Below are 72089 nucleotides of genomic sequence, written 5' to 3'. Positions count from 1 at the left end.
ATGGTTAGATTTGCATATGTTAATAAGAGATATTTTATTCTTGTGTTCTATGTCTAAATTTACTTGTTATTATGTGGATACAATGGCTGTTGTATTATTGTTGTTTATCTAGTTATATGTTGGTTACAAGTATGGTTAATGACATATTTGAGTTATGGCTCTCATCATGTTTTAATTAGTAGACGAAATGTAAATGAATTAATGACCTAGTAGATTATATCGTAGCTATGGTGAGAAGGCATCAGACATTCTTGATGATTCTCATATAAGTATGAGACCCCTTTTCTCAGATATGTGATTACGACCTGTAAATTTCATGTTCATCATGTGTTTGGTGGAATGATGGTCATGACTAGGCCTTGTTAGGTTAGGTTCTTGTCTAAGTTTTATATGGAAGGCCTTGTCCTCATGTCATTTATCATTCCTAAGAGTTTCATTAAGTTTTGGGCAGTGGTTTGGAGACTATCCCTAAAAAAGTGCCTCAGATCTCGTGGCAGCGGGCATAGAATTGAGTGAAAAAAACTATAGTCTCTCCCTTGCAGGATTTTACATGTGACTAGATGGTTATAGTCGAATTCCAACAGTGTTGTGCCAGCATTTGGGAGTCCATGACACAAAAAAAGAGGTTTAACTTAGTGTTTGGGCACCTAGGAGGGTGGTTTAGCCCTTAGGGGTACTTTAGCACCTAAGGGAAGTTAATAAGGTTTTGGTTTGTCAATTCCACTTCCTTAAGGTGATCTAGGAGGTTGAATCATATTTTAGCAACTCTTTGTCACATGTTTACCCTGGTAGGCCAGTTAACTTGGGTAAATATGGGAGGAGGGTGTTACAATAGACAAGGAAATGAAATACAAATTTTACCTAGAAAAAATTAGAATGAAGAAGCCCTGATGGTTAGATCAATTGGTCGAGTTTGCATCGCTAGATCACCTCACTAATGGAGGTCATGGGGTCAAATATCCTTGACACCCTCGAGGTTAGGCTATGTTATTAAGCCAATGGGATGTGGTGTGTGTGTGTGTGTGTGTGGACCTTATACTCTGTTACATACCAATTCAACCACATGGAAACAAAAAGTGTTTCCTCCAAAGAAGAATGGATGGAGCCTAAAAAGAGGATGAGGTTACAAGTTTTTGGTAATTTAGCAATGAGTGGCACATTGAAAACAGGCTACAGAACAAAGTGCGTTCTAACTATAACCCAAGTGAAAATGAACAAACGACCTGATGGAGGGAAGGTCATTACACACACAAAAAAACCTTAGTGTTGGACTTTGGCAATCAGTCCAAACCCAATCTTGTCCATTGATACAAAAGTTTATGCCTTACCATGCGGAGCCATGTGAGGGAAGGTGGAGAACCTCTTCTTAGACCAATGGAATTGATCCATGTAATAAAGCATGGTCCATGCGTTGAAATTCATACACCACAAGTGTGGAATAAGGAAACCCTCATACCTAGCCTCATACCATAGAGCGCATCAAACCATATAATAAATGAATAATTAAAGCATAGAGCGCATCAAAAAAATAGCATATGTTGTGGGTAGAGTATGTAAAATAAAGTTGGAGTATAACCTTGTCTTAAAGAAACAAAGGAGAATGGGTGAAACCTCATAGTATTTTTTCACAACACTTTTACAAAACAAACCCGCTTTTGTAAATTGATTAAGGAGTATATTTTGTGTAAATTTTACAAGGGACATAAATAAAATTTAAGCTTAATTACATATTTATAAGCCTATATCTAAGTTGAAGAGTATAGTGGATTTAATAGCAATTTGTAAACTAATAAGCCACCAACGCAAACCATAGACTGAAGAGTATCTTGGGAAAGGTTAAGGGCAACTTAAAATGTATGGGTTATAAGGTTAGCAAATCTGATGTTAAAACTTTTCTTTTCGAAGGAAATATCCAAGCAGATCCACCCGAAGGGATCACTTCTCGTTGACTTATTAGCAAAGCCTAACCTTGAGGGCATCGAGGAGAATTTACCCTGTGACCTCCCATTAGCGAGGTTCTTTACGAACAGGAAATCAACCAGTTTAGCTGACCATTGGGGCTTAATCTGGTGTTAAAACTTAAATCAACTTGTACCCAATTATTGCAAAAGAACATTGGTTAATGATCAAACTTGTATCAGAGTATTATGTCGCAATCATGTGGAGTATCGCTTGAGTATTATAATTTAGTGAGCAAGGAAAAAAAAATAAGGTGTGTTTTGAGGTTCATTACATTTTGACAACCTTTTTCCTATCTCCATATCATCTTACAACCCATTTTGCTTACAATGATGCATTTGTTCCCAAGGTGTAGTGTTCCTTAATTATGTCATTTTAATACTCATACTAGTGCATTCCAGAAAGAATCAACCTTTTTGTGCTAACTAATGGGAAATATTAAGAAGTGCTCCAAATAAGCTTATGTAAATATTTGTGGAGGCGTCTGAGAAAAAGAGATACCTGAAACAATTTAGTTGTTGCAACACTTCATCTATATTATAAAAACACCTTTAGTGCATTGTGTGTCAATGATAGTTGTTGTAACACTTTTTATACATTTTTACAACACCCATGGTGGACCAGCAATTGTTGACATTGGTCACAACACTTCCTCTGCATTGCTACAACATCTTTGTGCACCGGTTTGCTAACAACTTCTGTGACAACATGAGAGCAGCAAAACTGCTCAACTACCACTACATATTTTTCACAGTTAGTTAATCAACGAGAGAATTAACAACTTACCACCATCCAACAACAAAAACAACAAAGGAGTAGTTAGCACCATGCAAGATGGGAGACTTGACCACAATCATTTTGACCCATCTCCCACCCATCAAGTTGTCTGGTGACTCAGCAACCATTTTATAACCTATCGTTTTCCTATATTGTTGTGACGAGGAGAAATAGCTTGAGAATCAAATATTATCGTGAATGTCCTCAACCTACATGCTAAAATTAAGACTTGAATCATGTATGAATACACCTACTCCACTCGAGGTGAGGGGTGAGAATTGTAATTTCATTTTTCTATGTTTATGTTAATACAAGGTTGTTGATTCATGTTTGATCTTTGTTCATATGAGTGTGATGTGTTGATAGCGTAAACTCTATACTGGACATTTGCTCAATGCCTTGTCTAAGGAGGTAGGGCCTCCTCCTTACTCAAGTAATGCATGTACTTTAGCATAGGATAGTTTTACTTTTATTCCAATATGTCTGAGGCCGGTTAATAATTAATTTTGTTTCATACTTTTTTCTTGCTAGTTTTATTTTTGTAATTCAATAATTGATTGGTTTGAAGTTTCCTTACTAGCAATTTCCAATGTTTCAACATTTAATTAATTAATTTCAGCATGTGTGTTCCCATTATAGAATTGAGGATTGAATGAACAGCTTAATCAAGTCACCAGTTGCTTACTTACTTACAAGTGTTTAATTTTCTAAAGTATGTTTACTTTCCTACAAATTAGATTAGATCTCCTTTACTACAAGTGTGCTTCCTTACAATCCCCATGAGTGTTTGAGAGAAAGGGTCATCACAAGCCACCACTACTTCTCTCCTTGTGTGTTTCCTTACAATCCTTGTGGGTGGTTGAGAACAGAGGTTGTCAAAAGCCACCCACTACTTGCAAGTGTCTCAAAATTGTAATATAGTTAACATTTCAATTCTAGTAATTGTGTGAATCTTTTCAATTCCTTCCAATTTGTGCATGGTTAGTTTTACTTGGTGGCTTGATAAATATTATTTAGCATCTAAATTATATAATCATTTAATTAGTATTTCAATTTCATTAGCACACAATAGAATATATTAGCATATATGGTGCATGAAAATTCGCAAGTTCCAAATGAACATCAGATTGATAATTATATGTACAGTTTAGCATTTATCTACTAAGAAAGTAGAAGGTAATTAAAAGACCCATCACCTCCTAATCTTATTTCTCTAAACCATATGGAGGGAATGCAATAAGAAAATTTCAAAAACCATAAGGCAAACAAAGAAGTGGTCTAGAGAGCCATCAAGGCAAGCATCCCATAAGCAATCAAGATCATTCCATGTATCAATAAGGCCAAGCACCCAAAGGAAATGAAAGGTAGATTTTCATAACATTAGGATTGGAGCAAAGCCTACAAGTGTAGCATAACAAATCTCCCCACTTAGAGGCACCTCCAAAATATTAGATTTTCCCTCCTCATTTTGTTAAGCTCAACTTTGACGAAGCATCCAACGGCAACCCTGGTTCTTCAAAAGTAGTGGGGGTATTTAAAGATTATTACAAAAACATTCTTCACACTTACTCTTGTCATTTAAGTCAAAATACCAATAACAAGGAAAAACTCATAGCCATGGTGAAAGCCCTACAAATTACAATCTGATTAGGATTCAATAACATCATCCTTAAAGGGGACTCCTTAATAATGATCCATACCCTTTCCAAAATTTTGCATGGAACCAAACAAACAAGGTCTTGAAGGATTGGAGATTCTTAATAGATTTGAAACAAATTGCACTACACTTTGAATCTATATGTTATATTGTACCATTCTACATCTAAAGAAAAGTGAATATGCTAGTAGACAAACTAGCAAATGAATTGGTTAAAAAAGCCAATCAAGACATGCTACAGTCCTAGGATGACATGAACCACATAAATCTTAAGCATGATTGTGTCATCATTAAATCAAGGGGCATAGGGCCCCCAAATGGGGTCTCTAATATGGAGACAATATAGGATCCTACGCAATGCCTACCTACAAGTCCACTTGATCTCTTCCATGTGTGAAGTTTTTTAAGGTACAAGGGGTAGTATAGAGGCTTTCATAGCTAGACCAACCCATGCCATAAACCATAAAACAATTCAAGTGATGATAAAAGAACCGTCATGTAGTATCATGAATTTCAATGGGAATAAGGTTCTTATGGCTCAACAAGATCCCATGATGGATCACAAGCTAGCAAATTCGAGGCTTGGCAGCATTTGGGCTCCATTTTCTAAGATATGAAATTTCGATGTAGTAGGTTTTCCATATGTTTCTTGTCATTTTCATGCTCTATTATTTACGATCTCTTGATTAGGGAAGCCATTATGAGGGTTGAGTTGAGTTTGCTAGGTCATCACATTGTGTTTGATGGTTCACTATTTTAGTCATGTTTGTTGGCTCAATCCCCACTATCTTTGCTTCACTCTGCAATTAGCAATTCAAGCTTACCATATGCTTTCTTTAATTGTTGCAAGTTGTTAACCATGAATGGAAGGTAAAGAAGGCTAATCTAAATCTAGTAAGAACTATCCCATGGTTCCAAATCCATTATTAAAAATCATCCCTTTTGGAAAACTAACCATCGCATTACAAAAGCTCAACCAAATGCTATGAAAATTGCAAAGAATTACCATTGCAAGTTTCCCATAAACACCAAGACCAAGGTAGGGCCCATGGAACAAGCCATCAATTAGAAGAGAAAAGAGCATTTCAATCATCAATTAGAGACAAAATATAAAGAATGGATACAAGAAAGATTTTACAAGTTTATATACACTAAAGTACTAAATCTCATTAAAATCTATTGGTTGAATAAAGGCTTTCATTACCTAAGTAGTGGAGGAAAGAGGACATCAACAAAATATTATTCTACAAAAATTGGAACTCCTAAACAAGAAATTTGTGGTGGTTTACAAGGTAATCTATGATATAGAAACAATGGTTTCAAACACCATGGATCCTCAACACACTATTATAGCAACAACTAGCTGAACTCAAGCTTCCAAGGGCACTCTATCCAACCCCATTAAGTTGAATGAGGACTCAAAAGACAATATGGACACAATATCTTTAGCACCCTATTCTAGCTCCATAAGAATAGTTTCGTATGCCTTTTACTATTAGAGTTACAAAAGAGCGATACTATTCTTTTAATTTTTGTTATATGCTCTCTTTTATGTTTCTAATCAACTGTCCAGCAAAAATTCTAATGGAGATTTATCTTAAATTTTAGAAGCCTACCAAATCTCACTAATACATGATATGGAATCTATAAAATGTTTGGAGATACTTTCATAAATACACTCATAATTTTAATAATTTTATAATCTTTATATAAAAAAATTCAACTTTTTAAGTACAATCATTTTACACTATAAAATTTGAGAAAAATATTTTTTGAAAAAATGGAAGTCAACAAAAAAAAAAAATGAAAATGCATGGAGTATTATCCTACAAATATTAGCCCTTCAATTTTTCCTCATATCTATCCAACTACAATAGACATCCAATGCCTATGTACACATCACATCTTATGTCAAAATCAATGTTCTTTTGAACTATTGTGACTTGTTTCCCCAACAATAGGTCACAAGCAATCTTGTATATATTTGCCATGATATATAAATTCTAAACTAGCTAATTTATGAAAAAAATGCAAATTTATATTTTCTTCTGTGTAAGAAAATTATCATCAAAAGCAAATTTCTCAACACTATTTGTTAAAATTATTTATAAAATTATTTTACTAAAATTATAAATTTATTTTGCTAAAAATTAAAAAATAAATAGCTTATTCATAAATTTATTTTACTTATAAAAAAAAACCCTAAGTTAGAAACACTTTCACTTTCTAAAAACATTATTGTCAAAAATAATGAACATCACTCTTATGCTTCCTTTTCAACTTATGAACATTCTTTGTCATGCTTCTACTCACCATCTCACCATCTCTTAAGTAACACTTTTCACTTTTAAAAACACTATTATCAAAAATAATGAACATCACCCTTATGCTTCCTTTCCAACTTATAAACATTCTTTGTCATGCTTCTACTCACCATCTCTTAAGTAAGCTTTTCATTTATTCAACTTTAATTTGAAAATTATTTTCCCTTGTTTTGTTGTTTATACAATATGCAGTGTTTAGAGAGCTTCACAATCTCTAATAGTTGTAATGAAATTAAGATTACTTATCAGCACCAACTTATTTTTGATATAAATAAACCAATCTCAATAAATATAATTGATGTTGAAAATTAAAAATTAAAAATAAATAAATAACATAAACAAATATTTCTACAACTCTCAATGGAAGTAGGTTAGATAATATCAAATTGAAGGAAAATTTTGTTGTTAGCGTACAAAGCAACTCCAAATGTCAACAATGGGCTGCTTCAAAACATTGTCACTAACTCTTTTTTCCTTATGAGTAATCTACCATATAAATTATGTATTAAACTAAACCAACAGAAATCATAGCAAGTCATTTTAATTTTATACCACTACTATTTATTGTGAAAAGGAACTTACTCTATTTGTAAATTGAATAATGATAATAGGTGTGAAGTTAAAATAGAGGTGTTTTGTTTCAAAATGAGGGTGACCAACATGGCAAAGATGGCAAGGGTCCATGATAAGTTATTAAATATATACTTTCTCAAAGTAAATTTTTTTTTAAACAAGTCATTTTTTATTTTAAAAATTTCATAACTAGTATTAATAATAATTTAAATAAATTAAATGTTTATATAAAATATATTATTTTCTCCAATAAGACAATGCAAGATTGTAATAACCAAAATAAAATATATTATTTTCTCTAATAAAACAATGCAAGATTCTAATAACCAAAATAAATTATGTTTTATGATTTTTTTTCAAAAACTATTAAATAAGAAAATCAAAGAAACTATAAATATGGGTGATTCAAAATTATTAGCTATTTAAAAAGAATTATAATGACAAATTTGATCATAACAAAAACAATTCTTTGTATTCATATTTTATGAAAAATTAAACACAAAGTGAAATCAACTCTCAAAAAACAAATTGAGCTTACAAAAGAGATCTTTCTAATTCAAAAATGCAAAATGGAGCTCTAATTTTATATTTAACAATATCTTTTTTTAAATATGTCAATTAGAATTGATTCTTAAACACAACACATTATCAAAATTTATTAGAGATTTGATTATGAAACCTCAAAATGCCATGCAAATTCATTTTTCAACAAAAATGAAATCATCCTTACCCTCAAGGAACAGGCCACCCTAAGTAATCAATGCAATGAAAATATAACTGATTTTAAAACCTACAAAATATTATAAAAACTCATTCAGAAGAAACCCTAAAATGTGATTAAAATTCATTTTTCAACCAAAATATTTTTACAAACAACATGGGGCCATCCTTAACCTCAAGGATGAGCACAACCTAAGTAATCAATACCAGAGAAAAAGAATTGATTTTGAAACCTACAAAATATTATAAAAACTCATTCAGAATGAATACCTCCGTACAAGCACAAAGGGCCTATAAAAACTCATTCAGAATGAAAACCTATGTACAAGCACAAAGGGCCATCCTTGATCTCAAGGAATAGACCAAGCAAAACAATTAATACACAGTTTCAAAAGTCCTCGTCCAATTTAAATACATGGTTTCCCTCCATGTTGCCCAAACCAGACATAACAGAGGCCTTCTGGTACTCTCCAACTCTTTTTTCAAAGAAATTTGTTTTCCCTCTGCAAATCCATACAAAGAAACCCCAATCAAAATTATAAATTTAAGTAAACATTTGTTCCAAGAAAAAACAACCAACAAAACCCTGGCTACTCACTGAAGAGAGATCAGCTCCATCCAATCGAAAGGATTCTGTGCATCATACACTTTGCTGTATCCCAATGCAACCTGAATTGCCCCAAAAAAAACGAGATTACCCCCATTAAATTTATAAAACATGTCACCATAAATAAAATACAAAAAAACAAAAAAAAAGGGATTCCCCCATTAAATTTATAAAACATGTCACCATATGCAATTGCAATAAAAATCAAGCATACTGCTGGACAATGACAAATACATACCAACAACCTATCAGCGACAAATTCAACATATTGAATCATGAGCTGAGCATTCATCCCAACCAGATCACAAGGGAGAGCATCAGAGACAAACTCTCGCTCAATATCAACCGAATCACATACTATCTCCTTCACTCTTTCTTCACTAAGCTTATGATTTAGCATGCTGCAAAACAAGCTAGATTTTAATTAAATTGCACAATAAAACCAAATCTGAAACTATCAGTCAAATCTAAAACCCCAAACACCACATAAATCAGCATACCTGTAGAGCAAGCATGCAAAGTCACAGTGAAGGCCTTCATCCCTTGAAATGAGCTCATTCGAAAAAGTTAGCCCAGGCATTAGACCTCTCTTCTTCAGCCAGAAGATCGAGCAAAAGCTGTAAAGCAAACATTCACAGACAAAAGCAAAAGTTTAACAACTGAATGCAGAACAGAGTATAAAGGAGAAGCTAATTGTAGAAGGGACAAACAAGCATACCTGGCAGAGAAAAAAATACCCTCTACACAAGCAAATGCAACAATCCTTTCAGCAAAACTTCCAGAGCTGCAAAATTTTAATAGACCATCGTAAGCAATACGAAATAAACTTTCCAAATAAGAGATAAAGCACAAAACCTGAAAATGTACATCTTGTTTTAAATTTTGAAAAAGTGTTTGCTACCTATCAATCCAACGAAGAGTCCAGTCTGCTTTCTTAACTACACAGGGAACAGTTTCAATTGCACGAAACAGGTGATCCTTCTCTTTGGAGTCCTTGATGTAAGTCTCTAACAAGAGACTGTACATTTCTGCACGCAGTGCAACAGAAAATCACATCATGACACCACACCAAACAAGAAATCACATTCAACAAATTGAGTTATGGAGCACCAGCAACTCAGGAACGAGATGAAGACCTGAATGAACATTTTCTATTGCAATCTGGAACCCATAAAATGCACGTGCCTGCAAACCATCACAAAACATTTAATATAACAAATCGCCCAATACATCAAATTGACCAATCCATGCCCCGCAAAACCAGAGCTAGCAAGAAAGAAAACAAATGAAAGAAAAACCTAAAAGCTGAACAGGCACCTCAGGGACTTGAACTTCTTTCATGAAACGGCAAGCCAAATTCTCCAGAACAATGCCATCAGAGGCAGCAAAAAAAGCCAAAACACGCGTGATGAAGTGCTTTTCATCGGCGCTCAGCCCTTCCCACTGAGGAAGATCTTGTGCCAGGTCAACTTCCTCGGCTGCAAAACCACACCAAACCCTCAATACATGCATACATACTGAAACAAATGTGCTGCATTCATTCCTTTTAAATCCTTACCAGTCCAAAAACTAGCCTCTGCTTTCTTATACATTTCCCATATCTCAGGATACGTAATTGGAAACATACAAAACCTCTGCGGATTCTCTACCAAAAGAGGCTCCTCGCCAACAACCGCCATTGCTGGTCTGAAAAGGGAAAAAGTGATTATGTGATGGGACTATAAAATTTGCTCCGTGAGATACAATGAAGACTGCAAGGGATCGAATCTTACCTTGTTTTAACAAGAATGGAGATATATACAAGTGCCTAGATGCGAAAACAGGGCTGAGACCTCAAGAATGGATAACGAACCTACTGAAATGCTGATGACTTAAGATAAACCTGCTGAAATTAGATAAATTGGACTGATTTAGTACGTAGATTGTCTGCACCACAGGTTCTATATATTCGTTGGGGAATCTGATCTAGGGCGCGTCTCTGGCTCGATCGGAGGGCTGTGAATAAAGAGGGAAACTCGCATTTGAAATTCAAGCTTGCGGCGCCCCATGAAGGGTTGGTCGACCGCCGCTGAATCTTTAGGATGGAGGGAAAATGTGGCGGGAGCGGCCAAAAACTGTGTGCGCATGCACGATATTTTATTAAGAAACATAGATATATAATTTCCTTTGGAAGTCGTTTGTCCCTTCCTCAATTTGATGATGAAGAAACATAGATATATAATTTCCCTCGGAAGTCGTTTGTCCCTTACTCAGTTTGATGATCTTGGGTTCGTCGTCAATGAGTTTAAATTAGGTTCACTCTCCAGCAATATTGGATAAAGAATTATTTGTTTTATTTGTACGAAGTTGTTATTAAGATGGTGGGAGGTTTAGTTGAATTTTGAAGTTTTATGCGATACTACACTAGTTGGTTCGGAAACGCGTCGACAAATGAGATTCCATGTGATTTTCGCCGAACAGGGTAAATAGAGAGAGCAAATCATTAGTTCTTGGTTATACTCATTTCAGTGAAATAAAAACGGTTACATTTAATCAAAAATGGAAATAAATATAACAAAACCAATTATTTAATTAATTAACTAATTATCGTTCCATTGTCCTATTTCTTGGTCCAGTCCAGCGTCCAATGTAGTTGTTTCCTGGTCAAATATAGTCGTTTAATGATCCACTCTCTCTATTTAACTTGCAGCCATCATCTGATTTTTTTTCAACTTTTCTTGACTATGAACCATACTTATTGACTATGAACCACACTTGTTGGTTCCAAACGCATTAAATGAATTATGATATAATTTTGCCAAAAACTCTTTTCAATAAATTAACACTCATCTTTAATTTTTATAAATATAATTTATAATTAATAAATAAACAAATTTTATAAATTAATTTACCTTTTATAAATAATTTTATAATTTTTTACAATAATAATACATTTCATTGTTATTTTAATTTAAAATATATTTTTATATAAATTCTTAAAAATCGAAGTAAGAATGTAATTTAAAATGTGAATGTATATTTAACACTTTCAAAGTGTGTTTCTCATGCACTTTCATACTACGTTTATTTTCATTTCCTATATGTAAATATTTTTATTTATATATATATATATGGGGGAACATATATACATATTTATTTCAACTTGCTACACATATAACATGTTATTTTTTGATACATATTTATTTTATTTTTTTTAAGTTTCGGTAGGATCTTTTCATATTCAAGTTTTTACATGTCCGTTATTCACCTCATTTCCGGGGAAGGCAGCACAAGAATGGAACTCAAGATCTCGTGAGACTTCATTTCCACGATCATTGCCACTTGAGCTACCCCATGCGGAAAAATACATATTTATTTTTATTATTATTTATTTATTTTTATTTTTTTTTTGGGTGTGTTTCAACAATGATCACCCTAAATGTATCTGTAACAAAGATGCATGGTTGACAGAAAGCTAACAAATCAATGTAGAGAGAAAGCTAACAAATCAATGTAGAGAGTTGGGGAATGGGAAATTAAAGGACAAGAATGCTTGGTTTTATTGATATTCCTATCTATGCATATATCTTTTTGGAGATTGATCAAGAAGTCGTCTTTTTTGCCTAGAGTGGAGAAGGAGAAGAAGTTCGGCTACTTATATTGTCATATAGCCCAAAGAGTTATAAATTTGCATTGTAACACTTAAATTGTTGAAATAAAGACTAAGCAACTATTTAAAAGTGGGTTTTTCAATGTAAATATTATGTGTATTTTGTCATGAATTTTTTTGTGATCGTTGCTTGATAATTATATGATGGCAATGTTATTTTTAATTTTGTTAAAAGAATTGTCATGGTAACATTCAAATTGATATATATATATATATATATATATATATATATATATATATATATATATATATAATTTGAATCATTTTGTTGCTAGTCCCCAATAAGAAAAGAATTCATATCAGGCATTCCATGGTACCCACAAAATCGATGGATGCAATGACATGACTATTGTAATTTTCTAGATAATTTATATTCTTACTATTTCATAATTAACAACCCATTATTGTTTCTAAGGATTATTGGTCCATCCATTTTAGTTGGTGGTTAATGTGTCTCTATCCATTGGGAATGATTGATTTTAATTTGTATGTTATCTTATGCTTGGAGGAAAAGAAAATGCATTAAAACTAATGAAGCCATGCAAATGAATGTGGTAATTAATACTAGTGAATATGCAAATATGCAACTTACTCATCTCTTTGTTAACACCATTTGTAGTGTTGGTCTTCTTTCAATACACTAGTGTATTCAATTTCTTTTTGAGGGAAATTTAATTTGTTGATATCTTTGAATATGTGTGTGTGTGTGTGAGTGAGAGAGAGAGAGAGAGAGAGAAAGTGTTGTATCTTCTTTCACCTTACATTTTGGGGTTAAAATCTAATGCAAATTTGACATTTAAAATATTTATTAAATGTCGAATATAAATCTCTTTAAAATTACTTATACATCAATATAGTGATGTTGAAATTTTAACCTTTAAATATTGCCTAAACATTAGAAAACGTGTTGCAATCATATAAACAAATTTTCATTATATGCCCATTACAAATAAGTTAACCAATATAAAATTAACACCAAATCGACATTAACAAGATTGATGAAGTAAGGAATTTCGTTTGTGTGTGTGTAATCCATTTCCTTTCGACATATTATATAGGATACATAGAGTAAAACTATAGTTGACATACCAATCCATGTTATGCCAATTGTAAGTTATGTACATTTCAAAACCTTAATTTCTCGATTGTCTTTATTGTTGACCTTTTTCCTAATATCTTTTTGGAGATTGATCATGAAGTCGTCTTTTTTGCCTAGAGGGGAGAAGGAGAAGAAGTTCGGCTACATAACTTGTCATATAGCCCAAAGAGTTATAAATTTGCATTGTAACCCTTAAATTGTTGAAATAAAGACTAAGCAACTATTTAAAAGTGGGTTTTTCAATGTAAATATTATGTGTATTTGTCATGAATTTTTTTGTGATCGTTACGTAATAATTATATGATAGCATTGTTATTTTTAATTTTGTTAAAAGAATTGTCATGGTAACGTTCAAATTGCTATTGTTATTATTATTATTATAGAGAGGGAGATATATATATATATATATATATATATATATATATATATAATTATATAATTTGAGTCATTTTGTGGCTAGTCCCCAATAAGAAAAGAATTCATATTAGGCATTCCATGGTACCCACAAGATCGATGGCTATTGTAATTTTCTAGATAATTTATATTCTTACTATTTCATAATTAACAACCCATTATTGTTTCTAAGGATTATTGGTCCATCCATTTTAGTTGGTGGTTAATGTGTCTCTATCCATTGGGAATGATTGATTTCAATTTGTTTGTTATCTTCTACTTGGAGGAAAATAAAATGCATTAAAACTAATGAAGCCATGCAAATGAATGGGGTAATCAATACAAGTGAATATGCAAATATGCAACTTACTTGTCTCTTTGTTAACACCATTTGTAGTGTTGGTCTTCTTTCAATACACTAGTGTATTCAATTTCTTTTCGAGGAAAATTTAATTTGTTGATATCTTTGAATATATATATGTGTGTGTGTGTGTGAGAGAGAGAGAGAGAGAGAGAGAAAGTGTTGTATCTTCTTTCACCTTACATTTTGGGGTTAAAATCTAACGTAAATTTGACATTTAAAATATTTATTAAATGTCGAATATAAATCTCTTTAAAATTACTTATACACCAATGTAGTGATGTTGAATTTTTAACCTTTAAATATTGCCTAAACATTAGAAAACATGTTGCAGTCATATAAACAAATTTTCATTATATGCCCATTACAAATAAGTTGACCAATATAAAACTAACGCTAAATCGACATTAACAAGATTAATGAAGTAAGGAATTTCATGTGTGTGTGTGTGATCCATTTCCATTCGACATATTATATACGATACATAGGGTACAACTATAGTTGACATACCAATCCATGTTATGCCAATTGTAAGTTATGTACCTTTCAAAACCCTAATTTCTCTATTGTCTTATTGTTGACATTTTTCCTAATATCTTTTTGGAGATTGATCATGAAGTCGTCTTTTTTGCCTAGAGGGGAGAAGGAGAAGAAGTTCGGCTAAGTAAATTGTCATATAGCCCAAAGAGTTATAAATTTGCATTGTAACCATTAAATTGTTGAAATAAAGACTAGGCAACTATTTAAAAGTGGGTTTTTCAATGTAAATATTATGTGTATTTTGTCATGAATGTTTTTGTGATCACTGCTTGGTAATTATATGATGGCATTGTTATTTTAATTTCGTTAAAAGAATTTTCATGGTAACGTTTAAATCGCTATATATATATATATATATATATATATATATATATATAATTTGAGTCATTTTGTTGCTAGTCCCCAATAAGAAAATAATTCATATCAGGCATTCCATGGTACCCACAAGATTGATGGATGCAATGACATGACTATTGTAATTTTCTAGATAATTTATATTCTTATTATTTCATAATTAACAACCCATTATTGTTTCTAAGGATTATTGGTCCATCCATTTTAGTTGGTGGTTAATGTGTCTCTATCCACTGGGAATGATTGATTTTAATTTGTATGTTATCTTCTACCTCGATGAAAAGAAAATGCATTAAAACTAATGAAGGCCATGCAAATGAATGGGGTAATTAATACAAGTGAATATGCAAATATGCAACTTACTCATCTCTTTGTTAACACCATTTGTAGTGTTGGTATTCTTTCAATACACTAGTGTATTCAATTTCTTTTTGAGGGAAATTTAATTTGTTGTTATATTTGAATATATGTGTGTGTGTGTGTGTGTGTGAGAGAGAGAGAGAGAGAGAGAGAGAATGTATCTTCTTTCACCTTACATTTTGGGGTTAAAATCTAATGTAAATTTGACATTTAAAATATTTATTAAATGTCGAATATAAATCTCTTTAAAATTACTTATACATCAATGTAGTGATGTTTTTTTTCCCATAAGGAAAAAGTCGTAATTTCTATTAAAAGGGAGAAATTACATTTTGCAGATGCATATCGCATATTCATATGTGGCCGCTGGCCAGTCAAAGTTCACAAAAATATCAAAGTGTTCTGGATCTCCTCGCAGGGAGTCTAACTGTTATAGATACAAAATTTAAATACTGAGAGCTTGCTCTACGCAGAGAGCACTGTAATAGTCATCATGAACTGTACAAAAAGTATGTCAAAAAAAAGGATGCCATTTTCCAAGTCTGTTTTTATGGATGGGTCTGTGACCCATTCCTGATAAGATCTATGTATGGCCTGTGATAATATTGATGGAATGTTCCATCAATCCTTTCCTGTATCATCCATTGGTCTAGATGGCTATGCGCTGCTTCTTTTGACAGTTGGTCTGCTTCTTCATTCTGTTCCCTGTAAATATGACGACAGTCAAAAGATTCAAAAGAAGTGATCAATCTTTTGGATTCGTCAAGTATATTTCTCAAAGAGTAAGTATAACAATGAGATGCAGAGTTTATCCAATTGCAAACAATCTGGGAGTCACCAAATAATTGGAGGTGTCTGCAATTTTTTTGTATTGCAAAATATATGATATGCTTGGCTGTGCTAAGTTCAAAGAAGTTATTGGTTCCAATAGGATATTTAATCTGGATCCTAAAGTAGTGAGATTCATTCAAATATAAGACAGCACCCCCGCCGCATCCTGTGTCCTGTGCAGAGCCATCAAAGAAGGCCCATGGCTTGGACTTATCAATGATGAGAGGAGTAATAGAGCGGGCAGGTATATATTTATCAGTCACAGGAAGGAGATTGTAGTCAGCAATAGTGTGGCTCAGGATGGTAGGCCAGATAGGGGGTCTATTATTAAAAATGATATGATTACGGGCTATCCAAATAACCCAACAAACAAGCAGGGGTAAGTTTATGAGTCTGCCAGAGTGATCTCTGATCCAATTGCTCCAAGCCTCCTTGGTGCTTGTCCCATTCCATTCCTTGAGGTTGGGGATTTGAGTTGATATACTGTGCCAGAGAGATCTAGTGGCAGTGCAATGTATGAATAGATGATCAATGCTCTCTTCTTCACAACAAAAGAGGTGGCATCTGAATGGGCCGTGGAAGGATCTTTTCAAGAGGTTTTTACCAGTGGGGATTTTATCAAATATGATGTTCCACATGAGTAAACGACACCGAGGTGCTGCCTGAAGTTTCCAAATCTTATTCCAGTGTGGATGGATGTCCGGTGGCTTATATGGTTCCATTAACTTCAGATATCCCTCTTTCGGAGTATAAAGTCCATGTTTAGCAATGGCCCATATGAGTTCATCAGGTCCTTCGGACAATCTGATATTAGCTTGTGTGAGGGCCTCTGTAAAATTGTTCCATTCTGTCTACCACTGATCCGGGATGCCCAAGGTTGCCGATGAGAACTAGGCCTGTTGTAGAAAAACAGTGTTTGCAATGTCACTGATTTGATTAATATGAGTTATGCCCCTGTTGTGTAGGTGTCAGATAAGGCCATCCGATAGTCTGTGTAGGTTGTCGCATCCTACCCAGGGGTCTATACCAATCCTTACATCCTGCCCACTCTTAATGCGCCAGGTAATGCCCTCCCTCAGGAGTGGAAGGGAGAGTAAAACGACCTTCCATATGTTTGAGATATTGAGTCCTGGGTTGTGATGCTGTCGGAACCAATCCATGAGATGGGAGGGTCTGATATATTTTGCTTGTGCTACACGTGACCAGAGACTGTCAGTAGTCAGGAGCTGCCAGCCCAGTTTAGCAGCTAGGGCTTTAGCAAACAGATCAAGTCTCTTGATACCCCATCCACCCCATCTTTTAGGCCTGGCAATGGTGTCCCCCAGGCAAAAACCCTCCCAGGCTGTTGTCCATTCCATAAGAATCTGGTGCAAATGCTCTGTAATCTGTTTATGACCCCTCGAGGAATCCAGGCCAGTGTCATCTAGTAAACCGGTGTGGCTTCGATGACAGCTTTGATAAGAATAAGGCGACCTGCTCTTAAGAGATATTTGTGATACCAGATGTGGAGTCTCTTCTCCACCTTGGCAAGAAGCCAAGTCCAATCTGTTATTTTGTAGCCGAGAGGTTTCAACCTGTACCCCAAGTACTTGATGCCGTCAGTGAGAATGGATGAGGCGAAAGGGAACCGCTGGGATGCATATGTAGATTCATGGCGAGAGCAGCCAACTGTCGTAATAGTAGATTTACTGTCATTTATCATCATCCCAGTAGCTAGTTGAAATAATAGAAAGATATCATGCATTGTTGTGATATCCCCCAGCCCTCCGTTAAGGAATATAAGAATGTCATCCACAAACAGTAAGTGCGTAAGGAAAAAATTATCAGATATGCAGATACCAGAGAGTTGATTCCTGTCCTTAGCTGTTAAGATAAGTCTGCTCAGTCCTACCAGCAGGAAAAGGAGAGGGGAAAGGGGGTAGCCCTGTCTGAGCCCTCTTTCCGATGTGAAGAATGGAGTGGCCTCCCCATTTAGAAGAACAATGTAAGCAACCTCAGTAATACAGCACATGACCCATTTAATGAAAGCAAAGGGAAAGCCAAGGTGAGTCAGGAGTAACCTGATATATAACCAGTTTACTCTATCAAAGGCTTTTGAGAGGTCGACTTTGAGGATCATGCCTTTTTGCTTTTTAATATGAAGGGTATGAAGGAGTTCCTTAGCAGTGGCTATGGCTTCATGAATCTGGCGATGGTCAAGGAAGGCAAATTGTTCAGATGAGATGTGGCGGGATAAAATAGGCTTCAGTCGATTGGCAATGATCTTGTAGAGACAATTGCATAGAGAGATGGGTCTGAAATCATTGAAAGATGCAGGGTGGGCAGCTTTGGGGATGAGGGCGATGAAGGTGGATTTGATGGCCATGGAGACCCTGCCAGATTGTCTGCAAAGTTCAATGATTTTCAAAAGATCGTCTGCCAATAAGTCGAAGAAGGCAATGTAGAATTCAATGGTCCAACCATCGGGGCCTGGACTTTTATCCTTCTTGAACCATTTGATAGTTGCTTCCAGTTCAGACATAGTCACCTCCTTAGTGAGATCATCGTGTTCCTCTGGATCAACAAATCTGGGGAATTTCTCAGCCACTCTCATAATCTCAAGAATGTTTGTTTCACGGGAAGCTTTATAAATGTTCCTGAAGTGGTCAGTTGCAAGCTTAGATAGGTGCCTCTGAGAAGTGACCATATGATCCTGTTCATCCTTTAGTTCCCATATGGTGTTGATAGCCTTTCTCCCATTGGCGAATATGTGATAGAATCGAGTGTTGTCATCCCCTTTAGCGAGCCATATGGCTCGACTGCGCAGCCTCTAGCTTTCCTCTTTGTCCTTCAGGATCTGGGATCGCTTTTCTATAAGAGACATGTAAAGGTTTTTTCTTTCCTGTGAGGGAAAGATGCCTCCATCCTCATCTTCATGTGAAGCAATGATATCTTCAGCCTCCCTCAAGGATTGATCATCACGGAGTCTCTTTTGGTGTGCCAAAATCTTAGAGATCCTTTTGAGCTCCGATAATTTCCTGATGAAACCCTCAGTGAAATGTTCCTCCTCTTCGATGGGGTGACTCTGCCAGTAATCGGTGACCATCTGAATGTAGGAGGGGTCTTTTAACCAGGAGGAGTTGAATTTGAAGGGGCTCTTAATCTTGTTATGAATATCAGAGAATTCCAAATATATTGGTCTGTGGTCGGATATCCCACCAGAGCCCACCCATTGCCTTATACGAGCAATCCTGTTATGGAGGGGCTCTTTAATAAGAAATCTATCGAGTCTCCTGGCAAGACTCTGATCACCACTTCTGTTGTTTGACCATGTGTGTTGTAATTTTGTCATGGGGGTGTCAATCCAGTGGTGTTCATCCAGAAGGGTAGATATAGTATCCGAGAAAGGATCTATCCTGGCCGCGTGCCCCCATGATTCACAGAAACCCATGGTGAAGTTCAAATCCCCTCCCAGGATGATGTTATCCTGTTGAAAGAGTACAGAGTTCAAAAGAGATTGCCAATATGCAGCCCTGTCAGAGCAAGGGCCATATACATTGATGAGCCGGAGCTCTGATTCCATAGACAGTACATAGGCATCGATGCCAATGAAACCTCTGCCACCCCAGGTGTTAATGACTCTCAGCGCTCTATTGTTGATACCAATCGCCAAACCACCGGATCTCCCGGAAGCGTCTATAGCGTGGAAGGTCCAGTTGGGCAACCAGGCCTCGAGGGTTGGTATAAGGGAGTCCGCATTACAGAGGGTTTCTTGCAGGAAGATAATGTCCGATAGAGAGAGGGAGAGAAGTCTCCGCAGGGCTAGTTTTTTGGGTGTACTAGCAAACCCCCTACAGTTGAAGGACAAAATCTTCATGACGGATGAGTGGCGGGGCTATTCAACGCTCTAAGGGCCCTAAAGATGGTCTGTTGTCGTCCAAGAGCGACTTCAGCATCAACAACATGTCTAGCTTTAGATAAACGGGAAGGACGCCCCCACGAGAGCTTCTGATGAGAAGGTGAAGGGTCGAGGGCCAGACCAATGGCATCAGAAACATGCCCTCTGGTCCGGGGGCGGAGAGAGTACCGGGGAGGAGCCGGGGAGACGGACGCCGGCAGCGGATCGATCGACTGCGAGGGGATAGAAGGCTGACACGGCGAAACGCAAGTAGAGGGGGAGGGGATGGGACAGTTAAGAGTGGAGGGAGGAATGGGCAATCGGGAGGAAGGCAATGATGAAGCAGATGCAAGTGATGTGGAGGATACATCCCGATGCAATGAGACAGAGGTAGCCAGATCATGCAAGGAAGAACAAATAATAGAAGAGGAGATAGCTGACATACCCAGAGTATCGTCACCCGCCGGTTCAGAGTCCTTTGGATCGGGGGCAGGCGATGACCGGGTGGGATCCTCCGCCAGTGATCCAGCTGGAAAGGGGGGAGCAGCTTCCGCCTGATCAGTAGTCTCCGTGGGCACCTCAGACAGTGGATGGGCAAGTGGAGGGGAGGGATGATCCGAAGCAGCTTCCTGTGCTTGTGCCGGCCCTTTTCTCAACAGTGGGCAGTCCCGATAGAGATGACCAACCTTATGGCAGCGGCGGCATCTGTAAGGAATCCCTTCATAGTCTATGTTCTGTTTCCTGGAGAAGTCCCTCCACTGAATTGTGATGTATTCTTGAAGCCCTCCTCTGGTATCCAGATTAATGAGAATCCGCGCATATGCCATCATACCTGTGTGAAGGTATGATTTGTCATAATCCATGTAGACGCCGATAGCATTACCTATTCTGCGGAAGATATCTTCAGACCAAAGTTGCAGGGGGAGACCGGGGAGCCTGATCCAAACAGGGCCAATGCCGATCTGTTCCGTGGCCGGATCGAACATGAGAGTCCAGTGCTTAAGAAGTACAGGGGCATGTTCAAAGTGCCAAAAAGAGGAGAGAACCCAGTTTGTGTGATCGGCACGAGCGAACCGTAATGCGAACCATCCCCTCACAAAGGTTGCACGAAGGGGATGTGAACCAAGTGTTGTCCCCAAACTTCAGTAGCCCAGGCTTTCAAACGTGCAGCTGAGTAATTTTTGCCTCTGATATGTCCCACGAGAACCCTATCTGCAAATTCCATGATGTCTCCCCACTGGATGTCCTCCTCGAGCCAGAGAAAAATGTCCTCCTCCCTGGATCTTAAACAACGGTACTTTTTACCCAGGCCTGGTCTCGGCGGATGAGGCTGGGGGGGGTTCAATACAGGGGAGGAATCAAGCCCACGAAGAGGGTTAGTGGCGAATGCAAGGGGAGGGGGGATGGAGCCAGCAACAGGAATTGAATCGGAGAGTGGGGGAATATCAGTGAAACAACCCGAATGAGAGCCAGTTGCAGGGAGGGGGGGATGAGGGGGAGCAGAAGACGGAGCGGCAGAGTATGGCCAGTGAATCGCAGCGGACTGAGAGGAACTAGGGATAGGGTTAAGGCAACAAACGAAAAAAACCAGAGTGGCTGGCGAGTGAGGCGGAGTAGACAAAGCCGGCCAGGTGAGGGGAATATCCGGGAGAATAACTGGAAGGTGTCGCGGTGAGTCACTGGCAGAGTAAGCAACCAAATTGACCGAAGGATCCGGGTGAAACATACCTTGTGAGGAGGAATAGGGCGTACGCCAGATGGAGACGCCATCCAGCAGATCTTCGGTGTAGTCGACAGCATCAAGGTCCTCCATGATGCCAGCTAGCGAACCCCTCGAAACGGTGGGCACCTCGAAACACAGGTAACCAGGGAGAGATACGGGATGTGGAAGCGAGGCGTAACAGCAGGGAGGGAATCAAACGGCAGGGGCAAAATGATGCGGAGACGGGAAGCTGCAGAGCGTCGGATGCTGGTGGACAGTCAAGGAACGATGACGGTTGCGGAGGTAAGGTAACCGGGAGAGGTGCAGGGAGCGGGCATAGTAAACTGCAGACAAGGGTTTCAAGAACGAAAACCCTAACCGTATCCGCCTCGCACCGCAGTCGCCATATGAAGATATGAATAAATTGAAATTATATAACTTTATACATATCAATGTAGTGATGTTGAAATTTTAACCTTTGAATATTGCCTAAACATTAGAAAACGTGTTGCAGTCGTATAAACAAATTTTCATTATATGGCCATTACAAATAAGTTGATCAATATAAAATTAACACCAAATCGACATTAACAAGATTGATGAAGTAAGGAATTTCGTGTGTGTGTGTAATCCATTTCCATTCGACATATTATATAGGATACCAAGGGTACAACTATATTTGACATACCAATCCATGTTATGCCAATTGTAAGTTATGTACCTTTCAAAACCCTAATTTCTGGATTGTTTTTATTGTTGACCTTTTTCATAATATATCTCTAAAATTTGAACCCTGTGGGGAACCTACACACCCAAGAGGCATAATACACTTGCTAATCCAAGTAATGGAGGAAGACTTCTCAAATCAAAATAAATCCATTGAGAATAAAACACTCTATGAAGGTTTGAGTTTTGTAAACATTGGGGTTCCTTTGTTGTGTTGCCTATGGTTTGTGCTACAAGAGGGGGATCGACCCTCTCCTACAAGAATCTTGTGACTAATAATAGTCATTCAACTTGCATTGTGAGAGGTTATGCGCACTCATCTCATCACTCACAACCTACGAAGAACTCAAAGGTAGAGGGAAAGGAGGCTTCTTTCTTAGAGAAGCAACCAGTCGAGGCATGCTGGCAAAGTCGCACTTAGGAATATTTCCTACCAAAGGTAGTGCAAGATATGAAATATTAAATCAAATAAAAAAGAATTGGAAAATATGCGGGAACATGCACTGATTTGCAAGTTTATAAGTGTGTGGCCATTAGAAAAGCTTAATCTAGTGAATCCAAAATAAATGGAAGTCAAATGGACAACTCGATATGAAGTTAGGAGAAAAAGGATTCTTCACTATGAATTTTGCAAATCTAGAGGATAGAACAATAGTCTCTAAGAATGGGCCCTATTTTTTCAACCCCACGTGGATTTACATTTTCTTTTGGAAGTAATAATTTATCCCAAAAAAGGAAGATTTTCTTGCAACCCCAGTATGGGTTTTCCTCTTCTCTCTTCTGAAAGCTTTCTTGGAGGAGGAAACCATAGAGAGAATAGGAAATGCCTTAGGTCAATTTTTCAAAGTGTCTTAATTAATGAGGAAAGGTATATATACTTCATATGCTAGGATATGTGTTTACATGAAAATTTCTTAGTTGTTGCCTCTTCCTATTGACATTTCTTACTAGGACACTGTATGGAAGTAATCCATGGAATATAAACCTATCCCATTTAGACCATGTAGAAGATGTATGAGTATTGTCACCTCTTTCAATATTTCCCGCTTGTTCCATGAGAGCCTCCCCCTATGTAGCCTACTCTAAAGGATTTGTATGGCTTTGAAAGACCACATGGAAGAAGGATAAATCCTCGGTCTCAACTAGCAATGAATTCTAGGGTTAACCTTAAAACGAAGAACAATTTTGAATCTTTGGATTCTCAAGAAGATCCCCCTTATTAATATGCACATAATGAGGTTTCAACAACTGCTAAAGAAGATAAAGGCTCAAGATGTAGTTTAGAACCATCGATTGAACATTGAAGGATTCAACGGGAAAATAAGGAAAAAACCATTGCCTGATGAAGCAATCATGACATTAGTGAAAAACGTAGCTGATCAAGATGCCCTAGAGGATATGGAACTCGATGATCTTGGTTTGTCACCGTGGCAGAGTCTTGGAAAGGTAAGGATCCTCAATCCATTATGGAGAATCAAGTTCAACTAATTCATAAGGAATATCTCAAAGTAAGGAATCAAAAAGGACATGATCATACAAGCTCCATCTCCTCCAAACCACACTTACATATCCACACCCACCCCTTCAAATATATGCACAAGATGCCTAAGGAGGACAAAAAAAGGAGTAAGAGTTACAAGTAAGTGCTAAAGGAATTATGAGAGATGTTGGTTAATTATGTACAAATCGAGTTATTTATGGAAGCATTCTCCTTCTACCAACTAAATAATCCATGAAGAACATCTCTTGGGATATCATGGGCCTCAACTGCAAAGGTAAACAAAGGTTTCTCAAAGAAAGGATTTGTATGAAACTTCCTTTTATAGTGATGCTATAGGAAAAAAAATGTTCCAATGAGAATGTGAGTAAGCTTGCCTCTCATTATTGGAAAGGATGTCAATCAACTGTGTTGGATGCCTCAAGACAAGCTAGAGGGTTTAGGTGATGTTGTGCAATCCAAATAAATTTCATCATTGATTTATCAATTGTCCTTCGTATTCTCATCTTATTTCCATCTTTTTGGATTATCTAATATTGGTTGCAACTCAAATGTATATGGGACTCATTTGGTGGGTAATAAGCCAGGGTTTCTCAAAATTTTGTGTAATGTAGGACCTCTAATGTTTGTTTTCCAATGGATATATGGAGGATACTTTAATCTCATCAAGTCTCTCGAGGAGAAACAAGGAGGATTATAACATCTAAATTTACATGTAGAGAACTTTAAAGGAATGATCAGAAAATTGAGCATAGCCAATTTGGACATGATTAATGCCATTTTTACCTCGAACAATTACAAGATGTGGAGGCCTCAAATTGGATCAAGGTTGGATCGTTTCTTAATATATGAATCACCATTAGAAAGATATGTTTTACTTGAAGCTTCCATCTTACCTTGTGGGGGATCAGACCATTGGCCTATATGATTGGATAGTGTCATAAAGACTAGCTGAAAAAGTTGTCCCTTCTACTTTGAAAGCTTATAGTTGAAGGACCCGTCCTTTTTGGAAAATACAAAGGGATGGTGAATGGAATCCAATTTCATTGAAGGGATGATGATGAATTTTTTTTAGCAAAAGATAAAATATCTCAAATCTAAAATCAAGAAATGAAATCAAGAGGACTTTCTTAATACTTTCAATCTAAGAGGGCTCGAGAGGATCAAATGCAAAAATTACAATAAAGGTTAATTTTGAAGGGGTGCATTGAATAATTGACTACCACAGAAGTAAATTTAATCACTCAACTTTACGAACATAACAATCAATAAGATATATTTTAGAAATAGAATTACGGGAGAAAGTAGATGTAAGAGGATGAAAGAAACACTAAGTTCTTCCATAAATCAATGGTGAAGAATCATTACCATAACCATATCTCCTCGCTTAAGGATAATTAGGGCAAGAAATCACATATCCAAAGGATATGGAAGTTGAATTGGTATCTTATTACAATCCTCTACTCTCATATACATAGCCTAATAGAATCACAACCATTAGGAAAATAACCAAACACATGCCTCCATTGATCAAACAGGAATAGAATGAGCCATTAACGAGAAAAAGCTCTTTATCGTAGGTGGAAGAAGCAGTAATGAACATGCCCAAAAGCAAATCCCCATGGTAGGATGGCCTTACAATGAATTTCTTCGAGGTTAATTGATCTTTCCCAGGGTAGGAAATTATGGAGTTGATAGAAAATCAATAATGTGTGCATCAACGCTTCCTACCCTCAATGTTGCCTTCTTAACTCTGGTTCCTAAATCTGATCAAGCATATGAACCAAGTAGATTTCACCCCATATAATTGTGCAACGTCATGTATAAACTCATCTTTAAATTCATAGCTAACCACTTTAAGCCTTTGCTTCCTTCACTTATCTCACCCAAACAAATGGATTATGTGGAAGGGTGTCAAATTCTGGTTGGTACTATAGTGGCCCATAAGGTAATTCACTCTTTGAAAAAAGTATAAAAAGGTAAGCATGATTATCATATTATATTTATCCAAATATTTTTATAAATTAAATTGGTATTGTGTCTATCAAATTTGTTGGCTTTTCGCTTATCTAGGATTGGTCTAGTTGGATTGGCTTACTTATTTCCTTATCTTTTTTCTCCATCCTTATCAATCGTTTCCCCTTCATCACTTTCAATCCTTCCCAAGGAATCAAGCAAGGGGATCCCCTTTCTTTTTTCCTTTTATTGTAGTCATGGGAGGGCTTAGTATTTCACTTAAGGCTATTGTAGTGGCAAGAAAAACCAAGGTCCTTCACCTCTTTGGGGAGGATCTCCTAGTTTCACATAAGTAATTCGTGGATGCACCATTGTCAAGCCCTAGATTTGGGCACCCCTTTAACCGAGGTGTACGCCATGAGCAACATCCCCATCACACAATTTGTGATGAAGATATCACAGTAATGTGACAAAAGTAGATGTTTGGAAATGACGTGCCAACATGACGTGTCAAAGAATATACACTTGGGGTTTCCACTAGAATGATGTGGATGGCTCAGTGGAACAGTGGATGTGGACAACCAACTACCCAACTTGACTGAACAATGGGTGAAAAATTGAGAGAAATACTATGGGAGATGACATAGGAACCCCTAGGTGTAGCCCAAGAGGACCCTAAGATGAGTGGTCAAGTGGAAGAAGTTTGTTGGCTTGGGGCACATTGGGCCAAATGATGGGCGATGTGATGGAACAAAGTCATGGACCTAGGTGACCCAACCAACCAAGTGCATAGTTGAGGGCATGCCATTGGAGACAATGTAGGGTGACATGGGCAGAACAAATGAGAAAAATAAGCGTGAGGGGTCTAACCTATGAGCTCTTGGGTGGAACAATGGTATTGGTTAGACCCAAGGCACATATCTCACAAAGGATGATTTGAAACATGTGCATATGAGGGAAGTTGCACAGAGGGGAGGCATGACTCGTATAGATTAAATAATCACACAATGGAGAGAAGATGCATGGGATCATCCAATGCCAGCTGAAGTCATATAATGAAGAGACTTAGAATTGGTGTGAAGGAATATAAGGAGAGACAAAAAAAATAGTTTGGGGCCTGTGGTTGTGCAAACTCGGGAAAACTTTGGAACTGAACCGAGATGATATGAATAAGGTAGTAGTGACCTGAGTAGGGTGTCGATTTGACTTGGATGGGGTCCAATGGGTGGGGAAAGGATTTGAGGTATATGTTTTTGGATTTTCGGTGTGTATTCCTATAGATTGAGCCTTTTCCCTGATGTATTATTATATTTTTGATCTACTAATAAAGAAAAAGGTCAGAGAGACATTCCTTATGAATTTTGTGTGTGTGTATGATGATATTGATGGATTAGCGTCTTGCATATGATTCTCATGTTTCTATTAATGGAAGTTTAACTAAAGTAGATGAGATAGTGACATTACTTGCACTATATCTATGATTTATGATATTCCTCTAAGTAACTAAGGGTATAGAGATTATATAAGTAAACTTGTGAGTAATAGTCTAGGTGGAGTAACTATGTACTTCATGAGGTATAGATGTCAGTGCTGCATGCTTGAGGGGTCGTAGAATGAAAAAGGCACCTTGTAATTGTAGGATCCTATGGGGTCATGACAGGTGGTATCAAAGTATACCACTCTACACACAAGTCAAGGAATTGATATTAAGGTGGTGAAGAGATGTACCACACAAAGGTGGTCTCAAAAGAAGCATAGATATAGGTCCATGCAAGTGTGAAAGAGGTGGTAGTTGCCTCAAAGGGAGAAGAAAGAACCAAAGAAATATTGTAAATATAGTTACCTTAATATCTTGCAGGTTATTAGGGAAAGGGGCTTCTGTAATCGATTTCCAAGTGGGAAAGGGGTGTTTGGCTATTGGTTCTTGGTATAGGTTGAAGATGGATAGTGCCTTAGGGAGTTTGATCTCTAGCGCAACCTATGATGACTAATCATGGGAAAAAGATGCAAATAAGTGTTTGAAGAGCATTTGAAGCATTATAAGCAAGTGGGCCAAATAGATGGACAAGTTGAGGGAGTTGGCATCAAGCATTGAGGAATCCCAACTAGAAGTGGAAGAAGAAATGAAGGTGCACCCTACTTTATCAAGAAAGATAAAATGAAACCAATGTTTAGAGGAACACTTTGTGAAGTTTTTCCTAAGAGAAGAGAGAGCTTGTGACAATACTAGGATGTCCTAAGCCAAAGAGGGACCTCAAGAGCAAGGACAAGTAACTCCTCCGTGTAAGTATCAGTCAATTTTTGACCATAAAAGGGATCTCAACAACAACCAAGCTAGCCTTGAGACACGGCACCTAAGAATTCCAAGTAGAAAGGGGTATCTTAAAGGGAGCCAAGAGGGAAGTCAGATTTGTGCCATGTACAACATAGATGGAAAGAAGCAAGAAGGGATAAGGTCTAATAATTGGTAGGAAGAAGAAGAAGGTAGAGACCTTGCCTCCATTGTGGAATATTGTAGGTATGCCATGGGCATATATGACTTCTAATTGAACTTGGGAAGATTAAAGAGTATGGGTTGTATTGATAAGGAAGTTCAAGCAGTTAGGATTTATCTTGAGGAAGATTACCCTTAAGATACAATGATAGCTCAAAGCCTCGGAGGCGTGGTTCTATCTTCCTCCCATAAGAAGAGAATAGTGGAGGCATCTGATGTATCCTCCTGTTTAGTCAATTTAGTGTTCCTAAATTGATGTCATTAATTGTCAACCCGGGGCTCGTAAGCTGATGAAGTGAAGGTGTACTATATGTACTTAAGCAACCTCTTAGAGTTTTTGTCGTTTGGGGGTGTTGTTTGTGGTTGATTTATCTTCCTAAAATGGAGTGGTGATTTATAAACAGATGAGTGATGGTGTGTGTAAAGTGAATTCTAGATGAGTGAGAGTGTGTGATTAGTGATTTTTAACTACTTGCTGAAAAGGAAAAGCTTGAATGAAATAAATAACTTGAAATAATTTGAAAGCAAAGAACCACTTTCTAATGGCATTAGACACCATTCATGTTGCTGCAAATAAAAGGTAAGAAAATCACTTAAAAGACCAATGATAAAGTTTATCTCTTCCTAACTCTCTGCCTCTAACACATAGTACTGTGTAAGACACGATTAGGAAGTAGCTAAAGATAAGTCTAAGAAATGATAAAAATGAGAAAAATCTACTTTAAAGACTAGTTATGATGTTCAGCTCTCTCTAACTCTCTGCCTCTAACACATAGTACTGTGTAAGACACGATTAGAGAGTAGTTAAAGATTAGTCTAAAAAGCACCCAAAGCCAGCTGCAAGTTATTAATGTTCTGATCTCTAAAAGATAGACAATTCGTAATAAAGAGATCATTCATATGTTAGCAAACCACTTTGAGAAATAAAACTAAAAAATCAGCTATGAAAATAAAGTAAAGGCAGCAACTAGAATCTGTCAACTGAAACTACCACTAGATATTTAAGCAAATACACAAACACAAAATCAATCCCGGGCTTAAAAAAAACCTGCAAAAGAATAATGTTGATCAGCTAAAAAGAAAGGCTCGAAATGAAATAACAAGAAAGGAAATTACGCTGTACATGTTTCAAATAAGAGAAATGCTGAATAGAAATAAGGAAATGCTGCATATAAAATACATAAAACACTTTACAAGGCTAACATGAATAGGGGCCCTCCATTCATATCATCCAAAGAAAACTCAGAGAATTGTAAACTTCAGAACAACACTGTTTCTATTACTCCATGTGCAGAAAAATACAGTCCAGAGTGCTAGAACAGCACTATAAAAACAGAGTCTTCAAACGCTCTAAATTAACAACAAGTTTATAAAATGCAGCAACTAAAAAGTAACCTTCAGCGTATACAAACGCTAGTTTTATAGGCATCTGAAAGACGACCTAATGCGTACAGCTAAAACTGGAAAACTAACTAACTGTCATGCGTAATTAAGGATTAAAACACGTCATAAGGCTGCGTTGATGAGCTGGAGGTTCTGGTCATTATGGGCATTGAATCCAGAGTTGGATTATGTCCCCCACGGCCTGCATAAGACGGACAAGTCACCTTTTAAACTGACGTGACCTAGCAGCTTACGTATCACCGTTAAGCTGCCTTTATTGACCGTAACTTGACCCTCGTTGACCGGAGGTACAGATGACGTGGATGGCTGAACGGATAGCACAGGAACCTCGAGCACCTTGATTCCTAAGTGCCCATGTGGCTCATTTGGCAAAATGACACGTGGAACCTTGAGTTTAACAAAAAGGCTGCAGGATCATCAGATGGCTGCGGAATGCCTGTAAGTATGTCAAAATCTAAACAAAACAGTCACACATTAGCAAAATCCCTAAATCATGCTTAATGCCATCATATGTAATGATCTGGGTGAGTTTATGCAGCAAAATGGAGCAAAAGGGAGAGATGAGTGAGGGAAAACTGTGAGAAATGATGGATGACCAAGTGTAAAGTAGAGACTCTACATACCCCCACTGCGAGGGTATTGCATGTCCTCATGCAATCAAAAACATGGTTCAGTCCACCTGCTGGGATGCCTCTGCTAGGACATCCAGCCTTCTCTTCTTTCTCTGTGTGGCCACATTGACCCTTGGTCTTTTCATCAAACACCTGAATTTCAGATTGATTAAAGCTCTGTTTAATTTTCTGCATCTCTTCTTGAGCTTTTTGTTTTCCTTCTGCCACAGACCCATATGAAGCATGGTGTTATCTTGGACCATCTTTTCCACATTGCCTTGTATCTTTAGTTTTTCATTTTCTTGTTTGATATGGCGATTTAGCACCTCTAGCTCAAATATTTCCTGCTTCAGTGATTGGACTTGTTGCTCCAAGGGTTGAGCAGTGCTTGGCCCAGCCACTGCTTGTTCCAGCGTCTCCAGGTAATTATAAACTTTTTGTTGATCAGGGTGAACCTCAGGTGAATGCCTTGGGCTATGCTCATGCTGAAATTCGGATCCTTGTTCAAATTCAGGCTCATGCTCAAATGTACTTTCCTCACGTGGAGGATTGGTCTCTAGATACTCAGCGTGTGAAGGGCTTTTCTCCAAGTCAGGACTTGTAGCACCTTTTTGAGGTGTGCTCAAGTCAATGAAGAATGACTATTTACCCTTTGTGGCCCCTACTTTTCTGTTTTGTAATCTGCTGCTCCTTCTTACAGAGGTGGTACTCTGTTTTTCTTTTGGTACTTTTTGCTTTTGTTTTTCCTCCTTTTTGGAAAGGGCAGTTTCATGGAGTTTGGCCATTCTTTGGGCTAAGGGCTGAGTATCTTCTTCACTAGAGTTCTCAGGAGTAGCATAAGTTTCTTGAGCTACAGCTTTGCCTTTATCTTTCTTTTGTTTCATTCTACTCTCTTTTCTCTTTTGAGAAATTTCTTGGGCAAGTTCTAAAAGAGTTTCTGTGATAATTCCCTGAGCTGTTTGATCAGTGTCCATAGCAAGCTCAGGATCAATTTCATGTTCAGGATGATGTACATCAGTTTCTTCTACAATCTGCTCTTGAGCAGTTTTCTCTTGGACAACAGTTTCCTCTTGGACAATAGTTTCCTCTTGGTCAGCAGTTTCAGGGGTAGCCTCCTTTCGTTTTCTTCTACTCTTTCTAGGCACAGAGGTTTCTCCTGCTTCCTCAAAATAGTTTCTTACAAGAAATTTCTCCCAGGTATCTCTTTTTGCTTTCAGCTGTTCCTCAACTAGCATTTTAACAAGATCATGATGACATAGATGTGATTCAATGTTTGTTGGGTTCTTTTGGACCATTGAACACATTTTTCTAAGACTTGAGAGTAGAAAATATGGAAGGTTGATATCATCTCCTAAGAAATGCATCATGACTTTGGCATGGTAAACATATAAGACTCCAAACCTTCCCTCACAAGTAAAGAATTTTTGCACTAATAACAGTAAAGTTGTCCATTCTTCCTTGACATAAGTAACAGGAATCCCTTTGGTAAAAATGCTGGTACCCATACCTGGGTTCTTCAAGATTTGCTTCCACTGTTGGTCTTGGACTGATCGGTTTTTAAACCATCTTTCTCCAGTTTGTAGAAGTGAAGTGGCTTGTGCTATGCTGCTCTCAGTGACTGTAAACTTCAGGTCCCCTATCTCCACTTGATTATCTTTATCCCTGAAGGAACGTGCAAAGGCCTTCGTAACCTCTCTGTGGTAACCTTTAAACTTTTGGATGCATTGGAGCCAATTTGCTTTCTGCAACGCTTCTTTAACTTGAGGATATCCCTCCAAAAATTTTGAACCCTCGGGTTCTGCCCTTAAAAGTTTACCCATTGACTCTACGGTTCTGCTCTTCAAACTTTTGGAAAAGGGAGGTTACACGGCTTCAACAGTAGCCTTAACACAGTGAATTTACGGCTCTGTTCTAAATCAAAAGGCTACACGGCTTCAACAGTGGCCTTAACACCGTAAAATTACGACTCTAATGTAACAGCCGTAACACTGATAACCTGAATTAGCAGAGAGGAATATGTGAAACAGAGTATGACTGAGGTAGCAGCGTAGTGAGCACAGCGGAATGAGGGAAGTGAGGAAATGAAACAGCGTGAATGAAATGGAGTGATACGAGCGTATGAGGGTTATGAAGTGATGGGTGTAAACGGTTAGGTCCTTAGGCTTCGGTCACAGGTCTCCACTTGGCTGCGGGATTATGACTTAGAGAGACGTAGTACAGCAGTCTACGTCACTTAGGTACGAAACCCTTAATGAAAGAGCAGCCGCAATCCAGTTTCAAAATCGTGATGAATTATGACCATTGAGTGGAGAGATACGTGGATTTTTTGGTCGTATGATGGATAAAAACGGATAATCATTACATTTAATGGCAATAAACATAACCCCGGAACTTTAGCAAAATGAGATAACTGTAAGTTTAGGATTTTAAATCATACCTCAGGTCCGCGTTTGAATTGCTTTTGATTATTTTCCACTAACCCTTCATTGTTTTGTTGTTGTTGCATGACCCTTTTCCACTTATTATTGATGACTTCTGAACTGTAACTTTTTCAAACAGACTGTGTTTTTTTTATGCAGGTGCAGAGAGCTGCGGAATCGTTAGATGGTTACAGAATCTTCAGATGGCTGCGGAATCTGCAGTAGTCCCCTCCGGCTGCACAAAATAACTTTAGTTGTCTAAAAAAAATATGACTTTATTGATGGAGTGAAATGTAAATGAATGGATTAATGAATGGATGGATGGATAGAAAGAAATGAGGTGAAGTGAAAGTGATGAGATGATGAATGAGGTGGATGAAATGAGATGGAAGAGAGAGATTTTTTTTTTATTGGAAAACATGAGGTGTCAGGTGACCCTGATTTTCACCTCAGGTTTTCTGTATGAGACTGCCAATCAGAGATTGGTTTTCAGGCTCATACATTTTTTTCTTTTTTTTTTTTTTCTTTTTTTTTTTTTTTTTTTTTTTTTCAAAAACCAAAGATTAGGCTGATGGAGGAGAAGAATCCTTCTCCACCAACCTGATTGCAGAATCTTCTTTGAACAATTTGACAAACTCTTCTTTTGAGAATGGCTTCTGGTAGATTTTCAAGCGGTGGCCATTCACAATAAGAGGAGTATGAAATTCATCAATAGTTTTTACTCGAACTGCTCCATTGCTAAAGACTTCATCAATCTCATATGGCCCAAGCCATTGAGTTTGAAACTTTCCTTTGAAGTCTTTGAATTTTGAATCAAACAATAGAGCCCAATCTCCTCTCTGAAACTTTCTTTCTTTGATATGACGATCATGCCGTTTAGATCTTTGGTGCTGAACTAGATCGGTCCTTAGAATTGCATCTTATCTTATTTCATCTAGCTCATTTAGCTGGTCCATTCTGTGTCTTTGAGCTTTTGAGAGGCTCATTCCCAATTGGACTGCCATCTTGAAGGTCTTGATTTGGAACTCAATGGGGAGCAGGACTTCCTTCCCATAAACAAGTTCATAGGGAGAATGTCCTGTTGTGTTTTTCTATGTAGTCCTATAGGCCCATAAGGCTTCAGGGAGCCTTTCCGCCCAATCTCTTCTATGAAGATGAACAGTCTTGGTGATAATGCCTTCAAGAACTTTATTGGTAGATTCCACTTGGCCATTGGATTGCGGATGGTAGGGAGTAGATGTTCTGTGCTTAATATTATATTCCTCCATCAGCTTCTCCATCAATTTAGATGTAAACTGGCTGCCCTGATCTGTCACAATTTCCCTTGGGACACCAAAACGAGTGAAAATATCCTCAAAAAGAAATTGAACAACTGAATTTTCAGTGGCAGAAGGCAATGCTTTTGCTTCTACCCACTTAGTAACATAATCAGTACAAACCAGTATATACCTTTTTTGCTTTTATGGTGGATTAATTGGTCCAACGAAATCTAGAGCCCATTTCTCAAAGGGTTCGATGCATACCTGAGGCTGTAGAGGCATTTCATTTGAAGGAGTTGGTTTCCCAACTCTTTGGCAGCTGTCACACCTTCTAACATACTGCTTTGCATCTTTAAAGAGAGAAGGCCAATAATATCCTAAAGAAAGGATTTTATAGGCTGTCCTCTTGTCAGCAAAGTGCCCGCCGCATGGTTCATCATGGCATGCCTTAAGGATGCCAGGCATTTCATCTTCCTGAACACACCTTCTGATTATACAATCTGGCCCTGTTTTGAACAATTCATTAGAAATCCAAGAATAATGTGCACTCTCCTAAATGATTTTCCTTTTCTCATTAGGAAATAAGTGTAGAGGAAGCTTCCCTGTAACAAGATAATTAGCCATATCTGCATACCAAGGAGTCTTGGTAGTCACTGCAAACAAGTATTCATCTGGGAACTTATCTTCTACTGGAGAATCCTCATTAATGTTTTGGATTCTAGACAAGAAATCAGCTACTGTGTTTTGTTTTCCAGGTCTATCTAACACAGTAATGTTGAATTCTTGTAAGAGTAAAAGCCATCTTGTGACTCTACCATTGGTGACAGGTTTATTCATTAAATATCTTATGGCAGAGTGATCAGTATGGACAAAGGTTTCATAGCCGGTTATGTAGTGTCTAAACTTGTTGATTGCATGTACCACAGCTAAGAACTCTTTTTCTGTAACAATATAATTTAACTCAGTGGGAGTCAAATTCTTACTTGTGTAATAAATGGCATAAGGGATCAAATCCTTTTGTCCCAAAACATCTCCTAGAGCTGTATCTGAAGCATCAGTAGAGATGTGGAAAGGGAGTTTCCAATTTGGCCCCCTTAAGATGGGTGCTTCAGATATTCTAGACTTTAAAGCTTCAAAGGCAGATTGACACTCAGGATCCCATTTAAACTCACAGTCTTTGGTAAGCAATTTAAAAAGAGGAGATGCTATCCTAGTGAAGTTTTCAATAAATCTTCTGTAATATCCCGTAAACCCAAGAAAACTTCTAACATCCTTCTGGCAATTTGGAACAGGTAACTTAGAGATGACTTCAACTTTGGATCTATCAACCTTAATCCCATCTCCTGAAATATGATGTCCTAAAATAATCCCTTCAGTAAACATCATAAAACACTTTTCATGACTTAAAGAAAGATTTGTTTGCTTACATCTTACCAGTAATTTTTCCAAATTTTCCAAAGCTTCTTCAAATGTATTACCATAAACTGTGAAATCGTCCATGTATACCTCTACACAATCATGAATCAGATCTGAAAAGATTCCTAATACAGCCCTTTGAAATGTAGCAGGTGCATTGCACAATCCAAAAGGGAGTACTCGGTAGGCAAAAGTTCCCCAAGGACAAGTAAATGTGGTTTTGTCTTGATCTTCAGGTGCTACCTGAATTTGATTGTACCCACTAAAACCATCCAAGAATGAGAAATACTTTTTACCTGCTAAAGTGTCTAGTACCTGATCAATAAAAGGTAAAGGAAAATGATCCTTTAAGGTTGCCTTGTTCAATTCTCGATAATCAATGCAAACTCTCCATTTACCATTCTTTTTGGGCACTATAACCAAGGGAGAAACCCATTGGCTATCTAAAATGGGGTAAATGAAGTTTACCTTGAGAAATTTCTGGAGTTCTTCTTTCACGATTTCCCTAAGGTTTGGATTCATCCTTCTTTGTGGTTGCCTAATAGGTCTGCTATTCTCTTCAATGTAGATGTGATGAATACAAGTCTTAGGATCGATTCTTTTCATGTCAGTGTATTCCCATGCAAAGGCAGTGGAATGTTTTTGCAACAGTTTAGTTAATTCTTCTTGTTGTGATCTTCCCATGTTTTTGTTAATGTTTAATGTTTTTCCTGGAAGGATTTCAACTGTAGAACTACCAAACTCTTCCATTGAGAAGAGAGACATTTGTCTAGAGGAGAGATATTCAATATCTGCATCTATCTGAAAATGTGTAGAGTCATATTCTAGAGATACTTCAAAATTTTCTAATGTATTTAGAATTTGACTGTCTTCACTAATCTCAGAGATGGTTAGAACAGGTTGAATAGTATCTTCATCCTCTACCCATTCATTTTCTCCTATTTCTGTTATAGCTTTTGCTGGGGGATACAAGTTGAATTTCTTGGTGGAATTACCATCTGAGATATACATGTCCCCAGACCTATAGCTTATGAAAGCATCAGCTGTGGCCAGCCAAGGTCTTCCTAATATAAGAGGATGTCCTCCTAGATTGTTCTTGGGAGTTAAAATCATAAAATCAACTAGATATTCCCAAGAATCTAGAGAGACTGGAATATCTTCCAATACACCATCAGGTTTAATGATTGATCTATCTGCAAGCTGCAGAAAAGTAGGTGTAAAGAGAAGGTTAGGAAGTTTTAACTGATCCATGGTCTGTCTACTCATGATGTTGATCGCGGCTCCTAAGTCAATCAGAGTATTTGGGATTTCAACCCCATTAATATGAGTTTTGACAATAGGGCTACCGGGATCTACATATTTTTGCATGGTAATCTTACCCATCATTATGTCTGCAATTTTTCCAACTAGATGTATCCTTTTAGTATCTCTGGTTCTTTTTCCTGTTTTCTTCAAACTCAACTCCTTTATTGTCTTCGCTAGAATGGGAATTTCCTTAATGGCTTGTAACAAGGGGATCTTGATACATACATTCTTCAATTCATCTAGGAAGCTATAGTCAGGCACCCATATCTGCTTTTCCACCCCTTTGTCAATTTGCAATCTTTCAGGAAAAGGAGGTGTAGCTAAAGGTGTAGGTTGCTCAACTATGGGAGTTGTAGAGGTTGATTCTTTTTCTTTTTCTTTTTGGATATTTTGGTTTTGAAGTGATACTTCAGAACCTTTATTGACTTTGAGAGATTCCTCCTCAGAAATGCTTGGTTGTTGAACACTTGTAGAAGGTTGATCTAAGATTCTACCTGATCTAAGTTGTACTTCATTAAGAGGAACAACCATATAGGTAGGGAATGGTTGTCCTTCCATCATGTAAGCATTTTGAGGGTTCCTATTATTTGGATTTGGTAATGGCTGAGAGGGAAGTTGATTTGATTTCTGCTGGGATTGAAGTGCTAGTTGAGAATTTTGATTTTGTGGAGGAGGTTGTTGTTGTTGAGGGCATGGCAATGATAGTTGTTGACCTTGGTTTGGAAGTTGTGGAGCTTGCTGATTCTGAAATGATGGAGGATATTGATAGAATTGAGCAAATCTCCCATACGGATTTTGCATGCTTTGGATCCATGCTTGGAAAGCATTTTGAGGTTGAGGCCAAGGTTGTTGCCAAGGATTCCAATTTGGTTGGGATTGAGAATTCATAGAGTTGTTAAACCCTTGATTCTGTTGTCCTTGCCAAGGTCTCCTTGCAATAAAGCAGAGAGATTCAAGTGTATCTGGATCCTCTTGAAAGACTGCTTTGAGGCCAGGAATTGAAGGACAATCCTTGGTCTCATGAGTTTCTGAGCAAATTACACATGTTTCTACAACGTGTGCATCTAAGGGACATTCCCTTAAAGCATGTTTCTTTCTACATTTCGGGCAAAAGATAGCCAAAGCCTCAGCTTCTGCTTTTTGTTTATTGTGAATCTTAAGGGTATCAAGTTGTTCACTAAGACTCCCTAAGATGTCAGTTTTAAATTCATCAAGCATACTGCCGATTTCAGCCCTACTCACTGATCCTGTTGCAGATTTATTTGCCCTAAGGAGAGAAGGATCTCGAGGCCCTTTTTGAGTTTTTGATTTGCCCCTTGAGAGATGGATACAAAGTTCTGCTATGTCATTGAGAGAAAGTTGAGAAATATCCCCTTTCCTCATCATGTTTAAGATGTCTATCCATTCATCCCTAATGGCTTTTAATAAGAGGGCTTTTAAGGTCTCTTCATCCAAGGTATTCATTTTTGCTCTTTTCAAGTTATATTGAAATCTTTCAAGTAAATCTTCTAAGCTCTCATCTTCTTTCTGTATCATTTTAAAAACCTCGTCCTTGTGATTAGTAGGCATGCAATAGTCTAAATACCTATCCAAAAATGTCTGTTTCATCTCATCCCAAGTCCTAATGGATTGAGTGAGTAACCCCATGAACCATTTCAAGGCTTGATCCTTCAGTGTTGAAGGGAACAACTTGAGTTTCTGAGAGTCATCCAGGTAGTCATAAGTTCGACACACCACTTCAAACTCAAATAAGAATGTTTCAGGGTCCTCAGTCCTTAACCCATGGAAGTTAGGGAGGACAGACGGTGATATGTTTTTCATAGTGGCTCGGGAATCCTCATTAACAATGGGAAACCCAAATGAATTATCCCCATTTCTATTTCCTCCTCCAATGGGACCTCTACCTCCATTATTGTTATTGTTGTTTCCTCCTCCTCCTCTACCTCTACCTCTACCTCCTCCTTCTTCCTCTGCCATGATGATTCTCCTAGGGATTTCAAAATCTTCTGGTTCCTCTACAAAAGGTGAATGAGAAGAGATTTCTCCTTCTTCTTCAGATGATTCCAATTCCTCAATTACAATTGGTCTTCCTGTAGGAGAAAGATAAGAGTCTCTTCCTGGTTCAAACTCAATAGAAGGTGTAGGAGAGTCAACTCTTGGCTCTTGAATTCCAGGAATTCTAGGACTAGGAGTTTCGGTTGGAGATAAGGGGGGTGTCTCTTGTCTATCCCTTGAAGCAGATGGACTTGTAAAAATTGAACTTCGAGCTCTAGCTAAAAACCGTCCTCTAGAATCTCTAGCTCTATGCATGTCATTTTTATTTTTTCCTTCAAGTCAAGTTAATAGTTCTTTTTCAGATCTTCCAGTTCACTCTAGGTGCAAGGAGAGAGCATACTCAAGAAACTACCAAATCAATAACTTTTTGTTTTCTGATCCTCCAGATCACCTTGCAGTGCAAGAGGAGAGCATACTTTGATAGGTTATCAACTTCTTTCCTTGAAATCTTTTTTTTTTATGTTTTTTTTTCCTAAGAATATGGCTACTTAATTTCACTTCCCCGGCAACGGCGCCAAAATGTTTAGTCAATTTAGTGTTCCTAAATTGATGTCATTAATTGTCAACCCGAGGCTCGTAAGCTGATGAAGTGAAGGTGTACTATATGTACTTAAGCAACCTCTTAGAGTTTTTGTCGTTTGGGGGTGTTGTTTGTGGTTGATTTATCTTCCTAAAATGGAGTGGTGATTTATAAACAGATGAGTGATGGTGTGTGTAAAGTGAATTCTAGATGAGTGAGAGTGTGTGATTAGTGATTTTTAACTACTTGCTGAAAAGGAAAAGCTTGAATGAAATAAATAACTTGAAATAATTTGAAAGCAAAGAACCACTTTCTAATGGCATTAGACACCATTCATGCTGCTGCAAATAAAAGGTAAGAAAATCACTCAAAAGACCAATGATAAAGTTTATCTCTTCCTAACTCTCTGCCTCTAACACATAGTACTGTGTAAGACACGATTAGGAAGTAGCTAAAGATAAGTATAAGAAATGATAAAAATGAGAAAAATCTACTTTAAAGACTAGTTATGATGTTCAGCTCTCTCTAACTCTCTGCCTCTAACACATAGTACTGTGTAAGACACGATTAGAGAGTAGTTAAAGATTAGTCTAAAAAGCACCCAAAGCCAGCTGTAAGTTATTAATGTTCCGATCTCTAAAAGATAGACAATTCATAATAAAGAGATCATTCATATGTTAGCAAACCACTTTGAGAAATAAAACTAAAAAATCAGCTATGAAAATAAAGTAAAGGCAGCAACTAGAATCTGTCAACTGAAACTACCACTAGATATTTAAGCAAATACACAAACACAAAATCAATCCCGGGCTTAAAAAAAACCTGCAAAAGAATAATGCTGATCAGCTAAAAAGAAAGGCTGGAAATGAAATAACAAGAAAGGAAATTACGCTGTACATGTTTCAAATAAGAGAAATGCTGAATAGAAATAAGGAAATGCTGCATATAAAATACATAAAATACTTTACAAGGCTAACATGAACAAGGGCCCTCCATTCATATCATCCAAAGAAAACTCAGAGAATTGTAAACTTCAGAACATCACTGTTTCTATTACTCCATGTGCAGAAAAATACAGTCCAGAGTGCTAGAACAGCACTATAAAAACAGAGTCTTCAAACGCTCTAAATTAACAACAAGTTTATAAAATGCAGCAACTAAAAAGTAACCTTCAGCGTATACAAACGCTAGTTTTATAGGCATCTGAAAGACGGCCTAATGCGTACAGCTAAAACTGAAAAACTAACTAACTGTCATGCGTAATTAAGGATTAAAACACGTCATAAGGCTGCGTTGATGAGCTGGAGGTTCAGGTCGTTATGGGCATTGAATCCAGAGTTGGATTATGTCCCCCACGGCCTGCATAAGACGGACAAGTCACCTTTTAAACTGACGTGACCTAGCAGCTTACGTATCACCGTTAAGCTGCCTTTATTGACCGTAACTTGACCCTCGTTGACCGGAGGTACAGATGACGTGGATGGCTGAACGGATAGCACAGGAACCTCGAGCACATTGATTCCTAAGTGCCCATGTGGCTCATTTGGCAAAATGACACGTGGAACCTTGAGTTTAACAAAAAGGCTGCGGGATCATCAGATGGCTGCGGAATCAGCAGATGGCTGCGGAATGCCTGTAAGTATGTCAAAATCTAAACAAAACAGTCACACATTAGCAAAATCCCTAAATCATGCTTAATGCCATCATATGTAATGATCTGGGTGAGTTTATGCAGCAAAATGGAGCAAAAGGGAGAGATGAGTGAGGGAAAACTGTGAGAAATGATGGATGACCAAGTGTAAAGTAGAGACTCTACACCTCCTGAGAGTAGAAAAGAGGAGACATTATAGCCATGAAATATGCTTGGTCAAGGGCATCAAAAAGTAGTAGGAGTGTTAGGATAGGCCAGTGGTCAGAAGCATGAATAAGGACCAAGTGATAGGAGGAGGTAAGTTTCGTTGAGTAGGAGAGATGGTTGGATCAACTACGTGGTCATCCTACGAAATAGGTGGTGGGCTCCAGTATTGTAGCAATAATGCTACAACTCCTGGAACTCCCTTCTTTAATTTTATCAACCCGGTAGTTCGTAACAAACTTGGAAGCGACGGTGGTGTATGCACAAGTACTAGCTCTTGCCGCAACTGTCACTTGGTCAGCTGGCACAAGTCCACTAGGAGCTTAAGCCAACTTCTATGAGCTCTCAGAAGAAGCTTTTTAATTGATGGATGAAAGCTAACTTGAAGGAAGCTAATCTAATTGCAAAAAGAAACTGAAAGCCCAAAAGAAACGCAAACCCTAGCAAACCCTAATTCTACCAGCTAGTCCTACTGACGCAAAGGAGAGCATGAAAACTACTGAAAGAGATGCCATTACTTATATGAAGGTAAAATACATGTGTCTAGACTACCTCTATCTGAAGAAAACATCTTTTTGTATTTTTGATTAAGTTGTTGGAATTATCATGCATGTGCTTCTAACTATTTTTGATTGTGCAGAGGTGGATCAAGGAGGAGAAATGCTTGGGAAAGGTTGGCAAGGTTCAGAGAGGGTATAAGGGGTCCCTAACACCCTTCCAGAGAGTCTCACAAAGTTTGGCTGCCAAGAAACCGTGTTTATGAGCTTCTACAGGAAGTCTGCAGGGGTTCTACAGGATGTTCAGGATTTCTATAGGATGTTCTGTAATTCTTCTACAGGATGTTTCGAAATGGGATTTTGGAGCATGGATGGAGGGAAAAAGATGGAGGAATGAGTATGGAGGTGAAATAGGGGTGTGAATAGGTCTAGTACTTGGTGGATGAGGCTAAGGAGCGATTGGATTTGTTCAAGGATGGAGGAAGCGATGATGCACAAGAATGTAGGAATTAGGGCAAGGTGGGGAAAGTATGGAAAATGAAGGGGACGAATCATGGACTAAGGGTTGGAGTAGATTATCTGATGGATTATGGGTAGATAGAGAAGGATAACAGGTGCTCTGCAAGTTATTTTTCGAATTTAACAAATGAAGACTCGGAAAATCAAGAACCTAATTACCTTGACCTAATCTGACCTAGATAATAGCAAAAGAAATGGAACAGAAGTTTATTTGCACAAAATTAGATGAACTAACTATGCAACTAAGAAATCATAACCCTAAGCATGCAGTCAAAACTGATATCAAGTTTGACAACTAAGAATCCAACACTAATACTTGCATGGTGAAGCAAAACAACGTTTTTGTGGGCAGCAAGGTCACCTTTGTCCCAACTCACGATCCCACTGAGGGAGAGGTAAGATCAGAGGTGCTTGAGCCCCTTTTTCCAAGGATCCTTTATGTCATTAATCTATCCAAATCAATCTGAACATGAAAATCTACTTTAATCATCAAAAGCAACCTAAATAACACAACAAGTTTTAAATCTAAATAGCAGATTTTAATCTAAGAATGCAACAAAGACACATAAAAGTAAACAAAGGAGGTACTGGGCGCTTGAGATGGGCCCAACCCTAAGAGCTACAGCCTCCTAAGAGAGATTTAGAGCTGGTGCAAAGCTGGATTCATATTTATTGATCAAGAAATGAAGAGTTACATCAAAACTGTCCACAAGGGGAACTTGAAAATGAGCTGACAGCAAAACTAATCTATTGCCTAAAAATCGAACTACAAAATGACTACAACAAGACTATGAAATGACTAAATACCAGCTAACGAAATGACTAACCACTAGCTAACCAAAATGAGGCCCTAAGCCTTCTTATTTATACAAATTGAGGACCCCAACAGTCCTCCTAAACTTTAGGGACTCGGTTGCCCAAAACTTGTAGTTAACAACAGTCCTACTTGACTTGCTTGGCTGCCCTTGTGCTAATTGATTTGGTGGCCCTTGAACTCCGAGCTGATGGTGGAGAATTCGAGGTAAGGGCCCATAAATGAAGGGAACACCTTCCTAAAAATACTCTCCACGAATTTGGCTGCCAAGTGCTCATTTCAACCATTGACTTTGTCTCCAAATTGACCAAAAAGGCTACACAAAGCACACATTAGACTTGTTGGCATAATGATTAACCCAATTCACTCTATTAGCATAAATATATTAAAAAACATGCAATAAACTAATGAGAATGGTGGATTAAGTCGAATTAGGAGGTTGAATGAGCCCAAATAATTATCCATTTTTGGGGCTCATCAATAGGGGAGCCCAATTTTTAGGCCAAGTGTCAAGAAATAGTCCAATATCTCAAGAAAACATGAGATTGATGACCAAATAACAAGATAGATAGTTGAACATAAAGGTTTATTTTTAATAGTAAACCAAGGACCTAGGGTGCCTAGTGTTGTACCATTGCACCATAATGATGAGCTTGAATTATTTGAGGCTAGAAGATCATGGGTATGTCGAAAGATGTAGTTAAGGACTTTGTCTAGAGAGGCTACATCATGATGTTGATATCCAGTGAAATATGACACGAAGGTTATGGATGGACTACTGTAGAGAGGGAAATAATTTTGAGTGGGGGAGGATGTCAAGCCCTAGAGTTGGGCATGACTTTAACCTAGGTGCATGCCATGGATGGAATCATGTTACACAGTTTGTGACGAAGATATCATAGGAAGTGTGACGAACGTGGATGTTGGGTAAGGGCATACCAACACGAGGTGTTGGAAAACTGACAATTGAGGTTTCCGTTGGGATGATGTGGACAACTTTTTGGCACAATAGATGTGGAAGACCAAGTGTCCAACTTGATAAAAAAATGGGAGAAAAACGAGAGCAGAACCATGGGAGGTGGCACGAGCACCACTTCATGTGACTTAAGACGCTCTCGAGATGAGAAACCAAGTGGAAGAAGTATGTTAGGCCAAGGCACATTGGTGAAAATGATGGGAGATGTGGTGGAACAAAGTCATGGATTAAGGCGAACCAACCAATCGAGCGAGAAGTTGAGGGTATGTTAACTGAGATAAGATCGGGGGACATGGGAAGAATGGGCATGAGGGGTTTAACATGCGAGCACTTGGGCGCAATGTTGGGGTAAGCCCGACCCAAGGTGCACAACTCATAAGGATAAGTTGACACATTTGTATGTGAGGGAAACTACATGGAGGGGAGGCATGACTCATATATGTAACATAATCGCATGATGGAGAGAAGACACGTCGAATCATCCAATGCCAGGTAAAGTCATACAATGAAGTGACTTGGAATAGGTGAAAAGGAATACAAGTAGAGTAAAAAAAAGTGGATCGGGGCCTATGGTCGTGAAAACTAAATTGAACCTTGGAATAAAATTGATATGGGATAGATAGGGTGGAAATGACTCGAGTAAGGTTTCAATTTGACTTGGGTGGGGTCTAATGTGTGGGGAAAGATTTTGTTGTATAAGTTTTTTGGATTTTGGCTATTTATTCCTATAGACCAAGCCTTTGCCTTAATGTATTATTGTATATGTGATATATTAATAAAGTTGAAGAACAAAGGATCATTCCTTATAAATCATGTGCACGTGTATGATGATGTTGATGGATAGACATCTGGCATATGATGCTCATGTTTTAAAACATGGAAGTTTAATTGAAGTAGATGAGACAATAATATTACTTGCACTGTATCGAAGAGTTGTGATATTATGCTAAGTAACTAATTGTATAGAGATTATATAAGTAAACTTGGTGTGAGACATAGTTTGGGTTGAGTAACTTTGTACCACATGAGGCACATATGAAACACATCAATGTCACATGTTTGGGGGGTCACGATACTCTCAAAAGGTTCCCTGTAACCATAAGAGCCCCTAGGGTCATGAAAACCATGCTTATGGGTGCTCCCATAATTAGGGAAGCCAAAGCCTTCAATCAAGTGTTGGAGGATTTCATGTCTCCCTCTGAGACCTAATCAATCTAAATAAGTCTCGTATTTTCTTCTTTAATACTCATCCAATAGTGTAGGTTAATAACTTGTGCCTACTGGGTTACCAAAGTTGCTCTTTCCTAACTATATTGTTTGGGTTCCCCTATGTTTATTAACTCACTAAAATCAAAATGCTAGAGAGACATCATGCAAAATTTGATTGGTAGGCCCGCCAACTTGACATTCTGTTCTCTTAACATCATAGGCCATTTAGTTCTCTTAAAAATTGTGCTACGGGCCCTTCCTTTCTACCTCTTATCTGCCCTAGTGGCTTCCAAGGGTATTCTTAGAGCCATCATAGGACTCTTATGTTATTTTCTATGGAAAGGTGCCTCTATGGAAAAAAAATGCCCCTTGGTAGCCTAGGACAATCTATATCTACCAAAGTTGAGGGCAGACCTAGGTCTTCTGAATCCAAAGACTCTTAGTGAAGTCTTAGAGGCAAAGACTTGGAGATGGTGTCTTGTAAAACTAAATAAAAAATAAATAATTACATGTGTGTGTGACAATTTCAACATACAAAAAATAAATCTAACGAGATCCACCTTAAATATGATCTATCAATCACCTAGACGGATCAAATTTCTTAATGTGTAGATTTCTTAATACATGACATGGAAATAAATGATAACAAATTTACACATTAAAAATGTGATCGATATCGATGCTTGATAGATTAGGGTTTAAGATGGATCTACATTGGACCATTCTTGGTGTTTGGTAAATCAGGGTTTAATCAAGACTAGTTATTAAAAAAACAAGTAGCAAGTTACTTTATATCAGTCTCGCATAAAAAAATGTTGAAAAAGTTTTTTTTTATCTATATTTGAAGACTAAACTTTTGATTGTCTGATGGATAAGGCCCTCTAGTGTTGTGTAGTTTTTATATATGATTCTAACAATTCAAGCTTTACCAAGTCTAAAATGGATCAAATCCCTCGAGGTGCAAACCTTTCCTTATTTTTTTCAATAAAAAAATATCCTCTCCATGTATGATAAATAAGGAGTTAAGATGGATCTATGCCAATTCTTAGTGTATGTATGTATGTACATATAATCTAATTTTAAATTTCTGGAAAAGCTAAACACTAATTCATAATCCTTGGGCATGTTTTTTCTCCCACCCAAAGGCCATACAAATTGCATGAAGCTCCTCTCTCACTCTTTTGGTGATGAATTCATTTGACTGGTGTTTGTGTATATACATATTACGACCAAGCCAAACGCCAAATTGGTGTATGAGACCCCCTTTGACAGTTGGTTCATTATACTTGGGCCAATTTTTTTCTCCCACCCAGAAGCCATAAAGATTGCATGTAACTCCTCTCTCAATTCGGAGGTGATGAATTCAATATGTTGGTGTTTCTTGTCCTAAACTTCAGAGTCATAGCTTAGTCAAACTCTATTTAGCACTATAATCTACACATGCATTGAATCAATAGAATTTGTATTACAAAATTTGACTTCTTGCTTTAATAAATCATGAGGTTAACTCCTCGCATAAGAAAAGTCATTGGGTGTTAGGAATCTCGGTAAACCAATCTCACACAAACAATCCCAAACTAGGCCTTAATGGGTCTAATGGTTAGGAACATAATATGTTCCTTCTTAAGTGGTCACATGTTTAAATCCAAAGGGATAGATTATTTACAAATCTTCACCACATTGGGCTATAAAGCACCTCCCTACTTGCTTTCAATGAGATACATTAAAATCACAGTCCTTTAAACAAGGGATAGTATTTCCTTTGTGACCAAAAGAATTGATCTAACACTTTAACCAATAAGAATCTTAAAACTAATGCCTTCGCCATAACCAATTACATTTTTCAAAAAATCTTCGATAAAGCTTAGAAAAATAAGATTTATGTTTATATCCTTACCTTTGAATACTTTAGGAGGTTATTGATACCAACTTTGAAAATCCCCATTAGATCAAAACACAATTCCAAAGAGAAAAAGTTGTAGAAATGGAATTTAAAAGTCTTTATATAATATAATTGGTAAAATTATTTTGATTTTTTTAATAAAGGATAATTTTCCTTACAATTTCATTGTGAATTTTTAAAGGGAAAGTTTATTATTCATCATTAATAACAAATTTTACTTCATAACAAATAGTATTTAAATTTTCACGTCACTCGTATACTTTTCACTTTTGAATTCTTGTCTTATTTAAAAACTCAAAATTATTACTTTGTTTAAAAATTATAACATCAAAATTCAAAAAACGAATTAATCCTTAAAATATATAAAAAATAATAATATTAAAAATATCATTGTTATTAATTTTTTAATAAATAATGTTAAAGGATTTTTTTTAACAATGTCGATTATCTTATTTCATTCCCAAAAAAAGAGAGGCTAAGACCCGTGATACATATACACGCAAGAGATAATTTCTAGGTTTAAAGATCCTTACCAACAATTTTACTATTACATAGAAAAGGCTAAAACCAACGAATCCTATGGCATTACCTATATAGATTCTAACAAATTGATACAACAAAAAAAATAATTAGCTATATAGATTCTAACAAATTGATACAGCAAAAAAAAATAAACTTCTTTTCATCAGATACTTTTGCCAAAAAAAGGCAAACTCTTAGAGAAACTTGTTGTAGACACTAAGTTTATTTTTGATGATCTTGGTTGATGGATCACTCTTCTGTCTCAGGGAGAGCATCATTATGATTGTTGGACCCCAATTTCTCCACAATATTCCTTTCCATGAGTGAAAGACGGTATTCCAACATTCCAACATGTCGGTGATGTCCATCCATAACTTCATGTAGAATGATAGGACATGTTCGATGTGGGAGCAGTGATGATCCATTTTGTTGAGAGTCTCTCTAAGTGAGGTTATTGATGCAAAAAGAAAAACATGCTTAGATTTTCATTTCTTACTCCATTACTTCTAGAGATTTTTAACTTTCTTCAACTCCGCTTTGAGGGAAGCACAGTGCAGGCATGAGGAACTTGATGTTAGCTCCCTATAATACTAGTGTAGCCCCTTATTGTTATTGTTAGTGTTGCCCTTTATTGTTACCGTTGTGCCCATGTAGCCCCTATATTACTATTGTTGTGCCCCAAGGAAACCCACTATTATTATTATTGCTCCCTTACATTATTATTATTATGTAGCCTTTGATTATATTGTGACCCTTTAGACTCCTACATATACCAAGGAGGTCTTGCCATTTGTATCATCCAAGAATTATTCATTTATGTAATGAAAAGGAGATTTCCCCCTCGAATAGGCTAATTTTAACGTTGTTGATCCATTTTTTCTTCTGTTTTGTGATCTGGTTGCATAACATTTGGAATTAGAGCTTTGGATTCTAGGGTTTCATTGCTTCAAATAGGTCATCTTGAATTTTTTGCTATAACTTGTTTTATATGAGGTTTCAGACGCTAAAATTTCGACCACATGGAGCAAAAATCTTGGTGAGATTTGTGTAAAAATTCCAGATCTTGGTTCATTATATTTTACGAGATATGGTCCAAAGAAGTTAGGGTTTTGTAGGCTCCAGAATTCAGTATCAAACAGGTGACCTAGGGAAAGTCATCATAAGTTTCTCTACAACCATCATATTTGAATTTCATAAAAAGCGATTGAAATTGCATGAAATTCATCTTTTCATGTATCATTTTCAAGGGTGAAGGTTGAAATAGTGACATGGGGCATTCCATACAAGTTCACTCCACTGAACCAGTCCATAATCAAACCATCATGGGAGATTGGGCATAACTTTATCTTGAAGAATCCAATATCGGTCTTACTTGTGGAATTGGAAAGAAGACTCATAGGGCTACAATAGGACGGAATTTTAGACCTTGGGGAGCCTAAATTACAGAGATACAACAGCTTCAATACCAAGCTCCTAAAAAGCAAGAAAAATGTGTGTATTGTTTTAAATTTTACATAACATTTGTTTGAAAAATCAGTTTGAAGTGATTCAAATGGCACAATGAAGAATCGATATTTTTGTTTGATTCCAAAATGCCTAAAAATAAAAAATAAGAAACACCTAGTAAGAAAATAGAAATATCTACTGTGTCACATGAAGAATAGGAAGAAATGCAACATGATATGTCAAAATTACGAGACCAAGCGCAACAAATTCGCTTTCACAAAGAGTTACCAAAAATGAACTGGAAGCTAAGATCGATAGTTTAGAAGCAAACTTAAAAGGAAACATGGAAGGTTTGAAGGATGGTTTAAAAGAAGATATGGGAGTTTTTAAAGTAGACATGGACGCGATGAATGTCAAGTTGGAAGGGTTGAATAAAATGCTACAAGAATCCATTGTAAGGTCCCATCCTAGGGTCTTCTACCAGATCTATATTCTCTAAAATTTAATGCAATAAGAGGCAACAATTTATTTTCTTACAAGGCAGTTAAACGATGATAATTTACCATTTAGAATCTAATTCCTACAATTTAATTAGTGAACATTTCATTTCAATCACTTACATGAGTAATTTATGCATAGAGTAATACCTGTACCGATGGCTCAATGGAGATGCCCTTGAGTTAGGTGCTCTTTCTGGAACGCTCCTCTTGACTACTGACTAGATTTACCTCCCATCCAACTAGGAAGTAATTCCTAGCCCATGAAACCTCCACAGGTTCCCTAGCCCTCCGAGCCCAAGTCCAACCAGATGTAGTGTGAGTGTCCAAGACCAAGATAAAAAATACTCCCTTTTTCTCTCTCAACAATTCCTCCAAAATCATAGCTAACCAGAACCAAAAGCAAGACCCAGTATCCCCCTTCTTCCTTTCATTTTTATGCCCCTCCCCGCTTGTCCACCTCAACCACCTCTCATTAATGTCATAACTTCTCCCTCATCCTTACAACTGATTTCTCTTCTCTCAAGTAAACATGAGAGGACATTTGGGAAAGTGATAAGAATGGAGTACATTTTGGGGATGAGAAATGAATATATAAATTGGTAATTAGTTGGAGAGGACCATGTCTTTTCCCAAGTAAATGTGAGAGTACATTTTGGGGATGAGATATATATATATATATATATATATATATATATATATATATATATATATACATACATACATACATATAAATTGGTAATTAGTTGGAGAGGACCATGTCTTCTCTCAAGTAAATGTGAGAGTACATTTCGAGGATGAGAGATGAATATATAAATTGGTAATTAGTTGGAGAGGACCATGTCTTATCTCAAGTAATTGTTAGAGTACATTTTGGGGATGAGAGATGAATATATAAATTGGTGATTAGTTGGAGAGGACCATGTCTTCTGCCAAGTAAATGTGAGAGTACATTTTGGGAATGTGATATGAATATTTAAATTGGAATAATGGAAGGAGACCATATCCTATCCAAGATTAAATTTGAGAAGACAGGTTGGGAATTTAATAATAGCCATAATAAATTTTATATCAGTAAATAAAATTTACAGTTTCCCAAATGAAGGTATTCACCAATATTTCTTAATAATTATAATTCAATATTTTCAGGTAATGTAAACATTAATAAAATTTGCATGATAAGATTAAGTGGGGCATTACATACACCCCTCCTTCAGAAAACTTTGTCCCAAAGTAAGAGTGAAAAGATATAAGGAGTTCGAAGTCATAACAAAATAGAGAGAGTTATAGTAGTAAAATTTGATAAGTCAGACAATGACATTACTTCCCATCAGGAGTCTCCAACTGATCTATATCCTCCTATCCCTCCTGACCTACTTCTGTTCCCACCCTATCCATCCTCTGCTACTATATATGGTGGCATTGGCTATACCAATCTAACCACTGATAAAACCAACATGGCGGAAGCGTCAACTATATCAACCTAACTTCCCTAGCAGGCAACTAGAAATCGTCATCACACGTCTAGGGGAGCGTGTCCATCACTACCCTCCCACGATTCCAGGTTTGGAGGTTACACAGTGGGAAATACCTCCACCCCTCCTTACAACTAGGGTCAACACCAATTGGCAATCGTCATCACACATCTAGGGGAGCATGTCCATCACTGCCCTCCCACGATTCTAGGTTTAGAGGTTACATGGTGGGAAATACCTCCACCCCTCCTTACAACTAGGGTCAAAACCCTAATATGGACCACACTACAACGTTGGTTGGACTTGTCATCGAATAATCCAGTTAGGTATTCTTGCCACCTGTCATTTACATTTTACCCATGTTATAAGAGTGCATATCAAGTAGATACCAAATATAATAGAACAATGTACATTATACCTTTCCTCATTGGACGTCTGGACCTTCCTCAATGAAATAATAGATCTTGGTTATCATACGGTTCTTTCTAATATGCACTTTAGTTCTCATCCATGCATATATATAACAACAAAATAGATATAGATACATGATTTTAAACATCATGTTATTAAGTCTAGTATCCGAGTGTCAATTTTGTAGTTCATACTGGAAATAAATCTTACATTAGATAAATCATAATTTCACTAAATCATTCATTAGATAAATCATATCCACTCAAGCCATTCATGAAACAACAATAACTCTGATAAGTCATGCACTAGACAAATCATAACCAAGTAATTCATACATTAGGTCATACATTAAGCATTTCAATCACCGATACCTAATCCATCTAATGATTTATACACGTAGTTTCACTTGTTCAACTAAATGCATCAATATTACATAGCTTTCGTAAATAAATAACATGGAACTGTAAATAAAGCCTTAGCCTAGGTAGTTATCTAAGTTAAAATGGACATCATAAATGGTCAAAAGTGAGGGGTAATTGTGATATATAGTCGCTTCATCCTCTCAGATAACATATCTTGGGTTAGACTTGTCCCCTTTGTATCTTAACTTGGTCCACCGAGTGATGCCTGAGCCATTGAACCCTATGGTATAATATGCATATTGGTTTGATCATTGTGGTTCCTATGTCCGAGACCCATAATTCCCTCCAGTCAAGTTTGTGGGATACATCAGAAACATAATGTTATAGGAAAGATACATAAAAACATCATGAGTTTTATGCAAGTGGGGTAGTAGTACAAGACAATAGGACACTGGTCCAATTTTCTCTTTGATTCTAAATGGTCCTATAAATCCAGGTGGTAACTTCATACCTTTCTCAACTAAATAGTGTTAAGAATAACTAAAAAAAATAAATACTCGGTCCCCCACTTTAAAACACCCTAAGAGATTGTGTAATGAGGCTAGGACACTCTCCAATATAGTAATACAGAATCTTCCCAACCCAAGAGAATTTATATGATATAATGTAAAAATAAAATACCAAGTGACCAAAACCATGGGTGTCAATGTAAAAGACCACCCAAGAAATGTTTGAATGCCTCGAAATGCATGAGAAGATGCCAAATAAGGGGAGTGATTCCCTCTATCAAGAAAATAACTATTCACAACATGCCTCATCCTAGCCCAAACTATAAATATCCATTGGCATTCTTCTAACAAACCCTAACCACTTTTCCATGTCATCAAGACGTCCACCAAAAGGGACATCAATTATGCAACAAAGGGTGGGTGTACTACTTCAAGGTTCACTAATCAAAATTACGTAACAATAATCCAAGTGAAACCCTATGAACACATGCAAACATGCTCAACAACTAATTCACTATGTCAAGGAGAAATAATTAACCAACAATACTTAAGGAAACTCTTAGTTGATGGATATCCCTCATCATAAATGTGCTAAGGGTAAATCAAATGTTTGAGCAATGTTATGCAAGGCCCTCAATCACATTTCAAACACCATATGTGCTAGATGCAAGCCTCTAAAATGACTTGTAGAAAAGTAGTCTAAATTTTAAACCATTAAGTCTAATGCCATGTTGAAAAACTAGGGAACTATAGAAGTTATCAACTATGAACTCCATGCATGAGAGGTGGTGTCAAAAGATATCCTGACAAGACCTACCAGTTTCCCTTTAACAATCTCCAAAATGACTAGCCCTAGAAACTACAAAGTCGAGAAGATATTTTGTTCTAACAAATGAGATAAACTTGAAACAAAAAAAAATGTGAAGGGTAGTGAAAATTAAGTCACAATTAGCTTATCTAGGAAAAGAAGGAGACATCGCACTAGCTTAATTTTAGTGTTCATCTTTGAATGTCTCAAACATATGCGCAGGTTATAAAAAACAAAGACCATAAGGATAAGTTGTAAACAAAATTTTACTAACTCAAAATTTGCTTGTAAAAACGACATACTCCAATTCAAAGAAGTGTATATTCCCTCAACCCCTATAGATTCAAAATCCAAGTCTTTTAAATAGTATTATATGCCTTGAACGGAAGCAGTTTTCTTGAGGGTCTGTCAAATCCTGTTCTGATGGGGATTGGTTTAAGCCACTGCAAAATTCATTAAGGGCTTAATTTTTTTTTTTTTTTTTTTTTTAAACCCAAAAAAAAAGCATATAATCTCTGCAGTCCCACACTGGATAATATCTCCTTGATCACGGCATCCAAAGAAGCAACTAAATTTGGATGGTCTTTGCAATCCGATGTCCAGGTGATAAAATGGCTGGAGGATTTTATGGAAAGGTTGCAAAAGAGGGAAAATAGTGTTACTGAGGAAATGCATAAACTGTTAGAGTAGACTAAAGCTATTGAAAAAGATCTGTATAATACATTCAATTCTTTAAGAGGGCTCTCAAATACTCAGTTCATTGAAAATTGTGTATGTGAAGGTGATGATATGACTGCCCTAAATTCAGGTTCTAACGTTCAACTTTCATAAGTTTGTGTACCCACTCAAAGATATGAAGAGGATATAGTTCCACGATACAAAGAAGCATTATTGAGTGGCTTGAATGGCTACAAGCAATACATCCACAGAAATTATAGAAATACTTCTGAAGCAATTCCTCACAAAGTTGGGTGGAGCAATGTATAACTTCCTCATATTTATTAGCAAGAATAATTTATGTTAGATAATAGTTGTGGGCTAACAGAGGATAGGATTTGGTATGGATCCTCCAGAATTAGATGCTGATGCGGAGGGGGAAGGGAAACATTTGGCTTCAGAAATGGCTAGGACCAAAAGTCTTTTAGAGGCCGATTGGTTTGGAATAGAATCAGATAGAGGTGACTAGGTTGGAATGGAGCCTGCAGTTTCAACTGCTCTCAATTTAAAAGTTATGCTTGAGGCTGCACTTCGTAGTCCATACATACTTTATGTTGATATTTTGTCCAATTCCAAGACCATTTCTGGTTATGACAACCACATTGGCATTGACGCTGCTGCTTCATAAGTTGTTACCCTTGATAGTCTCAGGTATCTGGAGTTCCCAATTTCGAGTCCATCCTTGGTAATGAGGAACCTCAGTCACTCCTATACATGCAAGCATAACTAGCAAATCAATGGAAGCAACTTCACACCAGGCTGTTTCAACTAGTTTTAACAGAAAAATTCATCCAGATACGGTTGCAGGAGGCCTCTTTGATAGTGAAGTTGCATTATCTACCTCTAAAATAAATGAATACCTTAGTTTGCACTCGCGGCCGATGGATGGTTCTCACAATGTCAAAGGTGGTAGTTTCAATGAAAAATCAAAACTAAAAAGCTCAACACGTCCTGAAGAAATAAACTCTTTTGTGGAAGGTCAACAATATCCATGCCAATCTGGTTCAAATAACATGAGCAACAAAGTCAATGTAACATAAATTTCTCAAGCCTTTTTGGATAATAAGGAAGTTTCAACTTCTTCTAGATTCAATGCATCTACTCCTGTGTTGTCACTGCCTATTGCTGAAATTTCTAAACAAACAATTGATTCTGAGAAAATGAACTCTCAGAGTATCGGTAACAAGAGAGAAGAAGGTATAGCTAGTCAGGAACCCGATAAGGATCTTTTTGGTTCAAGAAATTTCATTAGGAAATTCGAAGGGGCATTATTTTCAGGTGGACTCTTTGATGATGAAGATGAATTAGTTTCCTTTAGTCCATTGGAATCTACTCATGTCTGGTCACAACCATCTGTTATAAAGATATTATATGGTTCTAATTCAGATGCAAATAAAAATGAACTAAGTCCATCTAGTAGCATTAGTAGTACTTTGGATTGAACTACATCTAATTCATCGAATAAATTAATCACAACTGATACTCAAGCCTCTACAGAAAGTAGCTCTCAATTTTTAGGTATAGAACAACTTGAAAAGATATTGGGTTTAAATAATGAGTTTGCCATTGGTGGACCTCATTTTCCAAAAACAATTAATGGTAGGCAATCTCTGAAGGAAAGGCTATCACTATTGCATAAAGATCTCTTTGATAGAGGAGAAAATGATGAATATGATGATCCTAGTGATCCTTTTAGGGCACCATCTTCCATGGGGCAAAAATTGAGATTAAATGATAGGGCCCTTGACAGTGAAAGTAATATTCTGCAAGAGTCATCTAATGATGGAGTTGATTTTAATATTCAAAATACAATGCTTACATATTCTTCGGACCCACATAAGGTTGAGCAATTGCATATTACAGAAGCATCTAGAAGAATTCAAGGCACATTAACCATTGGTGATTATCATTCAAATATAAGTGGAGTAAAAAAAACAGGAGTTGAAGGAATGTGATGCCCATTTTTACAACCTTGTGTAATCCCTTGACAACAATTAGAGTTGAAGCAAAATTCAACTGTTTGGAATGAAAAATAGCATTTGAACTCGGATATGCTACAAGGTGTTACCAAAAAAACAAAAAAAAACCAAAATATCGGCAAGCCCCATTGAATAAATGAGAAATTAGGCACACGACAAATTTGAAGCTTTATAATGTATGTATCAATGCAACTATTCAATATATTATGATATTGCTTGGCCCAACTTTTACTTCAAAAATTACCCTTTAATCTTCAAAATTCTCTCATACTCTACTATAGAAAACTTGATCCATGACTGCTGAAAGACTTACTAGTTGCTAATAAACATATTACCTAACTATCATTGGCCTTGAACAAAGTTATTGGTATTGCTCTACTCATATTCAGCTTAGAAAAAAATATCTTTTGCAAGTTTGAATATTCTTGTGTCTTAAGTACATATCAAGTTGTCTTAACTAGTAATCAAGTCTATCAACGTCTATATCTCAGATAAAGCTATAGATTTCCAAATTTCCATCAACTTGAAACAACTAGAATCACAAGTCTCGTTTCCACAACTAATATATATAGTTGTATCATGTCATTTGCATTTGACTAGTAAGGATATTGTTGTTTGGCATATTGGGGTGACAACAAATCATATTGTCCTGAATAGTTTGCAGTTAATTGCTGCTACATCAGAGAATGTGGCTGCCATATTTGATGTCGAGTCATGATTTCATATATCCTATCTAGATATATGATGAATCATATACCAATTCATTTGTTGTGTTGGAATGAAACTAGGGAATATGTTGTATCTGTAAATGGGCATGATGTGACAATTTCTCCAATGGTATCCAGAGAAGGTGCATTTATGGGAGTAGCTACATAGGGAGCTTGTTTCAGCTAGTGTTTTCCACCCCAATTCTCCAATACTTCAATTATCAATCTCCACCAGACCTTTGAGTACTGAATACGGCATAAAAAAATCATGTCACGGAAGCTTATAATATTTTCACCTGTCTTATCTCAGTCACCTGCAACGGTGATGGTTGCTTTTGTTGGAGTCAGAGTATCTATAGCTATAGATAAAGGCATGAAGCATTATAAGTAGGACCAGATTGCTAATGTGTAGAAAGGAGAGATGGTTGGCATCTCCCTTGACAAGGACGTAATAATCTTCAGACTTTCTTATCACACGCGGTTAAGGCTCTCCATCCCTTCACCGGGATGGATCTTACCACAAGTTATGATTCCTTACGAAAAAGGGTTTTCTTATCACAGGACTTAGTGATTATATCACACTATTTCAAAGGGTTCTTTCAGGCAATATAGGTACCAAAATGATGAAGTCTTATCATGAAAAACAGATGTATGTCCGCTTGATGGAACCTGTAATTGAATGGATTACTAGATGCATTTTCAATCATGTAGATCAAGAGAGGATTATTCAACTTTTAAGAGATTTTGGGGTTCAGCCAAATGAGTGGAAACCAACTCAAAGCGTCCATCCAGTTTTTGTTTTGGTGCATTTCTTGTTGAAGCGGAGAATATTGAGCCCATCATTGCTTATCAATAGGTTTTGGAAGGTTTCTATTCCATATTGGACCTTAGAGGAGAAAGTTCAGGCTAGATTATAACTCGCTAGTGTATTTGCTCTCACCCTAGCCACTATAGGAATCAGTGTGGGATTCAATTTTCTTGGGCATGATTTTTATAATGCCCTTGAAAGCAAAGATCAGGAGCAGTTCACAAAACAACTTATGTATTACCTTGGAGCTTTTGTTGGAGGAATTCCGGTGAGAAAATTGTTGCACCCTTATAGGTCTTTGTACTGAGAGATTATGGAAGGGAAACACTTGGACTGAGATGGCAGGCATGGATGACAAGATACTATTTGGGCCGCTATTTTGAGAACCAAATTTTCTATAAGACCCAATCACAATCAATCATGGATAACCCAGATTAGAGGATTGTTGATGACCTTAGTTCTTTCCTTGGGAATTATCTTTCATTTGTATTAACATTGTTTACGGCAGCAGAGGACTTGATATCATTAAGCAAAATACCGTTTGGAATTTATCCACCTCTGTTTGTGGTGCTCATTGTTTATTCATTCTGGGGAACAACCATCAGTGTCCTTGTAGGAAAGGGACTTGTAAACCTAAACTTCATGCAAGAAAAAAAAAGCAGATTTTCGTTATGGGCTAGTGCGCATATGAGAAAATGCAGATTCAATTGCTTTCTATGGAGGTGAAGAGAATGAGGTGCAGCTGCTTCTCTAGTGCTTCAAACAAGCTTTTGAGAATTTAACTCAATTATTGATTTCATCATGGAACTTGGACTTCTTCACGAGTGGATACTGATACCTAATTCAAATTTTACCTGCAGTTGTTGTGGCTCCCATGTATTTCTCTGGAAAAATCGAATTTGGAGTGATCAATCAGTCTTACTTCGCTTTCAATCATGTCTTGGGTGACTTCTCACTAATTGTATACCAGTTTCAGGCTATCAATGCTTTCTCAGCTATCATTGATCAGTTAGGTGAGTTCAGTGATATTTTGGACCAAAGAAATAGTCTATTGATAGAAGACTCCAAACCAAAGATAGCTTTCTTGAAGGTTGATCAGTTTTATGGAACTGCTTTGGAATGTAATGGAGTAGATACTTTTGAAGTTTGTCCAAAACTTTTGGAAATTGAACATTTAACATTACAAACACCACAGTACACCATGACTCTTATTGAAGACTTGTCATTGGTGGTCACTAAAGGAGATCACTTACTGATAATGGGTCCAAGTGGAAGTGGAAAAACGTCACTGATGAGAGCTATTGCTGGTATATGGTGTTCTGGTAAAGGCACTATTAGATTCCATATAAAACAGAGCAATAAAGGATCTGATAGATCTATTTTACAAGGAACAATTAACAATGATGGCCCAGTGAATGGAACAAACTATTGTACAGAAGACAAAGAACACCAACTCGTAGATGGAATAGAAGGAAGTTCTAGGGCAATATTCATGATGTTAAGAATTCTAATACTAGCGATATTTATGACCTTGAAATATCTCATAGGAATGATCTTTCAAGGTTGACTAAATTGATAATCTCAAAGAGTTCATCTAGTTGAAATGTTTATTAGTTGTTATATTGGCCACCATAACTTCAATGACAGGCTTTACAAAATGCTATTATAGAAATGATTGGTTTTTTATGGCTTATAAACACGCAGATGAAAGCACATGCACCAGAATTATCAAGATCTATCTCTGGCTTGATCATGTCATCAAATGACATGGCATTTAAAGAAGAATGTGTCAGTATTCTGGGTCTTTCGCCAATAGATTTGCATCAGGAAATACTCGATCCTTGGATCAAGCAAAAGATTCTAGACATTATTGAGATGACCGACAGAAACCCAAATAAAATTGTTCAAAATACATACGAGGAACCGTGGAACAGAGAGCAGGAAGAAGAAGATGACAATGAAGAGAACGTGGATGAATGTAGAAGCATATGGGACTTCTTGTAGCAGCTGTTAGATTCCAATATGTATAGGTACTCAATCCTTTTAGACCATACAATAGTTACGCTGCCTCCATGAAACACTTGATGCTAAGATTTTCAACAACTCTGTCTAGTTCGAGTTTATTTCCATTCTTACTATAAAAAGAGTATTTTCTTCTTTTGCTAACCATCAAACAATATTTCTTTTCAGGTTATTCTGAAAATCAAAAAAACTGGAAGGAGATGGGTGTCCTTGGTTGTCTACTGTAAGGGACACAGATTGATTTCAGTACCAAGTACACAATTTGAATTGGCAGTTTCATAGTTCCTTGCTGACACTTGAGTAGAATACTCCTATGTTGTGATTGGCTAAGTTTCATTTTGAAGTTACAAAAGCATTTTCTTCTTATTTACATCCACCTCGCTCATAGTCTAAAACACCTTTTTATCTTGGTTGACCTTTGAAATTTAGGCCAAGCCATTAATGCACATGCCTTGTACATGGCAAAATTTATGATCTATTAACATCTTCAAGCATAATTTGACTAAAAGTTATGTGATTTTATGGTTTTATGGAGAAATCAGTTCCACATACTTTTATAAAAAAAAAATTAGTGGAGATTCGTGTCTAGTGGGTCTTGGGTCTAGATTTCGAACCTGGCTCTGATACCACGTGTAAGGTCCCATCCTAGGGTCTTTTACGAGATCTATATTCTCTAAAATTTAATACAATAAGAGGCAACAATTTATTTTCTTACAAGGCAATTAAATGATGATAATTTACCGTTTAGAATCTAATTCCTACAATTTAATTAGTGAACATTTCATTTCAATCACTTACACGAGTAATCTATGCATAGAGGAATACGTGTACCGATAGCCCGGTGAAGATGCCCTTGAGCTGTTGCTCCTGCTGGAATGCTCCTCTTAACTACTAATTGGATTTACCTCCCAGCCAACTAGGAAGTAATTCCTAGCCCAGGAAACCTCCACAGGTTCCCTAGCCCTCCAAGCCCAAGTCCAACCAGATGTAGTGTGAGTGTCCAAGGCCAAGATAAATAATACTCCCTTTCTCTATCTCAACAATTCCTCCAAAATCACAGCCAACTAAAACCAAAAGTAATACCCAGCATCCCCCTTCAACTCTTCCTCCTCAGTAGTCAAGAGGAGCGTTCCAGCAGGAGAAACAACTCAAGGGCATCTCCACCGGGCCATCGGTACAGGTATTCCTCTATGCATAGATTACTCATGTAAGTGATTGAAATGAAATGTTCACTAATTAAATTGTAGGAATTGGATTCTAAATGGTAAATTATCATTGTTTAAATGACTTGTAAGAAAATAAATTGTTGCCTCTTATTGCATTAAATTTTAGAGAATATAGATTTGGTAGAAGACCTTAGGATGGGACCTTACACGAGATAAACAATACTCCCTTTCTCTCTATCAACAATTCCTCCAAAATCACAACCAACCAAAACCAAAAGCAAGACCCAACATCCCCCTTACTCTCTTCCTCCTTCCCCTTTTATGCCCCCCCCCCCCCCCCCCCCACCACCTCAACCACCTCTCATTAATGTCATAACTTCTCCCCCATCCTTACAGTTGAATTCTCTTTTCCCAAGTAAACATGAGAGAAAATTTGGGAATGTGATAAGAATGGAGTACATTTTGGGGATGAGAGATGAATATATAAATTGATAATTAGTTGGAGAGGACCATGTATTTTCCCAAGTAAATGTGAGAGTACATTTTGGGGATGAGAGATGAATATATTTAAATTGGTAATTAGTTGGAGAGGACCATGTCTTCTCCCAAGTAAATGTGAGAGTAAATTTTGGGGATGAAAGATGAATATATAAATTGGTAATTAGTTGGAGAGGACCATGTCTTCTCCCAAGTAAATGTGAGAGTACATTTTGGGGATGAGAGATGAATATATAAATTGGCAATTAGTTGGAGAGGACCATGTCTTCTCCCAAGTAAATGTGAGAATAAATTTTGGGGATGAGAGATGAATATATAAATTGGTAATTAGTTGGAGAGGACTATGTTTTCTCCCAAGTAAATGTGAAAATACATTTTGGGAATGTGATATGAATTTTTTAATTGGAATAATGGAAGGAGACCATATCCTATCCAAAATTAAATTTGAGAAGATAAGTTCGGAATTGAATAATAGCCATAAAATTTACAGTTTCCCAAATGAAGATATTCACCAATATTTCTTGATAATTATAAGTCAATATTTTCAGGTATTGTAAACATTAATAAAATTTGCATGATAAGATTAAGTGGGGCATTACATCCATGAAAATCACAATGAAGACAAAAGGAATATGAATTATGATTTTAGAGACTCCAATATTTTGTTCAAGATTCCAAAGAACGATATGAGAAAGTTTGATGGAAAGGATCTGGTAACATGGATACTATAGATGGAACAATTCTTTGATCTACATGATGTGTCACACACACAAAAGGTATGCATTGCATCTTTATATTTAGAACAAAATTAGTTTGTGTGGTATCAATGGCTTTGTTCTCATAAATCAATTGTCACTTGGATAATTTTCGCAGAAGAAATGGTAGCACATTATGAGGATACAAAGAGAAATACCTTCTTTAGCTAATTGATAAATCTCAAACAAAAGGGTTCAATGGCGGAGCACAATAAGGACTTCCAAAGATCAAATATCAAGGTAAATGATATTCCATAGGAGCATAGGATTGATATCTTCATATGGAATTTAAATGATAACATCCAACATGAGGTTTTCCTTTGGGAACCTAATTCATTGGAGAAGGCATTCAAGGTGGCAAGAAAAGTTGAAAGCAAAATTATGGCATCAAGGAATTCTACCACTCGCAATTATAAAGATAGAAGTGTTGTTATTCCTAACCTCCCATAGCTTACAAGGTTGACGCCACAACAATTGGAGGAAAAAAGGAAAAAGGGATTTGTTACAGTTGTGATAGAAAATACATTAAGAGTCATAAGTGTGTCGAGAAGAAACTATTTTACATATATTGTGAAGAGTAAGAAGAAAAGGAACAAGAAACATCAAAAGAAGAGGATCTACACTAAGAACCAACACCAAAGAAAGACTAAATGAATCCGACCATATATGTAATGCATTAGCAGGAATTACCACTCCTCAAACTCTTAAGATAGAAAGATGTATCAAGAAAAAAAGGTAATAGTGTTGATCGATTCTGGTAATACCCATAATTTTATTCGTTGTAAGATAGATAAGGAATTGAATTGTTTTCTATATCCAACACCAAAGTGTCAAGTAAGGGTTGCAAATGGAGGAACTATAAATTGCTCATGGAATTGTCATAATATCAATCTAATCACTTTGGAATATGTATTGAATAGTCCAATGCTTTCCATTCCAATGGGTGGTGTTGCTGTTGTATTAGGATACCAATGGTTATAATCTTTAGGGACGATAGATTTTAATTTTCAAGGACTTTTCTTAAAATTTTCCTGGGAAAGAAAGGAAATTGAATTAAGGGGCATCACAGGGAAACTGGGGAAGATAATCAACTCTAATGGCATGACAAAGCTTTTGAAGAAAGAACAACGAAGCATAATTGCACAATTATGCTCACTAGATGTTCAAACATCGAAATCCTTTGTTTCACTAGATCTCCAAATAATCTTGGACAATCATTCCAAGGTATTTGAGACTCCTAAAGGCCTTCCACCTATTTGTGATCACGATCATGCTATTCATTTGAATCTAGGAAGCGTTCCTCCAAACATTAGACCTTACAGATATCAATATGACCAAAAGAGTGAAATTGAATGTATGGTTGCAGAAATGCTAGAGGCAAGTATAATTCAACCTAGCCAAAGTTCTTTCTCTGCTCTAGTAGTATTGGTATGAAATAAGGATGGATCATGGTGTATGTGTCTAGATTATAGGGAGCTCAAAAATATCACCATTAAAGATAAATTTCTCATTCCTGTCATTGATGAATTGTTGGATGAATTACATGGAGAAATTTACTTCACTAAGTTGGATCTTCATTCAAGATATCATCAAATTGCAATGAAGACTAAAGACATTTTGAAAAAAAACATTTAGAAGTCATGAAGGTCATTATGAAATTTTTGGCCATGCCTTTTGTTCTTACTAATGCACCTTCTACATTTCACATTTTGATTAGTTCCATTTTCAAACCCTTCCTTAAAAAAATTGTGTTAGTATTTTTTGATGATATACTAATCTGAAACAAGTCTTGGAAGGATCGTGTTCAACATTTTGACAAGGTGCTCAAACTATTGAAGGAGAAACAATTATATGCAAAGAACTCCAAATGTTTCTTTGGGGTACAAGAGGTGGAATATTTGGGTCATATTGTATCTCATGAGGGTCTTAAGGTAGATCCTAACAATATTAAAGCCATCAAGGAATGGAAAATCCCCACAACCCTAATGTTTCTTCAAGGATTTCTCGGGTTAACAAGGTATTATCACAAGTTTGTTAATAATTATGGGAAAATAACATCGCCTCTAACAACATTACTGAAGAAAGACATTTTTTTGGACACCAGAAGCGACTAAGTCTTTTGAACACCTTAAAGAGGCAATGTGCCAATCTCTAGTTTTAGCTACTCCATACTTCAAAAAAACCTTTATGGTGGAATGTGATGTCTCAGGAAATGGAAATTGTGTTATTTTAATGCAAGAAGGAAGACCCATTGCTTTTGAAAGTCATCCAATCAAGGGAAAGTATTACCTATTCTTGAGAAGGAAATGTTGGCAATACTACATGCCTTGAAGCAATCTCACCTTTACCTAATGGAAAGACACTTCAAGGTAAAAATAGATCATGATAATCTTAAATACTTTTTGGAACAAAGATTATCTTTAGAAGAGAAGCAAAAGTGGGTCACTAAGATGTTGGGTTATGACATTGAAATCATTTACAAAAAAAGGGAATCAAAATGTTATTGCAAATGCACTCTTAAGAAGGGATGAGGATGTGGAAGCATTTATATATGCCATTTATATTATCCAACCTGATTGGATAACTGAAACAAGGGAGGAATGAAAGAATGACGAAAAGATGTGGACACTCATTCTAAAGTTTCAACAAGATCCCAATACGTTTGTTACATTTATTTGGAAAAAGACTCATTATGGTACAAATATTGCTTATATCTAGGTAAGAATTCCCAACTCAAACAAAATATTCTTTTGGAATTTCACACCTCTCCTTTAGGAGGGCACTCAAGATTTCTAAAAACTTACCATATGTCCAATAAAGAAATTTTTTTGGGATGGGATTAAATCTAATATCTAGAAGTTTGTGGCAGAATGTTTGATTTTCCAACAAAACAAGGTTGATACAATCAAGACCCTAGGTCTATTATGACTTTTGGCCATTCCAAGTCAGCATTGGGAGGAGGTCTCAATGGATTTTATCACAGGTTTACCCAAGTCTGAAGGAAAGATTGTCATCATGGTGGTAATTGATAGAATTACCAAGTATGCGTAATTTTGTGCACTATCTCATCCTTTTAAAGCCAATATAGTTGCTACTGCATTTATGGAAGTAATTCAAAAGCTACATGGAAACCCAAAGATTATTGTAAGTGACAGATATCCCATTTTCACTAGAATTTTTTGGATGAAATTAGTTTCTTATCTTGGTACTCAATTAGTTTCTAGCTCATCTTATCATCCTCAATCTAATTGACAAACTGAGATAGTGAACAAATGCTTGGAAGGATATATTCGTTTCTTTGTAAATAATAAACAAACACATGGGGTCAAGTGGTTACCTCTGGTTGAATGGTGGTCTAACACTTACTTCCATACTACAGCAAAAATGACCCCATTTATGGCACTTTATGGATATCATCCAATGTTTGTCACATCATATTTAAGAGAAAATTCTAAGGTTCAAGAAATGGAAGATCACATCAAGCATCAACAACAAGTTCTCCAACTCTTAAAGGATAACCTCACTCTAGTGCAGAATTGAAATAAACAAAAGGTAGATCAACATCATAGTGAAAGAAGTTTTGACATAGGGGATTGGGTATTTTTAGGGATACAAACTTACAAACAAATGTCCTTCAATCAATTTAAGAAGTACAATAAACTATCACCCAAGTACTATGGTCCTTACAAGGTGTTGCAAAATATTGGTACTATGGCATACAAATTAGAGTTGCCTACGTCTTCGCATGTACACCTAGTTTTCCATGTTTCATGCGAAGGAAAAATCATATTCGAGCCTGAAGAAATCATAGAAATAAGAAACCAACAACTACAAAATCGATCAATTTTAAAGTATATCATTAAGTGGAAGAACTTACCCACCGAAGATTCCATATGGGAGGATGAAAATTTTATATAGAAGCATCCATAACTACTCAAGCATTGATGACAACACTTTTTTGAAGGAGAGAGGTATGTTAGGTCCCTATAACGCTAGTGTAGCCCTCTTATTGTTATTGTTAGTGTAGCCCCTTATTTTTTTTTTGCACCCCATAGAAGCCCCCTATTGTTATTGTTGTGCCCTTATATTATTGTTGTTATGTAGGCTTTGTTTATATTATGACCCTTTAGACTCCTATATATACTAATGAGGTATTGTCATTTGTATCATCCAAGAATTGTTCATTTATGTAATGTAAAGGAGGCTTCCCCCTCGAAGAGGCCAATTTTCAATTCGTTGATCTATATTTTCTTTCGTTTTGTGATTTGGTTGCGTAACACTTGATACCATGGTAATATGGAGAGAATATAGGGGAATAACACAAGAGACAAAAAGGGAGGAAGACTGTCACTCAGCGAGAGGATGAAGGAGACAAGATTTCTAGGGTGGGTATATAAAGAAGTTCAAGCTCAAGGAGGGGAGATGGATTTGGGGTTGAAGCCATTGAACTCAAGTCACATGGATCATTGCAGGTGGTACTAGTGCCTGCGAAAATCTACCAGTGAGGGAACATAAATCCATATTGAGTGTTGTAGCTTGACCTTTAGAGAATTATTTATTATTGATTGGACTGTGCATGCCATCACTTTTTAGGGGCATCGATTCAATATATGAGGAGAGCATATCAATTTCCATGATTGCATGTGATTAGAGATCCTTTCAGGGAATTTGTCAGGTTCTTACCTCTACATTTAATCTGGCTTGAACTTGAGGGCACTGACAGGAACAATTTTCTTGCAAATATGCTTTGACATTATTTTCTCCGAGGATGTGATACAAGTAAATCTTCTCAAGGTAATTTAGATGCTGCTACATTGAAATCACAATTTGATTGAGATCATCGTTTGGGGGCTTGATGCCTTTGATCATTTTTTGAATGAGGAAGGTTGATCACCAATCATTATAGGGTTTTGGAGGTTGATTTCACGAAGGATCTCAACTCCCAGGAGGAGTCCATATGATTTCTATTTGTTATTTGTATTTTTACCCAATCCCCATTCATAGGAAGCTACTTCTTACCCCTGACCCCGCTCTTCCCAAGTTGTGTTTGGAGACCCTATTGCAGAAGAGACATGGTCATTTTTGCTCCTTTATCCAATCTGCAAATTCCTTGTCCTTTAACCTGATCTTCTAATTGGTGAGAGTGAGTTTGCTTCTCTTCGGGTTGAGAGTGTTGTGTGGAGCTTTTTCCCTAATGAATATAAACCACAACCCTTCTTCAAATTGCATAATTTTCTAGTTTCAATTTTTGTTTCCTTTGGAGAGAATGGTTTCTGTTAAGAGGCCCCAAGATTTGGATGTAATCCTTTTTTTTTTTGGAATATGCATTTATTTCGGGCTAACCAAATCCGCTAGCATAAATATGAAGGAAGGCTAATCCAAAAGCACTTAGTCAAATTCTTCTTTTGGGAGGAGTAAGGATAACTTGAATTCCATTGAATGAAAAAATCAGTTATATTCTTCTCAAATTCTACTTGAACAGGTAGAGGCTGTGAGAAAGAACATGAGAGAAACAAGTGTTGGATGGTTTCCTCTTCATTCAGTCACAAAGGGCAGATGGATGGTCCTTGTATATTCGTGTTTTTGAGATTATTAGAAGTAATAACACCCCCCTAAGGAGGGTCCAAGTGAAGATTTTTATTTTGGGTATAATTTAAGTTTTCCAGACCAATTGCGAGTAAGGCCATGGGGATTTGATTCTTGATCTCCTTGGGAAGCCTTATAGCCACTCTTAAGAGTGTAGCCCCCCCATCAAATTCCATTTAAATCTATCTTGGTGATTGAAATGAGTAAGAATTGCACCTATAGATGTTTAAGGAGAAGGTTCCATTGATGTTAAAGCTCAACAAGGGTAGTGAAAGATTTCGAAACTTTCCAAGAGTTTCATTTTGATGCCAATCTGAAAGTTGATATAGTTTTGTAATGCCTTTTTCTACAAGCCAATTTCTAAGGTGTTTTATTCATGGGATGGAGGATAATTTTGGCTTGTTCATGATTCTTTCATCCCATAGATTGATATGTTGTCTCCCTCCCTAGAATTCTGAAGGTGTGGGCTTGAATGAGAGGAAGGGTTTTTTTACATAATTTCAAATTTTGGAACTAATGTATTCTCTTCTAAAACTTTCTTCCACCATTTTGGCCCTTCTACTATTAGTTTCCATGTTATTTTTTCTCCCATAGTTAAATTCATCAGCCATTATGTTTAATGTATATTCCTCCTCTCCCATATGGTGCTGTAATCGTTTTCCAAATTAGTAGAATGAATCTTTTTATTTCCATTCTGCCTCCCTGCCATAAAAATTTCCTTGTGATGATCTCTATTTTCTTTTGAATTCCTGTTAGGGCTTGAAAAATTGTAAATTGATACAAAGGGAGGGACGATAATATAGATTTAATTAGGATGACCCTATTATGTTCCTATACCAATAGGTGTCATAATTTATGATCGACTTAGTTTATCTCTGAAATATGTACATACCTTTGCTTTCTGCAAATGTTTTCCATATTTGTAAAAAATCAAAAAATTAAAAAATGTAAAGAGGGTATGTCCTAAAAGAAAAATCAAAGGACAAAAAGAAATGAAAAAGGTCAAAAATGAGGAAAAATGAACCCCAAAAAAAAAGAAAAAAGACCATGAAAGTGTGCAAGTCAAAATGCCACTGCTATTTTACTTTTTATATAATAATGATTGTGTGAAACTTGTTACTTATGCCACAATCCATGGTAACCAAATAGTTTAATCTTGGTTATTCCATGTTTTGAATTACATGCTTATAGATAGAGAATAAAATCTGACCAAACTATTTATTCTTGGCAGATAAGTAGATAGGTAGAGTGAATAAAAGGAGCTCAACAGTTTAATCTGAGCCCTTGGATGTAATACAGATAGATTTAGATAGATTTCCATTGTAAAAGAAAAGGAAAGTTTGATAAGGGTTTGCCTATCTAAGTGCACCCTAATAAAGAGTAGAAAAAATGGTAGGATATGCAGGTGTGTCAGTAGATGAATGGTTGCAAAATTGTGTATGATGAATGACTAGTCACAACTCATATCATTTACTTTCATCATCATATTACTTTGAAAAACATGGATAACAAGGAGATATTTACAAAGTCAAGTTATTAATTCCATCATTCATTTTATCCCTATTTCACTAATTTTCCACAAACAACAATCAACGTACCCAAAACCTTAAAGTCAAAGGGGCTCAGAGCATTTCTCTGACTTCTGGAGGGACCAGACCCTCGGCCCAATGACTTACAAGTTCTAAGTGCCAAAAACCCTCTCATCAACATTCACCCCCTCCATAATTCATTCATTTCCCCTAAAAATCCCCTTTTTTCCTAAGGTAAAATCATTTTTTGCTTGGGAGAAGTGATTATCCTCATACAAAACCCCCAGATAAAAACCCACAAAATGCACCGAAACCTAAGTTACAATGTTCAAATATGAGAACATGAACATATTTCAAAATCATTTGAATTATCCCATTTTTCATCCCCGTTTCCATTTCATATTAACATTAATCTACTATATTTAACTCCTTGGAAATACATCCCTTTCTCGTATATATTATTAAAGTCCCTTATGATAATATCCCGCTCCCAAGGTTTGAAATATAAAGCATAACAAATAAAATATTTTGATGGATTAATTAATCGGTAGATTAATTAATCTATCTACGATTAAATCAAGACCCATAACCTCCACTGCATTAAAAGGGATTAATTAATCAACTCGTGATTAATTAAGAACCCTCCTCCAATCACCTCACCCCCGATGTCATTAATCTCCCTAATCAACAATTATTATCCCGTCGGGCCCCTCCGTTAATTCCCGATCAAATCCCTGCCCTGACCACCGTACGATCAGACCCCTTCAGATCTAACGGTCGACGATCTTATTGGGCAGCCTATGATGCCGACCTTTACCTGCTCAATGTGAGCGGTTTCACTATTTAACCTCCACTACGTGTCACCCGATAAGTGGCATCGGGCAAACCTCTCCCAATACTGCCTAACGCCCAAAAGCGGTGCGATAAACTCCATTACCGCTTCCGCTTACCACCCTCGCTAAATGACAAAACATCCCGTCTGTCAGTTGGCGCCAACTGTCGCTTTCATTATACCCGCCAAAACATTGACTTTGCAAATAAAAACAAAAATACTCATTATTTTTGTTTTACCAAAACAAAAGAACCTTTTGTTCTCCATGCACATGTAGAGTACATTCAAACTGTCACCCTGCTTCCAACCGTCAACCTCAAGAAGCCGCTGAACTCCAGGTTGTCGTTGCAGACCCATGCGCTCCCTCCAAGCAGTGCATCAATGCCATTTATCCCTTCATGCAACCATAACCAGGTATTTACCCCATTTTCGACCGAGAAACCCTGTTTTCATATTGAACCTGAACTAAATTGTTGTGAAATTAAGTAATTTAGTAAAATTAAGTTGTTCGATAGTCTTGAGACTCCTTGAAACGACCCATTTCTTCGTAAAATCCCTGAAATTCCCTACCCTCGTCCTTGAATCCACAAGAACCAAGGATGGACGTTCCAGTTGCCCTAAATGTCATGCCAATTACCACTCCCCACAGAGATTTAGACTATCTTCCCTTGGCTGACAAAGATTTTCAGATAAAAGACCTCACCTTCGATGAAACCCCTTTGAAATTGCACTGCAAATACTAAGATATCTACTTGAACCATGCAGATAAGATAGGCCTCTAGGAATCAAACCTGCCTAAGTATCAATTCCCCAGTGTTCATGTCTTCCCGAAAATTGTCCACTACTGCCATGCAAACTATGACCCTATTATGAGAGTTGTAATGTCCCTAGACCAGAAAATCCTATTCACCATTACAGCCGAGTCCATAAATGAGATGTTACAGTTACAGCCTGGTCAAGACCTCACTCCCCTTTCCATTGCTGATTTACTTGAAAGATTTTCCAAGCTATCTAGTTCCAGAATTACTCAAATCCTCCAGACTTTCATTTTTGAAGAGAGACACATGCCAAAGGACCCCCCTCCTTACATGTCATGCTTCTTTTCTGATCTGGGGAGAGATATCACAACAATGTTGTCATGCATTTTAGGTTCTACCACTAATGAATATATAGATGAGACTATTTTTGCTGGCATGTCTATTTTTACCCCTGGTCAACCTCCTGCAATCAAGTTTGATTATGCAAAATTCATCGCTGATAAAATGCATGATCAATTTATGAGATTAGAAAATGAAAGGGTGTTCAAATATTCATCAGTCCTGTACCATTTATTTCTCTACTACCAAACTGATAAGTTTCCCTTCTCTGTCCAAAATCTTGATACTAGAGGGAATCCTAGGTCTGTCATCTTCTGGACCTCTATATTCCACAGGTCCTTTTCTGCTCCCTATCCATACACAGATTTTATTGACTTATTTGTACATCCAGTAACTACAATGTTATTAGGAAGTCCCCTTCCAGAATTAGTGCAGACATTAAGAGGGTTCTTTAGCTATCCAAACAATACAAAGTAGGGGATTGGTACTTGTACCAAAACCATACTGAAATTAGAATTTATGGGTGTGAACTGCCTCCTTAAAAATTACCTAGATATCTCCCCATGAGATTATTTTCTCTGGAGTACTACAGGAAAATGATCAATTCTGATGAAATTCACTTTGTCAAAACCAAGAAGAAGGCCCAGCTGAGAATAAAAGATCACCTAGGCCCATTTATTTGCAACAACAGAGGAGCAGGAAAGGAGGCAGATGAAATCCTCCAAAGATTGAAATTAAAACAGAGTTTCATCTGGGCCTATGACCCTCACAACTTCATTTGTAACAGAAGGCAGAAACATAAGCTATCTCCTTATATCCACCATAGGATCCCAGAGATTGAACAATATGCCAATCAATCTGAATGGGTGGAAGGCACTTTAATAGAGCAGGATAGCACACAAGTTGAAGTTGACAATGTATGGGTAGATTTAGAAAGAAGGCTTGATGAAGATTCCTTTGTACATGTGCCAGGAGAGACTTCATCGCAAAGACAGTTGTAGGAACCCAATGCATAGCCAACAGAACATCAAGATACATCAGAATAGGCAGAAGATTCAGAGCAACCAAAGTCCTCAGAACAAGCTGAGCCATCAAGACAACAGGAACATTTAGGACAACAAGAAGAATCTGAGCAGCCCGAAA

The 72089-nt window shown here is 36.9% G+C and overlaps 1 protein-coding gene, 1 non-coding gene and 1 pseudogene across 2 annotated transcripts; 2 read left to right on the top strand and 1 right to left on the bottom strand.

The window, feature by feature from the left end:
• Positions 1-8112: 8112 nt before the first annotated feature.
• On the bottom strand, positions 8113-10722 carry LOC149181905 (ribonucleoside-diphosphate reductase small chain-like). The gene is made up of 10 exons (XM_089418432.1): positions 10390-10722; positions 10176-10303; positions 9935-10095; positions 9754-9802; positions 9519-9645; positions 9336-9401; positions 9118-9234; positions 8856-9018; positions 8609-8679; positions 8113-8513 (listed from the first exon to the last, which is right to left on the bottom strand). The coding sequence occupies exons 2-10, from the start codon at positions 10294-10296 to the stop codon at positions 8399-8401; spliced, it is 990 nt and encodes a 329-aa protein (XP_089274558.1). The 5' UTR covers positions 10297-10303; positions 10390-10722; the 3' UTR covers positions 8113-8398.
• An 11241-nt stretch (positions 10723-21963) lies between these two features.
• Positions 21964-59465, top strand: LOC149181903 (ABC transporter D family member 2, chloroplastic pseudogene; annotated as a pseudogene).
• On the top strand, positions 57060-57182 carry LOC149181904 (U6atac minor spliceosomal RNA). Its single transcript, XR_016257866.1, has one exon. It is a non-coding gene; the product is annotated as a U6atac minor spliceosomal RNA (small nuclear RNA).
• Positions 59466-72089: the final 12624 nt, after the last annotated feature.

This window comes from Pinus tabuliformis, chromosome 3_2 (genome assembly GCF_031772625.1).
Source record: "Pinus tabuliformis cultivar Carrire ecotype Pingquan chromosome 3_2, CPIR1, whole genome shotgun sequence".
Taxonomy (NCBI): Eukaryota; Viridiplantae; Streptophyta; class Pinopsida; order Pinales; family Pinaceae; genus Pinus; species Pinus tabuliformis.
Note: the sequence above shows the minus strand (reverse complement) of the source record. Positions and strands in the feature narration are given on the sequence as shown.

What these genes read in the sequence shown, in the direction of transcription:
- LOC149181905 (XM_089418432.1), bottom strand. Translation starts at nt 10,296, where the DNA reads ATGGCGGTTGTTGGCGAGGAGCCTCTTTTGGTAGAGAATCCGCAGAGG. An exon ending in AAGAAGTTCAAGTCCCTGAG is followed by an intron (nt 9,803 to 9,934) that starts GTGCCTGTTCAG and finishes GATGGTTTGCAG; the next exon opens with GCACGTGCATTTTATGGGTT. An exon ending in TTGTCGCTGATAGGTTGTTG is followed by an intron (nt 8,680 to 8,855) that starts GTATGTATTTGT and finishes GGGGCAATTCAG; the next exon opens with GTTGCATTGGGATACAGCAA.